Source organism: Hippopotamus amphibius, chromosome 15 (genome assembly GCF_030028045.1).
Source record: "Hippopotamus amphibius kiboko isolate mHipAmp2 chromosome 15, mHipAmp2.hap2, whole genome shotgun sequence".
NCBI classification, from domain to species: domain Eukaryota; kingdom Metazoa; phylum Chordata; class Mammalia; order Artiodactyla; family Hippopotamidae; genus Hippopotamus; species Hippopotamus amphibius.
In genome coordinates, this window is record NC_080200.1 from 43,935,597 (window position 1) to 44,007,685 (window position 72,089).

The window sequence follows — 72,089 nt, forward strand, 5'->3', positions numbered from 1 at the left end:
CAATGAGGTATCACCTCACACCAATCAGAATGGCCATCATCACAAAGTCTGGAAACAACAAATGTTGGAGAGGGTGTGGAGAAAAGGGAACTCTCCTGCACTGTTGGTGGGACTGTAAGTTGGTACAGCCACTATGGAAAACAATTTGGAGGTTCCTTAAAAAACTACAAACAGAACTACCATATGATCCAGTAATCCCACTCCTGGGCATATACCCAAAGAAAACCATAATCCCAAAAGAAACTTGTACCATAATGTTTATTGCAGCACTCTTTACAATAGCCAGGACATGGAAGCAACCTAAACGCCCATCAACAAATGAATGGATACAGAAGATGTGGCATATATATACAATGGAATATTACTCAGCTATAAAAAGGGATGAGATGGAGCTATATGTAATGAGGTGGATAGAACTACAATCTGTCATACAGAGTGAAGTAAGTCAGAAAGAGAAGGACAAATATTGTATGCTAACTCACATATACGGAATCTAAAAATGGTACTGATGAACTCAGTGACAAGAACAAGGAAGCAGATACAGAGAATGGACTGGAGAACTCGAGGTATGGGAGGGGGCGGGGGGTGAAGGGGAAACTGAGAAGAAGCGAGAGAGTAGCACAGACATATATATACTACCAACTGTAAAATAGTCAGTGGGAAGTTGTTGTATAACAAAGGGAGTCCAACTCGAGGATGGAAGATGCCTTAGAGGACTGGGGCAGGGAGGGTGGGAGGGACTCGAGGGGGGGGCGTCAAGGAAGGGAGGGAATATGGGGATATGTGTATAAAAACAGTTGATTGAACCTGGTGTACCCCCCCCAAAAAAAATAATAATAATAATAAAAAAAAAAAAAAAAAGAATGGCCATCATCACAAAATCTGGAAACAACAAATGTTGGAGAGGGTGTGGAGAAAAGGGAACTCTCCTGCACTGTTGGTGGGACTGTAAGTTGGTACAGCCACTATGGAAAACAGTTTGGAGATTCCTTAAAAAACTAAAAATAGAACTACCATATGATCCAGTAATCCCACTACTGGGCATATATCCAAAGAAAACCATAATCCAAAAAGAAATATGTACCGTAACGTTTATTGCAGCACTATTTACAACAGCCAGGACATGGAAGCAACCTAAATGCCCATCAACAAATGAATGGATAAAGAAGATGTGGCATATATATATATATATATACAATGGAATATTACTCAGCTATAAAAATGAATGAAATGGAGATATATGCAATGAGGTGGATAGACCTAAAGTCTGTCATACAGAGTGAAGTAAGCCAGAAAGAGAAAAATAAATATTGTATGCTAACTCATATACATGGAATCTAAAAAAAAAAAAAGGGTACTGATGAACCCAGTGACAGGACAGGAATAAGGATGCAGATGCAGAGAATGGACTGGAGGACATGGGGTTGGGGGGAGGGGGGTCAAGGGGAATCTGGGACTAAGTGAGAGAGTAGCATAGACATATATATACTACCAACTGTAAAATACGTAGCTAGTGGGAAGTTGCTGTATAACAAAGGGAGATCAGCTCGACGATGGGTGATGCCTTAGAGGGCCAGGACAGGAAGGGTGGGAGGGAGTCAGGGGAGGGAGGGGATATGGGGATATATGTATAAATACAGCTGATTTACTTTGGTGTACCTCATAAGCTGGTATAAGAGTGTAAAGCAATTATATTCCAATAAAGAGCTTAAAAAAATTTATTCAAACAGTATTTTTTAAATATACTTCACTGGGCCCTACTGAATCAGCCTCTCTAGGGTAGGCATTGAGGTCACTTATCAAATTTCACCTGGTGCTGCTGATGGGGCTTTCTGAAGACCCTACCCTGGGTGCCACCTCTCTGAAAGATGCTGTTTTTCTTTGGCCACAGGGCTGGTGACTTTTATCGTTACCCCACCCCTCAGGCCTTAGGGGATCTCACTCTGGACCAGAACCACAGGTCAGCAACCATGTAGTCAAGGGTCTCTTTCTGGATCCACTGGCATTACTGTCCACTGGCCCCTGCTGGCTTTACTCCAACCATTGAAGCTTTCAGTCCGACTGATGATTCTCCATGTCTGGAGAGCCCCACAGGTCAATCCTTCCCTATCCCTCTTCTTTAGACCTGCTTTCTTATTATTAAGTAACAGAGATTAAAGCCATGCTAGTTTGAACACAGGAAGTTCCCCATGGCTGCAGAAAAGAGTCTTACCGCTTATGTTCTATAACTCTCCCCATCACTCCCTAAGGACTTGAGGGACAAACACGGATCATGCAAGCAAGTATGGGGTCGGTCCCCCTTTTCTCTCCACCTATCGGCAAGGGACAGGAGTTCCCACAGACTTAGTTCTTCTTCAAAGCCAAGGCTAGCGTAGAAAATTGTAGTGTTCATTTCCACTGACCTAGCGAGAAAAAGAACTCCTGACTCACATTTACTTGCTTACTCAAGATTCACTTCCCCTTTTCTCCCAGAAGGAAGAAGGACTTTATGATGTTAGCATGTTTAAAGATCCTCTGGAGCTGTTCAGTTATTTATCTACAGTCAGAGGAGGCCCACAGGGTGAGGGAGACCGTGGCATGGCAGTGGAGTTGCCCCTTAAGGCAGAGTAGGGGTAGCAGTGAGGGTGGGAGTAGTGGGTCGGGGAGGGGAGGAAAGGGAGAAGCAGGGAGGCAGAGTGGGTCTAGATGACCACTAGGCAGAGTCAGTCTACAAAGCACAGTACCCATGAGGGTGTAGCAGTGTCCAATCCCAGTACAAGCAAACCACCGCCACCAGGGACTTGAGGACGGTCAAGATAGCATCACAGGTCTGCAGAGGATCTACATAATCTAGCACTCTGCCACTCAAAGTGTGGTCCTCCAACCACCAGCAGCATTTGTTAAAAATGCAGAATCTCAGGCGCCACCACCCGACTGAACAAGATCCCCATGTGATTTGAACACATTAAATGATGCTCAGAACCAGCACGGGGACAAGCACAGCTCAGGAATAGGTGATTCTGATTCCGGATGTTCCAACCGGTTTAGCCCTGGGATGAGGACGCGAGGGTCCCACCTCCATGTGTGCAAAATAATATTTTGAAGCCTCCACTAATTTTTCCACCTATTTTTTGTTTTTTCACCCATTCCCCATTTCCAGCAGATGATGTATTCCATGCCCGTGGCCGGTTGGCAGGGATATGAGAGGATGGAAAGCTATAGAGAATGAGAGACAGACAGGCAGACTTCTTCCCGGCAGTGGCTTCTGAAAGCCTGAAGCCCATCATGGTACAGAATGTTTGGAAGTGTATTTAGGGGAGAAGGGGACTGCTCCACAGTAGGAAAATATGGCTTCATGCTGGGGGCAAGGAGGGACAGTCATGGGACAGATGTCCCTGAGACTCAGAGACTGAGGCTCTGTGTCCTGATTGCTGCACAGAGAAAGCACTGGTCCTGGGGGAGTCCTGTTCCTGCACAGAATAGTATAGGGAAGGCCCTGGGACTTAAAGGAACTGAGTGGACAGGAATGCGGGGCATCCCCGGGGCAACCTGCAGGAACTGACATGTTGGAGGGACGATCCTGGCAGACACCTACCAGACAGAGGACTTGAAGATCACAAGGCCTTCTCTGCCACCATCACCATGCCTTGGTGTTCACAAATTCTGCAGATGCAGATTTAAATAAATAATCACATAAATGGCGGGTGCCAGTAGAAGGGACAGGGTATTAAGTGTGAAGCCCCAGGGGATTAGGCACTTGCAATGAAGGTGTTACAGAAAATAAAGGAAGCCAGCATGTGCAGTGGAGACTGTATCAGCTGCATGGAAGGCTGGCAAGACTTTAACTCAAGAACAGCCTCCAAATGGTCCTTTTCTGGGGGCCCCTCCCATGGTACTTCTTGGGCAGCTGCGTTTCTCACCACTACCTGCAAATTTTCTCCTCAGAATCCCCAGCTCTACCCTCCAAACACCTTGTTTTCTTTTTTTTCTTCCTTTTTTCTTCTTTATATTTTTTTAATTTGAAGCAAATTTTTTTAATTGAAGTATAGTTGATTTATAATGTGTCAATCTCTGCTCTATAGCAAAGTGATTCAGTTATACATATATATACTTTTTTTAATTTTCTTCCTTTCTTCTTTCCCTCCTTCTTTCTTTCCCTCCTTTCTTTCTTTTTCTTTCTTTCTTTCCCTTTTTCATTCTCTCCTCAAACTTGCCTTTAACAGCCCAGCAGGAACAACCTCCTTAACCTTTTCAAATAAAGATTTTAAACAACAGCAAAGAAACAACACTTCTCCCTTGACCCACTTCCCCCCAGGGCAGGGAGAAACCAGTTTTTCCAAACACTGGGCTTCACCTTCTCTCCCTGGAGAGGAAAGGAGACCCTGTGAATTCCTTCCCAGGTGAGGTGGGCCTGAGGCGCTCCTGACTCTGCAGAGAAAGGCGGCCATGTTTCCACATGAAAACAAACTGAGTTTTCCCATCTTCTGCCCAAGCATTCTCACCAACATTGTTTTTAATGACGTCAAGGTGAAATATGTGTTAGCTTTTGGGAGAAATGCCAGCTAATCACAGCTACGATGGTGTCTCCTTTTCTACCCCTTCTCCAATGACAAAGGTCAGCTTTCCTAAAGATTCGGGGCTTTTGCAACTTGAAATGTCTACCCGCAAAAGACTAATTCCTACTAAAAGCATTTTGCCCTGTAATTGGTTCTGGAAGTAAAACTTGTACAAGAGGTCAGGGAATAATAGCAGGCTGCTAGCAGCAACAGCACCCCAACCTCCTCCTTCCTGAAGTGAGGCCAGGATGGAGGTAGACACGTGCTGAGGGTGAGAGAAAATCCCCCCCCCCCCCACACACACACACACACACCCCCCCCTCCGCCACATTCTCCAGTCTCTGTTATTTCTGAGCAGGAGTTTTACCTACTTGATTCAAAAAACAACAGCCTCTGGCTTTGTGCCAGCCTCCCATCTCTACACCTGCCTGAGCCTCTAGGTGGCAGCCTGTGCCGGTGCCCCCAGGACGGAGCAGGGGTGGCTCCTCCCTCCTCCAAACCCAGCACGGTCTTGGTTTGCTCTTCTCCAGGCTCAAAGACGTGGGGTGAGCTCTCTGAAAGTGGGTACAGACCGCTAACTTCAGTGACTCAGATTACAACCCCCACCTCTGCCTGCCCCCCACTTCCTCTTCCCCTTCATCATCTCTGAGATGTACCTGTGGGTACCTTTCCAGCCTCCTGCTTTGGCTGTAGCATCTACATTAGAGTTTGACCTCGCCACGCTATAGTGGGACAGCCCACTGTATGGGCGCCCGTTAGTTGTAAGGGAGCTGACCTGAGTCATGTGGATGGAGAAGGAGAAAGGCAAAGAAGGCGTGGAGGGAGGAAACCATGAAATGGGAAAGTGAAAGCCGATCAGCCAGTCCTGGCTCCTGATACTTCATTTCCTGCTTCCATACGTCCTCAAGTTTGACAGCTTGGGTTCCATAAAGCATCATTGTGCATCACCCCAGCACCTTCTGTCTCCATCAGAACTACACTATTCCTTCACTTAGATTGTCTGTCTCTCTCACCAGGATCTCCTTGACACCAGGGATCTTTTTTTTTTTTTTTAATAAATTTATTTATTTTTGGCTGCATTGGGTCTTCGTTGCTGTGGGCGGGTTTTCTCTAGTTGCAGCAAGCAGGGGCTACTCTTCGTTGCGGTACATGGGCTTCTCAGTGTGGTGGCTTCTCTTTGGAGCATGGGCTCTAGGCACGCGAGCTTCAGTAGTTGTGGCACATGGGCTCAGTAGTTGTGGTGCACAGGCTTAGTTGCTTCATGGCATGTGGAATCTTCCCGGACCAGGGCTCGAACCCATGTCCCCTGCATTGGCAGGCGGATTCTTAACCACTGCGCCACCTAGGAAGTCCCCAGGGATCCTTCTTTTATTCATATTTGTAACTTCAGCCCTTGATGGAGAAGTCTGGCACAGAGAAGATGATTCAAACGTTGGTTGAATAAATAAAAGGACAACTCGATTGTCACATATTATCCTTGTGTTTCATGACCAAAATTGTTAGACATTATGCTTGTGCTTTGCACACACACACACACACACACAAATATTAAACATCTTTTCTTCCATTCGTGATTGACAGTTAAACAGAACATTCTTTTGTAAATACAGTAAACAGTTATCTTCTCAGCTCACGTGCTTTTCCTGGCTGCCTAGAGACAAGGGCTCTTTGGTGGCACTCATGCCTGTGGAATCTCATGCAGGACCTTCAAGAGTGAGTAGCTGCCTCCCTAGCTGTCCTTCTCCCTCTTGGCAGCAGCATCGTGTCCTGCTGTAGATGTTAAAAATGCCAGACCAGCAAATTATCAGGGTCGTTTGCAGCTAGATCGCAGGCAGGTGACCCAGTCTTGGCTCCTGGAACCTGATGTGGCCTCTGCTGAGAAGCTCTGAGAAAGCAGGTCCTCCTTAATAACGGAAGAGGTAGGATGGGAAACCCCTGACTTGCCACTGGAGACAACACCTGGTGAGGATGTGATGCTTGGAGCCCAAAGTGATTTTAAAACCATGAACAAAGATATCATCAAAACACTGAGCATGACAGAGCAGGAAAATTAAAAGAGCCTGGTTGCTTAACAATGGTAGTAGGCCGAGTAATGACCTTGAAGATATCCATGATCTAATGCCCAGATCTTGTAAATCTTACCTTATGTAAGGAAAAGGACTTTGCCGGTGTGATTAATATGGATCTTGAGATGAAGAAGTTATTCTGAATTATCTGGGCAGACCCTAAAGGCAATCAGAAGTGTTTGTAAAAGAGGGAGGCAGAGGGAGATTTGAGTACAGAAATACAAAGCAAGAGGTTGGAGTGATTCAAGGAAGAGGCCACAAGCCAAGGAAAGCAGAAGGCCTCTAGAAGCTAAAGAAGGCAAGGAAACAGGTTCTCCCCAGAAGCATCCAGAAAAAAACCAGCCCTGCCAACTGACCTTAATCCAGTGAAACTGATTCCAGACTTCTCACCTCCAGAACTGTAAGAGAATAAATTTGGTTGTTTTAAGCCACCAAGTTTGTGATAATTTGTCACAGCAGCAATTTGTGAACAACAACCTAACAATGAACCAACCCTGGGAACTCCCTACCTCTGGATTTCTTGTGAAATGACATCGTTTTTTAAATTCCTATGTTTTTAAGCTACTTTTCAGCAAGACTGGTTGTTATCAATACTTATAGCCCAAAGCACCCTAAATACTTCCAGCATGAGCAATGGCAGTTTTGGGAGGGGTGTTATAGGATATCGGTTCTGCTGCCAACACAGAAAGAATTTAAATACACACAAAGACAGGGCTGGTAGGGCAGTTCACATTCAAGAGCTTAGCCGGGAACCAAGCTTCACTTATCTAGCATACTGGGTACCTCCCACTTAATTTTTTTTAGTAGCGATGAGATCAGTATCAATATTTTTGAATTCTCATCAAAGCATGTCTGATTGCTCAACCATTCTTGTGGTGTTGCCCTCATCCTCACGGCCCACGTGGCTGGTCACCACTGCAGTGGAAAACAAGCCGAAGAGAAGAGGGGCAGGTCCCGGGATGATGGACCTGGAAGGCTGCACTTCCACTCACACAGCAATAGTCAGAACTGGCCACAGGGCCATTCCCACGTGTCAGGGAAGCTGCAAGCCTTTATTCCAAAGTGCCCAGTTAGAAACTCAGAAGAAGAAGGGAGATCACATATCAGGGGACGCCAAATGGTCTGTTTCAGGAGCTCTATTGACAGATTACAGGAGCATTCAAGTTACAACCAAGAAGGAGGCGTCAGCCTCTCAGTACGACGGCCTCTAATCAATCCTACTGATGAAGTTTAAGTCCGTCCAGACCTCTCCTGGTTTGCTGCTCCGGTTTGTGCGTTTGCTTACTTACTTATTTGGGTAGCAGCAGAACCTTCAGTGTGTGAGAAAGGTGCCAGCGGTGGAGCCCCTCCCACTCGTCTCTACCTCATCATCCAGGGCCTCTCTTTGGAGCACTGGTGTTCTAGGAACACCACTTCGAAACAACGCATTTGCTCTAAAAGGAAGCAAAGCCATACTGCCAGACACAGTGATTCTTGGGGATTCCCAAGGCTGCTGAGTTTATTTCTCCTGTGAGAAAGCCCCCAACCCTCGGGAAAGGAGCTGCACGGGTCCTGTTTCTACACTCAGCGCTTGGTCTATTTTAGAGCCACTCACTGCAGGGGAAGCAGAAGCTCGAGCACTCCTCCCAGCACGTGAGAGGCCATTTTCAATTACACTCCGTAGTGCACAGTGCTGTCTGGGGCCGGAGTGAATGCTGGTTGCCATGGCACTGCTTTAAATTATGTCTGTGCTGACACGCTGTCACAGGCTGTTCCCATACACCGGGGCCACGTCTATGTCTTCCCGCTGTTTGTTGCTTGATGCTTGAGCTCTGCACCAGGAATAGAGATGTATGAGCAAGAAAGCAAATCCATGTGGTTGCCACACCTTCTACCTAAATAATATATAATATATGGGGGACTGGAAATATTTAAACCACAAAACAAGAGATGCGGGTTCTGTTTACAGTTCTCTGCTGTGCAGCTTTGGGCAAATCCTTTCATCTTTCTGTGCTTTGGCTTCCTTACCTGCGCAATGAGAGATGCAATAACAGGTCTCCAAGGTCTCCTCCTGATGTAACCAGCTCTGCTTCCTGTGTGCTGTTTCGAAGCCGCAGAGAGGAGCAAGCTCTGCAGAAGATGAACTTCAAAGCATGAGTGAGGCAATTCCTGTAAGCTGTTGCACAGCCCTCTCCATGCTGACTGTTTCTGAAACTCCCCTCCAGTACCTCTGGGCTGCTAAAAACTTGTTTTGAGTCAATTCCCTGGCAAGATGCCACTTGCCAAAAGGTCCCTTCTGAGGTACTAAAGGGACTGTTTTCAGCTTAGGTTGAGTCATTATTTCCTTGGAAATGATTTCTCCTCAGGATAGTCCCTGGTTCAATGCTCAGGACTTTGGTCCCTAAAATTGTTAGACCACTGCCCAATAAAGTCAATTCTAAAACTAGAGAAAGATACACATGCAAGGCTAGCCTCTGGACAGAGCAGCATCTCATGGGACCGGGAGAGCAGCATCTCATGGGACCGGGAGAGCTGTGAGGAAGCAGCTCTGATACTTGTCTAACCAGTGTGCAGGTGGTTTCACTGGGTAGAATATGAACAAGGTCATCTTTACATTTCTGCTTACAGTGTCCTGACCCCTGCCCAGCCCTCATCTGGTGATTACAGGGACAGAGCTCCCACCTTCAAAGTCTCCTCTCTACCCCACCTCAATTATTTCTGGGACTCCCCAAAGGATGTCTCGTGTATATCCACAAAACAAAACTATGAGCTGCAAAAACAAAGATTACAAGGGAAACTGGGTGTCTTGGCATAAACCAGGACTACACATGTTATAGGAAAAATGTCTAGGGCCTCAATAACAACCACCATCTCTTTTTTTTTTTTTTTTGAGGTACACCAAGTTCAATCATCTGTATTTATACACATATTCCCGTATTCCCTCCCTCCCTCGACTCCCCCCCACCCTCCCCGTCCTTTAAGGCATCATCCATCCTCAAGTTGAACTCCCTTTGTTATATAGCAACTTCCCACTGGCTATCTATTTTACAGTTGGTAGTATATATATGTCTATGCTACTCTCTCACTTCGTCTCAGCTTCAACAACCACCATCTTAATAGCAAGGATTGGGTGCCTGAGTTTGCCTAACAGGGGATGAGAGAAAACTTTAGGCAGACTTCACCGAGAACGTGAAACACTGGCTGACTCTTGAGGAGTGGATGCTAGATCAAATGGTGATGGCTTTCAGGAGGATATGATGCAGCAAGTGTTCACTGCTTTGCTCGCCAACTGATCAAGCCCTCCGCCTTTCAACTGCAACATTTGTTCATTCATTTGGTGGGTTTTTTTTTAATTGTCCAAAACTTAGAATTAAGGTAAAAAGATAATTGCATATCTTTTCAATGTCATGCTGGAGTATTGCCTGCCAGACCTACCTCAGCAGTATTTCTCTAAAGAATGTACCTTTGGGACTTTCCCTGGAGGTCCAGTTTGATCCCTGGTCAGGGAATTAAGATCCTGCATGTCACGAGGCCAAAAAAAAAAAAAAAAAGAATGTACTTTTGTTTGACTTGTTAATTATCATCATTAAGATTCTGTGAAGTTACCTGTTAACTTATAGATTTTCATCTATTAGAGATACAAACGATTCCTATTCAGTAGAAAAGACAACCCAAATATGAGTTTATTTCCCCATAGGACATTAACCAGTTTTACCTTTCACCAAGCTAACTTATCTCAGCATACCTCCTGACTCCATATAAACTTCTATCCTTAGAATTTTCCCTGGACCAGCTTTATTATTTTGCTGTTTCCTTCATTGCATGAGTCCAATAAATATTTTACATATGCTCACTATATGTTTGATGAGCGTCATGTTTTTAACTCTTGGAAAATTATCCTCCGGCCTTCATTGAACAACTATTTGTTGAACAACTATCATAGACAAGGCACTGTGCTAGGGGCAGGGAATGTAACAGAGAGCAAGATAGACAAAGTCTCTGCCCTCGTGAAGCAAACGTTCTGGAGGTGAGTAAACCAGTAACAAATCAATACCTTATAGACTGTGATTAGGGCAATGAAGAAAAATGCCTAAGATGCTGTGATAGAGATTAATGGGAGAGGCGGTCAAGGGAGACCTCTCCTTCCTTGAAGGACATTAAGCTGAAGGTGACATTAAGCTGAGACTTGAAGGAGAGGAGCCAGCCCTGCAAAGAAGTGGAGGAAGAGTTCCAAGACAAAGGAAGTAACAAGCCCAAGGAGCCTGCTGTGGGTCCAAGTTCAGCGTGTCCTGAGAACTAGAAGGAGGCCTTTGTGGCTGGAGTGGAGGTGATCAAAGGAAAGATGGCACGAGATGAGATCAAAGAAGTAGTGTGGAACTTAGAATCTAAAGTCAGGATTTGTCATTTACTAAAAATTAAGGAAGGAAAAAGGGAAGTGTTCACCAGCCTGGACACTTGCAGCTTTCTCAGTGTTAACAAATTACATACCATGGTACAATTCTCAAAAATAAGATATTAACATTGGCCCAGTGCTATTAACTAAACTGCCGTTTATTTGGATGTTCCTGGTTTCCTACTAAATCATTTTTTCTGTTCCAGGATCCCATTTCACATCATTTGTCATGTCCCGTCAGTCTCCTGCAGTCTGTAACAGTTCCTCAGTCTTTCTTTGTTTCTTTTCTCATCTCTTTGACAGTGTTCAAGGGTCCCAGGTATTTGGGAGACTGTTTCTCAATTTGGGTTTGTCTGATGTCTTCTCAGGTTTAGACTGAGGTTATCGGTTTGGGAGAAGGAAACAGCAGGGGTGATGTGACAGGTTTTCTTTTAACATTGATACAACTTAAGAACCTGGTTTCAAATTGTCCTGCGATACTCAAGGAAGAGGGATTTTGTGACATTTTGGCACAGAAGGGGAAGGTTTATGCAACTGAAGTGAGGGAGAAGGATCCAGAAGTCAACAGGTGACTTCATTCTGGACCTTGGTCCCAAACCCAACCTATCCAATTATCTTGCAAGCTCAAGTCACTGATTTTAAGGAATGTTCAGGCTAACGAGTAGGTGAAATGCTGCAAATACATTATCTGCTCAATGACATTCATAGGGAATGTGATAGGCACTGGGTCAAGAGTGTTAGCTAATGTGTTATGAAGAGTAACCATTAGGCCAGCAGTCACCAATATTTCATTTGTTTGCACCGTCGAAAGGAGTGTTTGTGTGGCTCACACATCCTCACTCATCTCCTTATACTAACAGTGTGGTTACCATGTTCGCTTTTCCTTTAGATCTACCTGTTCTTTTACAGTTGCGTCGTTACCTTCCCCTAACATTAAATGTTGCTTCCATCTCAGGCCCTGTTCTCACCCTATGCTCTTTCTCTCTGCTCTCCATATCCTGAAAACTCCAAAATCTATACCATCTGAGTTATCACCTGATCTCCAGACTATATTTCCACTGTCTCTTGGCCTCTGACCGTTCCATGACACATACACCCCAAACTCAGCACATCAGAAACAAAACCCTTAAGGAGTCCCCTGGTGGCCAAGTGGTTAGGATTCCAAGCTTTCACTGCCAAGACCCGGGTTCAGTCCCTGGTGGGGGAACTGAGAGCCTGCAAGCCACGTAGCACGGCCAAAAAAAAAAACCACCCGCGAAACCCTTTATCTTCCTCTCTTCCACCAAAATTGGCTCCTCCTTTTGCGTGCCTTACTGCAGTTATTGGAACCATCACCCACCTAATCCCCTAAACTAGAAAACATTGTCATTTTTTACTTTTCCTCCTTTGTTACTTCCCATGTCTAATCTAGTGCTAAATCTTATCCGTTTTTAAACCAGTTTTCTCCCATTTGCCTCAGATACTTTATAGCACTTCATATCTTCATATCAGCCCAGACTAACACTGTATTCCATCATCCTTGTTTAACCATCCTCCAATTCATTCTCAGAAACATCATTGGGAATTTTTAAAATGTAAATAGGCAACGGGTTACTCAACGTGTAGAGCTACTCTTCCCCTCACTGCTCTAGTGGTTGGATGGGGCCTGGGTGAGTTCAGCCCCTGGACTGGTCACCTCCAGCTGTCAGCAATCTCATCTGCTTAAATCTCATCATTTTCTTTTATCATTTCCTGGTTCATTTCACACCCTCTCTGCCCCACCCTGCTCCACCCCAGGCCAAGCTGTATTTAGATTGTAGTTACTGGCAGAGTAAAGTGAGAAATAGGGTATGAAACAATTCGGACTCCAAAGGAGGAACTGCCTCCTTAAAACAAGGGAGGTGCCCTTCTTGAGGCAGGGAAGTGTTAAGTTTCAGAAGACTTTGAGGGTTGGGATACTAACCACACCCCCCCTTTTTTTTTTTTTTGATTGATCTAATTGATCTCCCTGATTTTTTTCTTTCTAATTGAATCTAATCCATTGCTTTCCAACTTTTTTTGTATCATGGCATAGTCTAACCCATACTGGTTCTAGGTCATCACACCAAAGTGCTCTCACCCAGAGGCACCAAACTCCATTATGTCTTTGGACTATTGTCTGTGCCATTTCCTCTGGATGATGTACTCTTCAGGTCTTGGACTTCCCTGGTGGCACAGTGGTTAAGAATCTGCCTGCCAATGCAGGGAACACAAGTTCAAGCCCTGGGCCAGGAAAATCCCACATGCCACGGAGAAACTAAGCCCGTGCGCCACAATTACTGAGCCTAGAGCCCATGAGCCACAGCTATTGAGCCCACATGCCACAACTACTGAAGCCAGCTTACCTAGAGCCCATGTTCTGCAACAAGAGAAGCCACCGCAATGAGAAGCCCGCTCACCGCAACGAAGAGTAGCCCCACTCACCACAACTAGAGAAAGCCCATGTGCAGCAATGAAGACCCAATGCAGCCAATTAATTAATTAATTAATTAAAAATAAAAAGATCAGTTAAGCCCCACAGTGTATGGGGCTACACACTACACATCAGATTCCAGCCCTACACTTTCCGCCCACCCAGTATCAGCTCCAAGTGGCCTGGCCTAAACGTCACCTCCTACACAAATTTTTCCTTGACTTCATCCAGGTAGATTTAATGGAAATTCATTCTCTGTTCCCATACAGTTTTTTATACATAAAATAAACTCTTGGCATTCATAAATGTAACATTCCCTGTTCAGCCAGTTCAAACGTTACTCTATAAAGTGAGTCCATAAAGTGTCATCATTTGTCATTTTGCCAAAACACAAATGGGAACCATTCTCCCTGAAGAGCTGGGGAATGAGAGTGAGTCACCTCCTCCTGGAAGCCTTTCCTGATACTCCATCCCACACAGGCTCAAGCTGGTGGCCCTCTGCATTTGTTGGGATACTTCCGGCTGTAAGTGAAATAGGAATGACAGCATTTAATCACTTCACACAACAAAGAGTCTGAAGGTGGGTGGTTCCAGGGTTTGCTTAGCCCCTCAACAATGTCAGGACTCTGGGTCAGGATCTCTGTAAGACGCTCCACCATGTCCACACAGTGACAATATGACAACAGCAACTCCACAAGTCATCTCCTCCCATAACTCCACTCAAAGTGGGACAAGAGGACAGGGCTCCTGCCATTGCACTTTTTGCAAGGAAGCAAAAATCCTTCATGGAATTCCTCCATGAGTTTCCTCCTTTACTTCATTGGCCAGAACTTGGTGGTGTGCCCAACCGTAAACCAAAGACCAGAACAGAGGAACCGAGTAACCGTGCTTGATTTAGATTAGTGGGACTCAGGCCAGCAGGTCCTCGATGTGATTCTGATGCTTAACAAAATTTGAGAATCCCTGGCTTAGATCTAACATGGTTCATCCTGAGCCTGGAGAAGGGTTCACCTACCTGAGCATCTTGCCTCCTAGAACGAAATCAGGATGCTATGAGCTAAGGAAGACGAGAAGGATGCTGTTGGGTAGGCATCACCCTTCTATTATTTCCATTTAAATTATCATGAATTACATTACTTATCCATCAGGTTTTTTTTTTTTTTGCCTGACTCCCTGACCCACCTGCAAGCTTCTTGAGAGTATGAACTTTGTCTTTTATTATCCCTAGCACAAGAGAAGGCACTCAATTAATGCTTGCTAAGCAAACAAATAAATACTACACTGGCCTCTCCTTTCTCAGTGCCCATCCCCTTCACAGCTGTTTCCTGTTGCCTTCCGCTCAAGGAACATTTTCACATCAGCTCATGTCAGTGAGCCAAAGCAGCCTCTTCCAGAGGATTTGAGAACAATTATTGCTTTGCACACGGGTGCAAGTGGAGACTCTGGCTTTCCAAATGCATGTTGGGCCTTTATGACATTCATTTCTGTTGAGGGGCATCCTCAGAGAACACTGCTGTACAATAGCAGAGAACTGAACTTGTCGATTGTTCAGCTGAGTTCTGGCCTCTGACTCCTGATGGGCAATCTTTCTCAGAGGCAGCTGTGTCCTCCGAGTCAAATATGACCTGGAAATAAGCCTGCAAGCCTCATCCTCCGCAAGAGCTGCATAGCAAGAGGCAATGGCCTGGCAATAACTCTCATTTTGTTCTGCTCCACAGTAACCTCGACAAGCCGCTTTCCTGAGCTTTCTGAAGCCACGTCTATTAGGTAGGCCCCTTTCGGGTGCAAGTGACAGAAACCCAAATGCAAAATGGTGAAAATAAAGGAGAGGGCGGAAGACTACAGGCACATATAACTACAAGGTCTTGGGCTAGCATCAGTTTCAAGCTACATCTGGATGCAGATGCTCAGACAACATCCTCAGAGCCTTCTCTCTTCATCACACAACTGGAGGTCTTCTATTTGGTCTCTTTCTCAGGTAAGCGTTCACCAAAGAGGCCAGGAGCCACTTCAAACTTTTTTTGCCTCCCACTCTGCATGGGATGTGGGATCTTAGTTCCCAGACCAGGGATCATGTCCTCTGAAGTGGCAGCACGGATTCTTCCCACTGGACCACCAGGGACGTCCGCCACTTCAGACTTAGATCCCATCCGTTTAGTGCCCGCAACAGAAAGCAAGCCCCTCTTTCACAAAAGTGACAGCAAAACCCTGGGGTTGACGCTCCTCATCCTAGCAAGTCACAGAGACATTCCATGACAACCACTGTGACCACTTGTTTAGTGCAGGGCCCCTGGGTCCAGTGAGGGTCAGTCTCACCAATCGTGTGGCCTGGGAGTAAGGAAAGATGCCCCTATGCAAAATCACAGGGCTGTTACCAGAGAAGGGGGAATGGCTGCAGAGGAGACAAAATCCACACCTGCCCTGTCAACCGCTCTTCCTTACACTGAGTCTCCCAGGAACACTTTATGAAAAAGGCACCCACGGACAGGCAGAGCTGGGTGTCGTTTTCCAAAGCAAGAAAGAAAACAAAGCACCTCATAAAGACAAATAGTGCAGACTCTTTCTCTTTCCCACGCGCTTGACATAGCTCCCAGCCCTACTGAGCAATGCTGGGCGGACGGCACCAACAACCTCCCTGTCTGTAATCTTATCTCCCAAGCACCTGCCCTGCACATTCGCTCCGCCTGCACCCCCCGCTCTCCCCACAACGTTTCTTGGCCTGCTTTGCTGTCTTTTGTAATCATCAGTTAACATCTGTGATATTTTATATGTGGCAGGAAAGATTTTTGTTTTTCTCCTTTACCCTTCTTCCTCCTGGGGTTGAACGCAAAATAGATCAGATAACAAAATGAGGCAGACGTGCTTCTTTACTTAATAACCTAAAGATCCCTTAAGCTGGGACGTGTCAGTGGTTGTAATAACCTAAAGATCCCTTAAGCTGGGAAGTGTCAGTGGTTGGGATCCCTCCCTCATGTCCCAAGAGCAGGACCTTGTAGAGGCCTCTCAGTTCCTTTTCCCAGCACTCTCCTGGCCCAAAGCCCTGCATCCATCCAGGAAAGAACCAGAGGAAGCTGAGGGACTGAATTCAAACGGCGGGAGGGGGCGAGGGGGGTGGGGCCAGTGGGAGGGGGTGCAGAGAAGGGAATGAAGAGCCTTGGTGCAGGGGTAGAGGAGATAAGAAATCCAAGGAGGGCAAAAGTGAAGGCAAAGATTTCTTTACTATCTTCTAGGGGACCTATATTTTTCCATCTGCAAGTAGCCGGTGCTGCTGCATGTGGAAATACAGTCTTTAAGTCAATGACATCATCAAGGACTTAGCTCCTCCCCCCATCTAGCTTTGACCAGAGGTGTGAAAACTAATAAGATGACTTAGAGGGTGGCTAGCAAAGCAAGATGAGGCAATCTGGCTCAAACAGTTCTAAACTGAGGTTTTTTTCACAACAGGGAGGAAAACCAGCAGAGAAGCTGGTAAAGTAGAGCAGAGAAGCCACCCCCAGATCTCCCGCCCCTCCGGGGGGCCCTCTAATGGACACTCTTCCAGACTCCGCATCTGTGCTTCATCAGTGCATATCCATTTGTGGCGTGGATCAGACAGCTACTTCGTTTCCAACACAGGGGTAAACCAATGGGATCACGTTTATTTATGCCAAAAGCATTCAACTAGTACATTGCAAGGTATGATGCAGCCAAAGGAGGGATATTTTGCTGATTTTTTAAATCTCGAGTGAATTCATTTCTCAAATAAATACATTTCTTCTCCTAGATTGAATCTGTAACCCTTCCCTATATGTATATATTATGAGTTCATTTCAAGGAATTCACTGCCTTCTTAGCGGTTAAGTAGAAGTTGACGTCTCTGTTTTTGGTTTTCTTCCTAGGGGATCCTTCTTTTCTTCCCGCAGACCCCAAAGACTTGTTTGACTTTCTTCTTTCCTTCCTCACTGCTGACACCTTCTCTGTCTTTTGTGTATGCCTTGATCCATGTTAGTAGCCGACAAGAACCCTCTCTAGCTAGTTTATGCAGAAAGGCATTTACTAAAGAGTGTTAGGTAGACTTATACACCCTCCAAGGGAGAAAAGCCACCCTGGCCTAGGGACCGACCCCTGTAAATAACCTCACTATTGCCACCACAGGCCACTAAGCATCTCTGACCAGCGTTCTCTCTATAATCCCCAGGGCTTGCTATTCACATTATAGACATCTTAGATTTGTTTACTACAATTTTCAACAGATGGTAAAATCAGCAGGTGTTTGACTCTAATATATTAATATACTAATGATAATTTTTAAGCATTTCTTATTGAGGTATAATTGACATATAATATTATGCTTATTCCAGGTGTATAACATGATGATTCGATGTTTGTATGTACTGCCAAATGATCATCACGGTAAGTCTAGTTAACATCCATTACCATACATAGTTACAGAATTTTTTTTCAGTATACTGATGACAATTTTTTCACTGAAGGAATTAAAGTGCTTTAGCAGCAGTAGGTATCTTTCTAATTAATACTAAGGTGCTATAGGGACTCCCCTGGCAGTCCAGTGGTTAAGACTCTGCAATTACAATGCAGGGGGCACAGGTTCAATCCCTGGTCAGGGAACTAAGATCCCACATGCCTCACAGTGCATCCACAAAAAAAAAAAAAAAAAAACTAAGATGCTACATGGATGAGCAGTAACCATGCCCACGACATCAGATATTAAGCAACAGAAACCCCACCGCAGCTGTTCCAGAAGAACCAAAAATGTGCACAATGGTGCTTTCCAAAAGATGCAGTCCTCTCACCCGCAGCCAGGGTCTCACTTGCACCCTGAAGTGTCACCCAGGTGAGTTGTCTGAGGAACCCCAGCTGCACAGGAGTCTAGTAATCACAGGCTTCTCCTGCCCCTCCATACAGGAATGTGTGGAATGCTGTTCTGTGAACCAATCCACCAGGCCACCTCCAAGGTTCACCATGGAGCACATCACTCCCTGCTCTCCTGTCTTTGCTGCTGCTGAAGACCTCAGCCTCTGATCTTTAAAAGGTTCTGCTGATCCCTATGGTGAAAACCTGAGAAGCCATGCAGGAGGGAGGCATCGAGCACCTTTTTTATGCATTATGCTTTGCAATTGACTAGTTGAATGGTGTACGATATTTACAAAGCTGCTGATATCTCAAAAAGCTTCCTACGTATTCTTTCCTCAATCTATGTAGAAATGCAAATACAGCTTCTATTCTAATTAGGTAATCTGAGCACACACATGAATAATCTACCACCCCCCAAACCTGACACCTCATCTGAACGACGTAAAGAGAATGGAAGGGAGGCATCGACTGCAAAGAGGTGTGACAACAGAGGAAGCTGCTGCCTTGAATAAATGGGGAGGGTCTGACCCCCAACAGGAAGCCCGCAGCTCCACAGAGGGTCTGTGTCCAGGTGGACAAGCCTAAATGGCAATGACCGCAGCTGCTAAGTCTACTGCCTCTCCACACTTCATGGGCAGCAAGGAAACACCCAGCCCAAACAGCTATAGATAGTGTATTATTCATGGCGCAGTGGCAGCCGTGTTTGCATCAGGTCCGCCTGTCCCCCAAACCTCCTGGGGCGATGCATAGCTGGCCAGAGTGAATGTTGCCCACACAGAGGTCCACGTCACCACTGAGGAAACCCCCAATCCTGTAAGGAAACCACGAGCGAACCGCCCCGCCCCACCCATGCCCCAGGGGATGGTCTCATCCGACACTGGTCCACTGGTCGGAAACAAAACTGTCCTCCAACCCAGACAGAGACATTAGCTACCAAGGATGTTTGCTATGCAGCCTTGAAAAATTTGTCTGGACGAAAGCAGTCATAAAATGTGTAGAAGTGCCATGGAGAATGGCCTCCCAGCAGCTCGTAGGAATGACAGAGGCAGATGGAGAAGGGAGGAGGAAAAGGAGTCAGCTGCCAGCCGGGGGAGGGGGGGCAATGGCTAACCGGGTGGGGGGTGGGGAGTCTGAAGCTGATACCTTGGCATCCCCTCAAATTCCAGGGCCAATGCAAGGGATTCCCCCTGATGAGTTTTAAGCCTCCTTTGGAGGGGCGTGTTGATGTCCCAGGATGTTATGAAATGAGGGTGAGCCACATAGGATAAGTCACATAGGGGCTGAGGAAAGGTTTAGGGAAGGATCCGGAGTCATCAGGTTGCAGGGTGAGGTGCTGGCTCGTGTGGAAGAGATGTGCTCGAAGCACAGCCAGCCAAGCCCCCAGTGTAGGTAAGGACCACTGCCCTGCAGGTGATAACTCAGCTCCCAGTCACTTCCCAGGTCCTCGAATAAAGCTCTTTAATGAAAAGCCCCTTATTCCTGTGCAGGTAGCCCCTTCAGGTCAGGCCCTGTCTCAGGGGAACTCCCAAAACTTTCTCCTCTCTCCTCTCCTCCCCCAGAGATTTTCACCTTTGAGACTCAAGCTAAGTGAAGCATGGAGGAACAAATGATGGTTATGAAACAGAATGTAAACTTTACCAGCCTTGATAACTGGAAAGTAAAATTATGATGTCAAAAATTGGGAAGTAGAGCGTGGAGAGAAGAGTTTAAGGCAAAGGCAAATGTTTGGGGATTTTAATAAAGGGAGGAGTCAAGAAGGTATTGCTTAAAATCATAGGAACAAGAAAGAGAGATTTAAGTCCATTACTTAATGTTAAAACAGTAGCCACTAGAGGAAATAAAAATAACAATATACCTCTCCTGGGATGGATGCAACATTGTAAATCAACTATAATTCAATTAAAAAAAAAAAGACCAATATACCTCTGCTGGGAGAGGAGCGTGAGCAGGCTAGAGCCTCAAGGCATCGGTGCTCTGTGGTGTCAGAACCTTGTTTCCTGTCGGCCTGTGCGCACGTGCACGGACATGACCTCAAACGACTATACCCAACAAGCAACCCAAAGCTGTGGGGCCCACCCAACCCAGCCTGGGCAGGGCTATTCCCAGCAGAGCCAGCAGCCCTCCGGACAGCACAGTTACAGTGGCTACGGCCAGTCAGAGGACACTTCAGGCTATGGCCAGAGCAGCTGCGGTGGTTCTTATGGACAGACCCAGAACACAGGTTATGGTACAGTCAGCTCCCCAGGGATACGACTCAACGGGTGGCTATGGCAGTAGCCGGAGTTCTAAGTCATCGCGCGGGCAGCGGTCCTTATACTCTGGCTATGGCCAGCAGCCAGCTCCTAGCAGCACCTGCGGAAGGTATGGAAGCGGTTCTCAGAGCAGCGGCTATGGCCAGCAGTCTGGCTGTGGCGGAGAGCAGCAAAGCTATAATCTCCCTCAGGGCTGTGGATGCAGAACCAGTACCACAGCAGCAGTGGAGGTGGTAGAGGGAGTGGTGGAGGTAACTGTGGCCAAGGTCAATCCTCCATGAGGGGCGGTGGTGGTCATGGCAATCAGGACCAGAGTGGTGGCGGTGGCTAGGGGGGAGGCCACAGGACCGTGGGCGCTGTGGCCGGGGCGGTGGCGGTGCTTACAACCACAGCAGTGATGGCTATGAACCCAGAGGTCATGGAGTTGGCCTTGGAGGCAGAGGCGGCATGGGCGGAAGCGACCGTGGTGGCTTCAATAAATTTGGAGGCTCTGGGGACCCAGGATCACGTCACCGCTCTGAACAGGATAATTCACACATCGACACCATCTTCGTGCAAGGCCTGGGCGAGAGTGTTACAATTGAGTCTGTAGCTGATTACTTTGAGCAGATGGGTATCATGAAGACAAGTAAGAAAATGGGACAGCCCACGATCACTCTGTGCACAGACAGGGAAACAAGCAAGCTGAAGGGAGAGGCAACGGTATCATTTGATGACTCACCTTCTGCTTAAAGCAGCTATTGACTGGTTTGACGGTAAAGAATTCTCTGCGAATCCTATCAAGGTCTCGTTTGCTACTCAGCAAGCAGACTTCAGTTGGGATGGTGGTGATGGTCGCGGAGGGCGAGGAGGACCCCAGGGGCGTGGAGGCTGTGGAGGTGGTGGCAGTGGTGATGGTGGCCGAAGAGGATCCCGCAGCGGCAGTGGTGGCAGTGCAGGATGGCAGCAAACAGGGGACTGGAAGTGTCCTAATTCCACAAGTGAGAACATGAACCTCTCTTGGAGGAATGAATGCAGCCAGTGAAAGGCCCCTACACCGGATGGACCGGGAGGGGTCCAGGAGGCTCTCACATGCGAGGTAACTACAGAGATGATTGCCGTGGTGGCAGGGGAGGCTATGATCGGGGCAGCGACCGAGGCCGACGGGGTACTGTGGGGGCTTCCAAGGAGACCAGGGTGGTGGGGACAGAGGAGGCTTTGGCCCTGGCCACATGGACTCCAGAGGTGAGCCCAGACAGGATCACAGGGAGAGGCCGTATTAACCTGGCCCTTGAGATTCTGGAGCAGCTTTCCTCCTGTGCCCGGTGTTACCCTCGTTATTTTGTAAACTTGCAGCTACTAATCACCCACGGGTTTTTTGTGTCAGACTATGTAATCGTAACCACACCTCTGGTTCCCATTAAAAACCATCAGTTTAGTTAAATTTTCTTCCTCTTCCCCCTCTTCACTCTCCTGGAGCATTGACGTCCAGGTCAGAAATGTGGGGAGTTCTCCTCTTTCAGATCAACCTGCCTTGTCGGAACTGGAATAATTTGTTCATTCCCACTTAGCAGAAACTGGAATAAAGAGTTTGATACTTGGTTCAGGAAAAAAAATTTTTTTAAATCCTTATCATTCACAACAGGAAGCCAAGAGATAATGTCTAAAGCTGATAAACCAAGAAACAGCAGTGTGAACATAGTATTTAGACACACAGAGGTAATTACCTAAAAATTGAAACAAAATATCTACCTCTGGGTAGCAGAGAATATTCCTGGTGCGAATGTAAATTGGTGCAGCTACTATGGAGAACAGTACAGAGGTTCCTTAAAAAACCAAAAATAGAGTTACCATATGATCCTGCAGTCCCACTCCTGGGCATATAACTGGAGAAAACTGTAATTTGAAAAGACACATGCACCCCAATGTTCACTGCAGCACTATTTACAGTGGCCAAGACATGGAAGCAACCTAGATGTCCATCAACAGAAGAATGGATAAAGAAGATGTCATACATATACACAGTGGGATACTACTCAGCCATAGAAAAAAATGAGATAATGCCATTTGCAGCACCATGGATGGACCTGGAGTTTATCATACTGAGTGAAGTAAGTCAGACAGAGAAAGACAAATATCATATAATATCACTTATATGTGGAATCTAAAAAAGTGATACAAGTGAACTTATTTACAAAACAGAAATAAACCCACAGACATAGAAAACAAACTTACGGTTACCAAGGGGGAAGGAGGGAATGAGGGATAAATTAGGAGTTTGGGATTAACATATACACACCACTATGTATAAAATAGATAACCAAAAAGGACTTACTATATAGCACAGGGAACTATACTCAATATTTTTTAATAACCTATAAGGGAAAAAGAATCTGAAAAAAGAATATATGCATACGGAATCACTTTGTTGTACACCTGAAACTAATACAACATTGTAAATCAACTGTACTTCAATTAAAAAAAATGAATTTGCAACAGGGCCAGTTGATAGGTATATTTTCCTGACACAACTTTAAAAAAAAACTTAAGAACTATAAATGGGATTATACTTGTCTTCTCTCTCCTCCTCTGTGGTTCCATGAATAAAATGTTTCTTAAACTTCTTTTCTTCTTTTATTTTTGGGAAGACTCATCAATCTTCTTTCCACTTCCACAGGCACCGATTTTAAGGATGTTCAGTGTATCAAACACTTTTAAGGCTGAACTAAATGCCTGAGATCGAAATGAAGAATTTGCATCTTATTTGTTTATGTACATATTCATTCATTCATTATTCAATACGTACTCTGTGACTGTGTGATATGTGCTAGGCACTGGGGATATAATAGTGAATTTCACAGATTAATACAGTACCTTCAAGGAGATTACACTCTATTACAAGGGAAGCCTGATTAATTAATAATACACATATATTTACTGTGGTAAGTACCATAAAGTAAAAATAAATGAGTGGGGGGAAGGGGGTATAGGGGGACTTCCCTGGTGGCTCAGTGGTTAAGAATCTGCCTGCCAATGCAGGGGACACGCGTTTGATCCGTGGTCTGCGAAGATTTCCACATGCCTCGGAGAAACTAAGCCCGTGCAACACAACTACTGAGCCCACGTGCCACAACTACTGAAGCCCACGAGCCTAGAACCTGTGCTCTGCAACAAGAGAAGCCACTGCAATGAAGAATAGCCCCTACTCGCTGCAACTACAGAAAGCCTGTGCGCAGCAATGAAGACCCAACCCAATCGATCAATCAATCAATTTTAAAAAACAAACAAACAAAAAAAAGAATAGGGAGTCATGAAAGGTAGAGGCAGGGGAGCTGTTAGGTGGGCAAGGAATTCTAACTTTTTTAGACTGCTGTTTCTGTACTTTGGGGCACTCACAGTTCAACCTGCCCTTAACTAACACAACTGTCTCAGGTGCACCTCTATCTGCCTAGCACATCTTGTAACACGTTATTCTCTCCCAGCCTTGTCACATCCCTGGGGCTGAATCTGGGAAGAAAGGCAGAGTCCCCTCTGCTCCTAGAGTTTGTGTCTCCCTATCAGTCACCCCACCCCTGCAGAGCCCAAGGTCCTCTTACTTGGGAATCCATCAACTTCTATGCACCCAGGACATCTACTCCCCCTACTCCAGTGGAGGAATCTTTATGGAGTCCAGAGGGCAGCAGCATTGCTTTTACTTTTTGTTTATTTTTTTAACTAGATTTTTTAAATTAATTTATTTATTATTTATATTTCTTTTTATTGTCTGCGTCATTGCTGTGTGCGGGCTTTCTCTCGTCTTGGCGAGCAGGGGCTACTCTTCATTGTGGTGTGCGGGCTTCTTATGATAGTGGTTTCTCTTGTTGCGGAGCATGGGTTCTAGGCACACAGGCTTCAGCAGTTGTGGATCTCGGGCTCTAGCGTGCAGGCTCAGTAGTTGTGGCTCACGGGCTTAGTTGTTCCTTGGCATGTGGGATCTTCCCAGACCAGGTCTCGAACCCATGTCCCCTGCATTGGCAGGTGGATTCTTAACCACTGCGCCACCAGGGAATTCCCAGCATTGCTTTTATATCATATTATTTCTTAGTCCTTTCTACTTCTTCAGTACTAGACTGCTCAAACTCAAAAGCTGAACTGAATGTGGAAAAGGATGGCAAAAACATTACAGGAAATACAAGATAAATAAATTACTGTATAAATTACCCCACCGCATATTTTAAGGGTGATAATTCACCACTGATAATAAATGCTTGTAGTATTAAATAGTTCTTTATGCTGCTCTTACAGTTTAATATTTTATATCAGATACATATTTATTCTACACAATTTAAAAAATACATTTGAGGGACCTCCTAGGTGGCACAGTGGTTAAGAATCCGACTGCCAATGCAGGGGACACGGGTTCGAGCCCTACTCTGGGAAGATCTCACATGCCACGGAGCAATGAAGCCCGTGTGCCACAACTATTGAGCCTGTGTTCTAGAGCCCATGAGCCACAACTATTGAGCCCGCGTGCCACAACTATTGAAGCCCATGAGCCTAGAGCCCATGCTCCACAACAAGAGAAGCCACTACAATGAGAAGCCCGCACACCACAATGAAGAGTAGCCCCACTCGCATCAACTAGAGAAAGCCCGTGTGCATCAACAAAGACCCAATGCAACCAATAAATAAGTAAATAATAAAAAATACATTTGATCACAATAGAAAAGAAAAACCATTAACACTTTGGTATAATGATGATGACCCTCTAAGGTTGCCAGGATCCAGTCTAAGTAATCTGAGTTCCTCCTCCCTACGCTGTTAGGCTCAGGGCCAACTCATCCCAAGCACAGAGCTGGCAAAGCAGCTGTTGATGGCTTCCCACCCTCCCCACAAACATCACTCCCTTTTTTCCCTTTTGGATACTGATTTCTATCCCAGGTGCCAATCCCATTAGTCTCTGTTAGCTGTTTCTGCTTGTTTGTTTTGTTTTTCAATTTTTAAGCACTTTCTTTAGAGTATAAAAAAATATATACAGCCCTGCAGCATGTCATACTCAGGACTTCAGCTTCAGCATTAGCTGACAGGAGTAAAAGCCAACGAAATTGCCTTCACTTTCAACTGTGATCATGTATTACTTTTCCATGTGTACCTGAAAGATTTTTCTGTCATGTCTCAAAAGTAAAGGCTTTAAGAAAGAAAAAAAAAATGTATGTAGTTGGATATACACTATATACAACAGAAGTTCATAACGTATTGAACAATCTTAAACAGAAAAGCATATTTTCTTAACACTCAGATGTATAATGGTACCATGGAGTTAATATAGGAACTTAGTATTCCTTTAAAGCAGTGGTTCCAAATCAGGGGTGTTTTTTGCCCCCCAAGGAACATTTTGCAATGTCTGAAGACATTTCTGGTTGTCACATCTGGAGGAAGGGGTGCTACTGGCATACAATGGTAGAGGCCAGGAACACCGCTAAGTGTCCTGTAATGTAGACAGAGGACAGACCCCACAACAAAGCCCCAGATGTCAGTAATGCTGAGATTTAAAGACCCTGCTTTAGAGTTTTAAAAAATTGCTTTTACAAATAAGTCCCAGGGTTGTAATGTATACCATAGGGCCTATAGTTGATAGTATTTTACTGGAAATTTGAATGTTGCTAAGAAAGTAAATCTTAAAAGTTCTCATCACAAGAAAAACAATTGTAAAAAGAAAAATGTGTATGGTGACAGATGGTAACTAGACTTGTAATTATCATTTCGTAGTGTATACAAACATCAAATCACTATGCAGTACACATGAAACTAATAGAATGTTATAGGTCAATTACACTTTAATTAGAAAAATTGTTTTATAACATTACATTAGTTTCATAGAGTAAACTTTTTCCTTTTTGATGTTCTATTCTACGAGTTTTTGTCATGTAAATTTGTGATTATCTGGCATATTTAGTGGATAAGGAATGCTGCGGTTTTCAGGTTTCAATTTTTTGTGTTTGGTTTTGTTTTGTTTGCATGTTGTCACTATAAGAAAGCCCTGCTCCATGGGGGGGAAATCAGATTTAGGAGCCAGCTTATACGGAATGACAATGTGACTTTTGCCAAATAAATGATGAGAGGGAAGGAGCTCAGTATCTGAAAGGGCCTGACAGTGCCTGACATGGGGGCGAAATTCATTAAATATGGATCTAAGGTGTGAATGACAGAAGCAATGTTCTGTTCATGCTGGAAATCCAGGCATCCTTTTCAATATCCTCCTGGATTTCCCTTAGTCAAGTCATCACCCAGTCCTACTGAGTTTGTGTTCACTCTCTCATATCAGCCCTTCTCTGTCTCCAACCCTCCCCACATCCCAGCTTCCATTATTTCCCACGTGGACTATGTGGTAGCCCATGGCCAGGAGTACCACAGGCCTGATGTGGGCAGCTCTACTACACTTCCCCCAGAACAAGACCCAGAGATGACAAGAAAGAAGGAGCTGGGGAGTTACAGAGCAACCTATGAATGTGTAAAAAATTAATAAACAGAAACCTCAATTAAGTAGAAAGGGGAGGGAATCTCTAGTGGTCCAGTGGTTAGGACGCTTCCCTTTCACTGCTGAGGGTGCTGATTCAATCCTTGATCTTGGGAACTAAGATCCCCTCAAGCCACAGAGCCAAAAAAAAAAAATAGAGTGGTAAGACCAGAAGAGGGAGCTCTCATGCCCTATGCCAATAGCAGAGCCCAATATAAAGAAGAAAGACTTCTTACCTGGCGAGAGCTCAGCCAATGAGAGACTGTCACAACTCAGCCAATGCAAATTCATGGACTCTTTGTTTCCTATAGCCCTCCCAACCTCCTTTCCCCTTTATCAAAGAGCTCTCCTCTCCATTTTTGCACGGGACTTGTACATGGCTCACCATGGTTGCAGACCCCAAATTGCAATTCTTTGCTGATCCCCCTGCCCAAAAAAATTGTGTGTGTGTGAGAAAATAACTGGCAGTCTATTTGTTTTAAGTCAACAATTGCATTGCAACGAAGAAATAAACAGCCTTCAATATTCACCTTGTTGCATGACTTCCTATAATTATCTAGCATGAAGCTCATCCAAGAATGGGGCCATTTTACATTAAAAACAGAAAAGCTCTCAGGCACTTCAGAGAGAAAGAGCTCCAATTTTCTTGGATCTTCAAGGAGTCAGAGGGAGGATAAAACCCAGAAAAAAAGCAGAGGGAGGAAAATAAAATCTGAGTTGGAAACTCTGAGCTTGGACTAACAGACCTCCCAAGGAACCCTACAACTTACAAAGTATTGTGAAACTCCAGAGTCTGACTCATCGTTGCATAGGCCCCCAGCATAGAAGCGTCCAGTGCTCAGTTAATGCTCTGCTATCACCACCTTGAAATTCTTAATATTTTTTAAACGAGGGCCCTCCGTTTTTATTTTGCATGAGGCGTATGGAACCTGAAAAACAGAGGTTCTTAATTTTTTTTTTTTTTTTTTCTTTTGCACACCGGCTTTGTTGCTCCGCGGCATGTGGGATCTTCCTAGAGCAGGGATCAAACCCGTGTCCTCTGCATTGGCAGGCGAATGCTTAACTACTGCGCCACCTAGGAAGCCCGAAAAACAGAGGTTCGAAGTAGTTATTTCGTGTTTTGAATTCAAGCAGGGGGTATAGTTCAAGGACAGAACATTTGACTGTAATGTAAGTAAATTCCTTTCTTAAAGGAGAGATTCTCTTTTCCCCTTCTGAGATGATGTGACTTCACGGCGGGGAAGGTACCTGAGGAGAGTCAGCGTGGACACGAGTGCCAGCCCACATCCCCTGGGCGCCTCCCGCTGTGCTCTGAGGGCTGCTCACTGCCAACAGCTGAAGACTCTTTCCTGGTTGCAGGCGGCTGCGTGGGCTGCCCCGGGGGCAATCCTGAGTGCTGGGGAGCAGGGAGTTAGTGGCTATGGAACCCACCCCCCCCCCATCGGGAACAGGGATATCTGGGACCATTCTGAGACATGTTCCACTCTATCCCAGCACCCCACCCCCCGGGGAGTGGGCGCCAGTTGCCCGCCGGGGAGACCTGCCTGCTGATGCCCACTCTGTTCCCTTCCTCTCCCCATCTCACACCTCCATTCCCCTATTGGAGCTTCCTGGAATTACCTCCTGAATGAACTACGTGCACCCGCATCCTCACCGCAGGGTACTTCCGGGGGAATACAAGGTCATTTCATCAAAATCCAGGACAGGTTGAAACAGTGACGTGAATGACAACTTATACGCAGTTCCATTTGCCTCTAAGCCAGCAAATAAGAGTGCGAAGGATACACACTAGGGAGTGGATGGCTCCTGAGTTCCTCTCTGAGCAGTGGCTTTAGAGTTGGGAACCTGCCAGGTCAGAGGTGTCTGGAGCTGCAGACTCATTACCTGTTATGCCATTAAGTTGAAAGAGAGGCCTCCTCAGTCTCAAGGACCTACCTCTTGCCATGGAAGGAAGTTCTTGCTGTGCTGTCATTAATTCACTTTCTTCAAGTGACAGAAAACCTAGAATGTAGCTTAAACAAATAGGAAGTTAATTTGTCTCTCACATAGCAGATTTTTTTTTTTTTATTGGCTGTGTTGGGTCTTTTTTTTTGCTGTGCATGGGCTTTCTTTTTAGTTGCGGTGAGTGGGGGCTACTCTTCGTTGTGGTGCACAGGCTCCTTATGGCCATGGCTTCTCTTGTTGTGGAGCACAGGCTCTAGGCACGTGGGCTTCAGTAGTTGCAGCTCACGAGCTCTAAAGCGCAGGCTCAATAGTTGTGGCACACGGGCTTAGTTGCTCCACAGCATGTGGGATCTTCCTGGAGCAAGGATCGAACCTGTGTCCCCTGCATTGGCAGGTGGATTCTCAACTACTGCACCACCTACAAAGCCCCTCTCACATAGCAGATTGATGGGAGGTGGTCAAGGGTTGGAATGATATGCCTAAGTTTTGCTTCACTCTGCCTGACCTCCATCCTCAAAGTCTCCTCATTCTCCAAAATGGCTGCTCACAGTCCAGCCATCTCATCCATGTCCCAGACAGCACACCCTCTCCCTTTGAGTCTGCTTGGCAGATGTTGTACATATTCTCTTCTGCCTATATCCCAATGGCCAGAATCTAGTCTCATGATTCTACCAAGGTGCATAGAAGTCTGGGAAACAAGTGCCCAGCCAAAAAGTAGGTGTTCTATTTCTATAGGAGAGAAGAACAGACATTGGGGGGGCGGGGGCAATTAACAGCCCCTAATCCCCCAACCTCAAAGCGTTTCTTGGGCCCTAGTTTAGCCCAGTAAGTGCAGAATAATTTCCATTTGCCCCAGAGAGGCACAGATGTGGCCAAAAAGTCATTGGCTCTGATGGAGTCCTGCAAACTGGAATGAAGTGGGCAGACAATACAGACCAGATGAGTGTCTCAGGAGATGCCAACTGGAATAGATGACAACTGAATTCCAGATGTTCTCCACTATTGTGGCATACATAAACCCCCTCTACCACCCCATAGATGGAACCCAGGAAAAAAGAGGAACTCCAAGTTGACTTAGATCAGGTTTCTACTCCCTTAGTGAAATGAGGATTATGGTAACCATTAGGGCTGTTTACAGATATTCTGGTTCTCCTCCTCCTGGGTAGATGATAGGGTTTGCCTTTCCTTGCCCCTTTGAAGTCAGCTGTGGTCATGTGATATACTTTGGCCAATGATATCTGAGCACAGTGAGATGCTTCCTGCCTTGGCTGAATGGTAAGAGTTGGTTATGGTTAATTTTATATCAACTTGTAACAGGGAAGAGCTAAATTGGACTCCACATTGGATGTGTTTCTTTGATTTTAACCTTTGCTTTTTGTTGCTTAAATCATACACAATGGGCTGCCTCAGGGAACCCTACCCACCTGTGAAATTAACACAACTCTTCCCAAGCTAGCCATTCCAGGAGATGTTTTGCAAGACTGATAACCCTTTTTTACTTTATTTCCCCGCCTCTCCCTCTCTGGTTCTATAAAAGGAACTGGCATCCAGACCCTGAAAAGATGGTTTTTTTCAGAAACACTAGTCTGCCATCTTCTTGGTCTGCTGGCTTTCCGAATAAAGTCATATTCCTTGCCTCAACACCTCGTCTCTGATTCCTTGGCCTGTTGTGCGGTGAGCAGAGCAAGCCTGGACTCAGTGACAAACTTGGCTGGGCCATGTACTCCAGTTTTTGGTCAAACACCAGTCTCAATGTCGCTGTGAAAGTATTTTTTAGATGTGATTAACATTTAAATAAGTAGATGCTGAGTAAAATAGATTACCCTTCATAATGTGAGTGGGCCTCGTCCAACCAGCTGAAGGCTTTAATTGAAAAAGGCTAAGCTCCCCCAAGAAAAAAGGAATTCTGCCTCCAGAATACCTTTGGACTCAAGCTATGACAATAACTCTTCCCTGGGTCTCCAGCCTGCCCTGCAGATTTCAAATTTTCCAGCCCCTGCAACTGTGGGAGCCAATTCCTTAAGGAAAAGCTCTCTGCATCCGTCTCTGTCTCTCTCTCTCTGTACACACACACACACACTCACACACACACATTCTATTAGCTTTGTTTCTCTGAGGAACCCTGACCAATGGAGAGCCTATGTGCAATTTGTCACATTTTCTTTTTTTCTCTGCCACAGTGACCTTGAAAGCACATGTGGAGATGAGGTTCCCAGCTTGGATCCTTAAGTGACAGTAGCGAGTAGAGTCCCTCTGCCGACCCACCGCAGACAGGGAACGTAAGCAAGAAACAGCCTCCAATGTGTTAAGCCACTGAGATGTGGGGACTGTTTGTGGTCACAGCATAATCTAGTCTATAGACCAGTACAGGGAGACAAAACAGAAATTAGAGTGACATAGAATCATACAGAAAGTTCTATGTCTTCTATTCTGGAATTATAGACAAAGATTTCATTTCTAAGTACTCACTATTTCTTATTTCTTCTGGCCAAGATCATCCCAGGGCTTGAAGCCCTGCAAGGCCAAAAGCAGCTCTTGGAGTTTTCCCTATTTAGAATGTCCCTGGAATCAATGTCCTATTCCCACTCTTCCATCCTTCATTTAAGCTTCCTTGGCTCTAAAATTCGTTTTCCTTTCAATTCAATAAAAATGTTTCCTTTTCTTCTCAGTGTGAGAGATCACAATTATGTAACAAGAGGTAATAAGCAAATTCCCTCCAATGTGTGAATAGAAGCTTCATTTTCCCAAGGGGATTTGCATTTGAAAAGGAGATTTAAAAACAAAACAAAAATCCCACACAAATGAAGCTATACTTGGTGAGATTCCAGGAAGCACAATTGAGTGAGATTTCCTGTAGTAAGGGAGACATTTGGGAACAAGAAAAATCTTTTACAGGTGCTCTGTAGAAGGTACCAATATTGTTGAATTTTATTTCTTGGGATTTCTGGGTGCTTCTGAGTGCTGGAGAACAAGGATTCCTCAGGGATGCTTCAGAGCAACTTCCTGTATTGTCCAATAATCCCCATTTCTCCTTCCAGATGCTTCCCAATGACTAGCCCGGTCCAGCTCCTACAGCCTCACAGTCTCTCCTAGCATCCTCAGGCCCAGCGGCCAGCCACTTTGTTTTCCGCAGGGAGCAGCTTCCTGGGATATGTGACATTTACCCCAGGTGAGGTCCTTGAATACAGATACAGAAATATCCCTGGGTGTCACATCTCCCCCTCTTACTTCACCCCAGGAGGCTTACCTCTAATCTCAAATGCAATGTATATTCATAAGAAATCAACCAGGCAACTTGTTTAAAAATGCAGATTCAGAGATCCAGATTCTGATTCAGTAGGTTAGGACGCAGCCCAGAAAGCTGCCTTTTTACAAGCCTCCTTCCCCCAGGTGGTTCAAATGTACGTGGTAGGCTGACTATACTTGGAGACACAGTGCCCTAGGGAGGCGGGGTGAGCTGTGAGCTCATCCTGCCCTCCTGAATCCCCAGCTAACTCTTTTCTAGGAAGCTCTGAATTTTTATGTATTTGATGTAGCTGAGCCATCTGCTCACAACCTTAAAACAAAACAAACAAAACAGACAAACAAAAGATGGAATGTTGCTTCTAGGAATTTCTGTGCCATTTTTCTCTTTTCTTTCTGTTTACAAGAGGATAGGTCTTTTTTGTGATTTATTTTTTGATGACAAAAATGAGGACAAATGGTTGTCTCCTTCCCCAATCAATTTTTGCCATATTTGCAGAGGACATAAAAGTTAACACAAAAGAAAGAAGCAACCAGCTACAAGAGTGCTCAGGTGAAAGTCGGGATAATCAAGGGTTAAATGACATCTGTTAATACGGTGTCTTTATAAACCTGGTTTAGAGCCAACAGCCTTAGGGCAGAAACCAATACTCAAAAACACAATCCAGTTGGCCAATTGAAGGGTTAATTTCTATGGCCTCCGGGAAGAGGCCGCTGAGTCCCCCGCGCTTGGAAGTAATTATCCCTCCCCACCCCCAACACCACCCCAGCTCCCGCCCAGCCCCAAGCCAGCTCTCTGACCGAAATGCGTGTGCCCCCTGGTGGTTCGAAGGTAAACTACAATTTACCTTGGAAGAAAATCGGGAGTTTTAATATCCTTGCATTTCACCACTAGACACCCATACGGAGCCTTTTCAGGGACAGATCTGCAGGTGCAGAGTGTTCTTCAAAGGTGCATCAGGACCGACAGGTAAGGATATCATAGGTCTGGTGGCATCCTCACACTTTATTCTACACACCTCAAACGTGGGTGCTTTGATACTTGACAAATGCAGACATGCAGCAACGCTTAAAAGCACAGTTCTTGCCTGTACACTGAACCAGGCCAAGCCGCCAGGGCCTGTCACAGAAAACACTCAATAAAAATCAGGCCCCCAGTTCAGCATGGGCTCTCTGGCTCCACCAACACCCACACTTCAATTCCAGGCCCAGCTGCCCTGCTTCTCCCTCCTTTTCAGTGTCTATTTTTCTAACCAAACACCTCTTATTATGGACCCCAGAATCTGCTCCCAGGGACAGAGCTTTCATTCACCCTGTGCCCCCTAGGCTCTATCTGATTCTCACGTCCATTCCATCCCCACCACCCTAATTAGGGAAAATCTGAGAACTCCTAACCAGCAAATAATAGAAAAGGGCCTCTGGACATTCAAAGGGGCTACTGGCCTTCAGCCAGACACTCTACACACATGCAAGATTCTTTTTATTGTTTTGCCTGCACTACACGGCTTGAGGGATCTTAACTCCCCTGACCAGGGATCAAACCCTGTACGAACCCTGCCCTTGGCAGTGAAAGCCCGGAGTCCTAACCACTGGGCAACCAGGGAATTCCTGTCACTAATCTACTTTCTGTCTCTACGGATTTTCCTCTTCTGGACATTTTAGATAAACAGAATGATACAATACAATACACAGAAGCCACTGTCATCAATTTGGAGTATATTCTTCCAGAACTTTCTATAATGTATTTACATATATAAGTGTACATAGACAAATATACAGATGCGTAAGCCTGTAGAGCTTTTTTCAAAAAACAAACAGGATTATGTTGTACCTATCTTCTTTTGCAGGATGATTTTTTGAATTAACAACAAGGGAAATTCCCCGGTGGTCCAGTGGTTAGGACTCTGCACTTTCATGGCAGAGGGCCTGGGCTGGATCCCTGCTCAGAGAAATAAGACCCCACAAGCCGAGTGGTGCAGCCAAAATAAAATAATTAATTAACGATAAGTTTTCTTCTATCAATAAATCTATCTGTATACATATGGACCTATTTAGTTCTCAACTCTGCATATTATTCCATAGTATTGGCAGTTTAGAATGCCAAAATACTCCTTTCTTTCTTTCCTGAGTCTGAGCTCAGTGGAGAAAAAAGGCAGTGGAAGGAATTCCCTAGCAGTCCAGTGGTTTGGACTCTGCGTTTTCACTACCGAGGGAGGGCCGGGGTTCAGTCCCTGGTCGGGGAGCTAAGATCTCACAAGCACAGTGCAGCCGAAAGAAAGGAAGGAAGGAAGCAAGCAAGCAAGCAGATTTAAAACAAAAAAACTGACAGAAATCAAAATGTCCACATTGTTAGCAAGCTGATTGGAGAATGTGGCTTAAGGGCATATCTAGAAGGACTTGCTAATATTTCACCCCCGAATGAGTATAGACTGCCTTGCTGGGTCACAGGCATCCCTGGACACCCAACGTGTCCTCCGGCTCCAGAGCTTGCTATCGAGCAGAGCACAGGCTAGCATGGCCTCAGGGCAGACACCTTGGAAGATGGCAGTGAAACAACTGAGCTAAGGTGCACAGCCCCTTCTTCCTAACTCACCAGCTGGGCAAACCAGTCCTTTTCTCATAGGGATGAATAAGTGAATGGGGGGGGGGGGGGGGGGGGGCGGGACAGGAGTGTAATCTAGAATCTAACTGAGGCCAGAGAATTGGAGATTCCCCTGAACACTTTCTAGCTTTTCGTTCTTGTATCCCTTCTGGCCCCAAATCCACAGGGCATAACTGACTCCCCGCCCCGGAGAAGAGATTAGGCATTTATCAGAACACTCCTGGCTTCTGCCTTCCTGAATCCAGTCCCTCGATACCAACCACTGCTCTTTTGTAGATGTCTTGTGAGCAGTTTATATTTTGGCCTCAGATGACTCTAACATGGGTTAGGACAGTCCATTTGTTATTAACTCCTAGACCTCGATGTTGTCTAAACAAAAATGTACTCCATATTCTGTTTCACACCAAAAATATGGTGGTGCAGTGGTTAAGAATCTGCCTGCCAATGCAGGGGACACAGGTTTGATCCCTGCTCCAAGAAGATCCCACATGCCACAGAGCAAATAAGCCCATGCACCACAACTACTGAGCCTGCACTGTAGAGCCCCTGAGCCACAACTAATGAGCCCGTGTGCTGCAACTACTGAAGCCCCCGCACCTAGAGCCCATGCTCCACAACAAGAAAAGCCACCGCAATGAGAAGTCTGCACACCGCAACAAAGGGTAGCCCCCGCTCACCGCAACTATAGAAAACCTGAACGCAGACAAAATTAATTAATTAATTAAATTAGAAATGCAATATCTAACATAATAAAAGCCATAAATTAAAACCCAGAGCTAACATCATACTGAACAGCGAAAGACTGAAAGCTTTTCTCTAAGATAAGGAACAAAACAAGGATGCATGCTTTTGCCACTTCTATTCAACATAGTGTTGAAAATCCTAGCCAGAGCAATTAAGGAAGCAAAAGAAATAAGAGGCACTCAAATCAGAAAAGAAGAAGTAAGGGAATTCCCTGACAGTCCAGTGGTTAGGACTTGGCACTTTCACTGCTGAGGCCCAGGTTCAATCCCTGGTCGGGGAATTAAGATCCCACAAGCCTCACGGTGTGGCTAAAAGAGAAAAGAAGAAGTAAAACTGTCACTATTTGCAGATAACTTGATATTGCATTAGAAAACTCTAAAGACTCCACCAAAAACACTGTTAGAACTACTAAACAAATTCAGTAAAGTTGCAGGATACAAAATCAATACACAAAAATCTGTTTACGCTAAGAACGAACTCTCAGAAAGAGAAATTAAGAAAACAATGCCGTTTACGATTGCATCAAAAAGGATAAAATACCGAGGAATAAATTTAACCAAGGAGGTGAAAGACTAGTACACTGAAAACTGTAAAACACTAATAAAAGAAATTGAAGAAGACACAAATAAATGGAAAAATATTCCATGCTTATGAATCGGAAGAATTAATGTAAAAATGTCCATACTACCTGAAGTGATCTACAGATTCAATGCAATTCCTATCAAAATGCCTATGGCATTTTTCACAGACAAAGAACAAACAATCCTAAAATTGTTACAGAACCACAAAAGACCCTGAACAGCCAAAGCAAACTTGAGAAAGAAGAACAGAACTAGAAGCATAACACGCCCTGATTTCAAACTATATTCTAAAGCTATAATAATCAAAATAATGTGATATTGGCATAGCAACAGACACGTGGGTCAATGGAACAGACTAGAGACCCCAGAAATAAACCCACATATATATGGTCAATTAATTTATAACAAAGGAGCAAAGAATATACAATGAGGAAAGGACAGTCTCTTCAATAAATGGTATTGGGAAAACATGACGACCAAATACTAAAAAGTGAAACTGGACCACTATCTTACACCATACATAAAAATCAATTCAAAGTAGATTAAAGACTTGAACACAAGATCTGAAATTAGAAAACTTCCAGAAGAAAACAGGGGTAAACTCCTTGATATTCTTGACAATGATTTTGTTTCTGTTTTTGTTTTTATTTTTAGCTGTGCCATGCAGCTTGCAGGATCTTAGTTCCCTGACCAGGTACTGAACGCGAACCACGGCAGTAAATGTACTAAGTCCTAACCACTGGGCTGCCAGAAAATTCCCTGGCAATGGTTTTTTTGGATTTTACACCAAAAGTAAAGGAAATAAGAAAAATAAACAAGCGGGACTACATCAACTAAGTATAAAGCTCCTGCATAGCAAAGGGAACCATTAAAATGAAAAGGCAACCTACCAAATGGGAGAAAATATTTGCAAATTATGTGTTGATAAAGGGTTAATATCCAAAATATATGAAAACTTATACAACTCTATAACCGAAAAAACCCAAAAATTCAATTTAAAAAGGGCAGAGGAACTGAAAATACTTTTTTCCCAAGAAGACATACAAATGACCAAAAGGTGCAAGATAATGTGCTCAACATATAATCATCAGGGAAATGCAAATCAAAATCACAGTGAGATAGCACCTTACACATTAGGATGGCTATCATCAAAAAGATGAGAAATAACAAGGGTTGGTGAAGATGTGGAGAAAAGGGAACCCTTGTGAACCTTTGGTGGGAATGTAAATTGGTACAGCTGCTGTGGAAAACAGTATGGAGGTTCCTCAAAAATTAAAAACAGAACTATCATATGATCCAACAATGCCATTTCTTGGTATACATCCAACGGAAATGAAAACAAGATATCAAAGAGATAGCTGCACTCCCATGTTCACTGCAGTATTATTCATAATAGCCACTATATGGAAACAACCAAAGTACCACTGGAATATTATTTAGTCATTAGATCGAAGGAAATCCTGCCATTTGTGACAACATGGATGGAACTTTACAGCATTGTGCTAGGTAAAATAAGCCAAACAGAGAAAAACAAATGCTGCATGGTATCACTGATATGTGGAATCTTAAAAAAAAAAAAAAAAAAAAAAAGGGAAAAGAAAGTCAAATTCATAGAAACAGAGAGCAGAAACATGGTTGCCAGGAAATAGAGGTTGGTAAAAGGATACAAACTTTCAGCTATAAGATGAATGAGGTCTGAGGATCTAATGTAAAACAGGTGACTATAGTTGATATATAGTATTATACAACTGAAATATAGTATTGTATAACTATAACATCGTATAATTGAAATTTGCAAAGAGAGTAGAACATAAATGTTCTCACCAATAAAAGAAAAAGATGAACATGTGAGGTTATGGATGTGTTAATTTACTAGATGGAGAGAATCCTTTCACAATGTATATGTACATCAAATCGCCATGATGAATAATTTAAATATCTTACAACTTTATATGTGAATTATAAAGCTGAAATAAAAAAATACTACAGAACTACAGTAATCAAAAACAGTGTGGCATCGGCATAAAGACAGACATATAGAACAATGGAATAGAATTGAAAGCCCAGAAATAAACCCTCAGATATATGGTCAAGTGATTTTCAACAAGGATACCAAGACCATTCAATGGGCAAAGAACATCTTTATAACAAATAGTTCTGGAAAAAAACTGGATATCCACATGCAAAGGAATAAAATTGCACCCTTACCTACCACTGTATACAAAAATTAACTCAAAACAGAGCAATGGCCCAAATGTAAGAGTTAAACTATAACACTCCTAGTAGAAAACATACAGAAAAGCTTTATGACATCGGATTTGGCAATAATTTCTTGAATATGACACCAGAAGCATAGGCAACAGCAAAAATAAAAATAGATAAATTGGATGATCAAAATTAAAACTGTTTATGCATCAAAGGATAGTATCAACAGAGTGAAAAGGCAACCATGGAATTGCAAATCATATATCTGACAAGAGATTCATGTTCAGAATATACAAAGAACTCCTACAACTCAAAAACAACAACAAAAATAAACAACCCAATTAAAAATGGGCAAAGGACTTTGTGATGGTTAAAGTTATGTCGCAGCTTGACTTGGTTAAGGGGTACCCAGATGGCCGGTAAACACTATTTCTGGGTGTGTCCATGGGGATTTCTTCAGAAGAGATTAGCATTCAAATCAGTAGACTGGGACTTCCCGGGCGATGCAGTGGTTAAGAATCCCCCTGCCAATGCAGGGGACATGGTTCGATCCCCAGGCCGGGAAGACCCCACATGCCACAAAGCAACAAAGCCTGTGCACCACAACTACTAAGCCCATGTGCCACAACTCCTGAACCCCGCACGCCTAGAGCCGGTGCCCTGCAACAAGAGAAGCCAGCACAGTGAGAAGCCCACGCACCACAACAGAGTAGCCCCCACTTGCCACAACTAGAGAAAGCCCACACACAGCAACAAAGACCCAATGTAACCAATAAGTAAATACATGTATTAAAACAACAACAAATCAGTAGACTAAGTGAAGATCAGCCCTTACCCATGTAGGCTGGCATCATCCAATACTTTGAGAGCTGGAAAGTCTGTCTTCTTTTGCCATCAGACATGAGAACTCCTGGTTCTCAGGTCTTGGACTCAGACTGAATCTTACCACTGGATTTTCTGGTTCTCCAGCTTGCATACAGCAATTCTTAGGACTTCCTGGCCTCCATAGAGCATGAGCCAATTCCAATAATAAATCTCCTTTTACATCTCTCCATGTATAATAGCCTATCGGTTGTTTCTTTTTCTTTTTTTTTTTTTTTAGTATTTAGAGTGTACAACTTGGTTTTTTTTTTCTCACTAGTAATGTATATATGGCAATCCCAATCTCCCAATTCATTCCCCCCCAACCCTTCCCGTTTTCCCCACTTGGTGTCCATATGTTTGTTCTCTATATCTGTGTCTCTATCTCTGCCTTGCAAACTGGTTGCTGTGTACCATTTTTCTATAGTCCGCATATATGTGTTAATATATGATATTTGTTTTTCTCTTTCTGATTCATTTCACTCTGTATGACAGTCTCTAGGTCCATCCATGTCTTTACAAATGTCCCAGTTTCATTGCTTTTTACAGCTGAGTAATATTCCATTGTATGTATGTACCACATCTTTATCCATTCATCTGTTGATGGACATTTAGGTTGCTTCCATGTCCTGGCTAGTGTAAATAGTGCTGCAGTGAACATTGGAGTGCATGTGTCTTTTTGAGTTATGGATTTTTCTGGGTATATGCCCAGTAGTGGGATTGCTGGGTCATATGGTAACTCTATTTTTAGTTTTTTAAGGAACCTCCACACTCTTCTCCATAGTGGCTGTATCAATTGACATTTCCACCAACAGTGTAAGAGCGTTCCCTTTTCTCCACACCCCCTCCAGCATTCACTGTTTGTAGATTTTCTGATGATGCCCATTCTCACCAGTGTGAGGTGATACCTCATTGTAGTTTTGATTTGCATTTCTCTAATAATGAGTGATGTTGAGCAGCTTTTAATGTGCTTCTTGGCCATCTGTATGTCTTCTTTGGAGAAATGCCTATTTAGGTCTTCTGCCCATTTTTTGATTGGATTGTTTGTTTGATATTGAGCTGGATGAACGGTGTGTGTATATATTTTGGAGATTAATCCTTTGTCTGTTGATTTGTTTGCAAATATTTTCTCCAATTCTGAGGGTTGTCTTTTCATCTTGCTTCTAGTTTCCTTTGCTGTGCAGAAGCTTTGAAGTTTCATTAGGTCCCACTTATTTATTTTTGTTTTTATTTCCATTACTTTAGGGGGTGGATCAAAAAAGATCTTGCTGTGATTTATGTCAAAGAGTGTTCTTCCTATGTTTTCCTCTAGGAGGTTTATAGTGTCTGGCTTTACATTTAGGTCTTTAATCCATTTTGAGTTTATTTTTGTGTATAGTGTTAGAGAGTGTTCTAATTTCATTCTTTTACATGTAGCTGTCCAGACCTATTGGTCGTTTCTTTAGAGAACCCTGACCAACAGACTAGAATAGACGTTTCTACAAAGAAAATATATAGACGACCAATAAGCACATGAAAAGATGCTCAATGTCACTAGTCATTAAGGAAATACAAATCAAAACTACAAAGAGTTACCACCTCACACCCATTAAGATGGCTATTACTAAAAAACAAACAAACAAAAAAAACAGAAAACAAATGTTGGTGAGGATGCGGAAAAATTGGAACTTGGCATTGCTGGTGAGTGTATAAGATGGTACAGCTGCTATGGAAAACAGCATGGGTTTGCTCAAAAAATTAAAAATAGAATTACATATGATTCAGCAATGTTACTTCTGAGTATAAACCCAAAAGAATGGAAAGCAGGGATTCAGGTATTTGTACACCCAAGTTCATAGCAGCATAATACAAAACAGCCAAAAGGTGAAAATAACCTTAATGTCCACTGATGAATGAGTGGATACACAAAATGTGATATATACCTATGATGGAATATTATTCAGCCTTAAAAAGGAAGTGAGGGACTTCCCTGGTGGCACAGTGATTAACAATCCGCCTGCCAGTGCAGGGGACATGGGTTCGAGCCCTGGTTGAGGAAGATTCCACATGCCATGGAGCAACTAAGCCCATGCACCACAACTATTGAACCTGTGCTCTAGAGCCCATGAGCCACAACTACTGAGCCCACGCACTACAACTACTGAAGCCACCGCAAGGAGAAGCCCATGCACCACAATGAAAAGTAGCCTATGCTCGCCGCAACTAGAGAAAGCCCACGCAGCAACAAAGACCTAACACAGCCAAAAATAAAATAAATAAGTAAATAAATTTACTTTTTTTTTAAAAAAGGGAAGGGAATTCTAAAACGTGCAACAACATGGATGAATCCTGAAGACATACTATAAGGGAAGAAAAATAATTTTTCCTCTACCCTTCTGAGTTCTTAGTTGAGACTCCTATAATAAAAGACAGATTAACAGGAGAAAAAAAGCCTATTAACATATACACCTCATTTATACATGGGAGGTAATCAGGGGGAAATGAGTAACTCTCCAAGGTGGGTTTAGAATTCAGGATTAAATACCATCTTAATAGGGAAAGAGAATTCAGAGGTTATATAGTAAATAAGCTCCAGTTATACAGTAAGTAAGCCAGGGGGTGTGATAATCCAGAGCCTAAGCAATATAGGCAATAATACTGTAGAAACTTTGTGTGGGAGCAAGTGGTGACTAGACTTATTGTGCTGATCATTTCGTAATGTATGCAAATGTCAAATCACTATGCAGCACACCTGAAACTAATGTAATATTGTCAACTACAGTTCAATTTTTTAGAAAAATAGGGAAAGGGGAGAGGACATGTAGGCCTCTTAGAGAGAGTAAATGAATTTTAGGAAAGATGAATGGGCCCTTAGAAGAATAGATGGAAGTAGGATAGTTTGTGGAAAGGTTTGTCATCATTTTATCTTTCACTTCCACCCAGCCCAGGCTCTCAGATAGTTCTCAAACTTTTAGAAGGCATCAGAGCCACCTGAAGGGCTTGTTCACAGGGAGATTTCTGGGCCCTACCCGCAGAGCTTTGATGAAATACGCCTGGGGTAGGTCCAGAGTATTTGCATTTCTAACAAGTTCCCAGTGATGCGCCTGCTGGCCTGGACCATACATTGAGGCTGCAGCTCGCAGACCTCAACCTTCTCTGAAGGAAATCTCCCTATTTTATTTTATTTTATTTTCCACTCCTCCATCCTAAAGGATATTTTTCAAACCTACACTAATTCCTCCTTGACTCTCTGACTCCTGGGTATAGGCCTTTTAATCTTCTTCTTAGCCTTTGACTTTACAGGAATTTCATTGAGTTGTTTCTCTACCTCCACCTGATTTCGGACGCAGGCAGCAGTAAGCGGCAGCTTGCAGAAGGCAGCAGCGAGCAGTAGCTGGAAGCAAGATCTTAATTCTTAGTTCCCAGACCGGGAGTCCTCACCATTGGACCACAGGGGCCAGTGGCTAGGGCCTGGGTCCCTAGTTCTTGCCTGCCTTGTCAAGAATGAATGCAGGCGAGGAGGCAGAAGGTAAAGAAAAAAGAAAAAAAAGTTTATTGGAAAAGCAAAGTACACGCGGAAAGACGCACGGGCGAACTCAGGGAGAGAGTCCCCAGAGTCGCACCTTTGGGGAGATAAATTCTTTATAAAGGGGTAGTCTTCTGGGTCTTTGTCTTCTTCTTGGCCAGTCATATTGTTTTGACCCCAGGGTTAATTTGCCTCTGGACCCTCCCCTGGGTGCGCACACACCCCTCAATTAAGATGGATCCTATCGCAAAGGCCTCTGGGAGAGAGATAGCAAGACTTATTATGGTCTGGCATCCCCTGCCTTTTTGACCCCATGAAAGCTTTAACGCATGCATAGTATCTCCCTTGTCCCAAAGATGGGGAGTGTAAGACCTCTTGATCTCTTAATAGGGTTTAGCCCCTCTCTGTCCCTGCCATGAAAGTGTCCAAATGTCCATTTATTTACCCTATTTCTGTTGCTGTTTCTTATATCGAGGTGCAAATCTCAAAATATAGACAGGAGCCCGGTCATAAATATGTAATCCGGAGCCCAGTTGCCTCTTGCCTTAGGAAATGTAAACAGGGAGCTGGTAATGGATGTCCGGCCTGGAGCTCATCTTCTCATCCCAGAGGTGTGAACAAGCCAGTTGTAAATGCCTAGCCTGGAACCCATCTATCTCCTACCTCAAACCCAAGAAACTGACATTATTGTTTATTAATAAAACACATTTCTGTTTCTTGATCAGGTGGTAGATGTGGGTAGTGTTTACCTCGTAATCATTCATGGAGTGGGTACTCAGGATTTGAGCACTTTTGCATTCATGTTATACCTTAATTTTTTTTAACGTTTATTAAACACACACAAATACACACACATTCATGCATCCATTTTGATAAGGAAGCCATAGTTTTTGAGTCTCTAAAATCCAAAGCTAAGGCCAGAGGTTGTATAATTGGTCAATAGGGTGGGCTGTGACTCAACCTACAGACACGTCAAATGAATCAGAGAGGTTAGTTTCCTAGATGTAAAAAGTGGCCACATTTCAAACAGCCAAGGACAAACCCCGCTCCTGGCCCTGCCCTTCCTGCGACAAAAACAAAGCCTGCCACCAGCAGCCCTGGCCCTGCCAGGAGCACACTCTCTCTTCGTGTGCTTTCTGCTCTCAGGGCCAGTTCTATTGCCCAAGGTTCCAAGTGGTTGGGTTTTTAGAAGGCCACTATATTACCGTTCTTTATTCCCACCCCAAAACAGGACCAATTGAAAAACAGGCAGCAGTCCACGGTGTCTGCTTTTTCACTGATAAACATTGGACTGAACATGGATTCAAATCTTTGAATGTCTAGAAACATTTCAGCCTACAATTAGGGTCAAATTAGATAGGCTCTCTCACTCAGTCACAGCTAGTCCTGGAGGACTAGGACCTCCCACATAGTGGATAACAGGTCAAAATGCAGTGTCCCTGAGAGTCATTAAAACAAAGAGAAAAAGGAAAGGACTTGACTGAGCATGCCCAGTTCTTCCTCCCAAACTCATTAATCTTAGATGTCCCCTCTTCCCAAAGAGAGGTGTGAGTAAGGGGATAGGGATGTTACTCAAATTTAATACTCTTTCATTAGAAATATGAAACCAGAGGGAGTTCCCTGGTGGCGCAGTGGTTAAGAATCCGCCTGCCAATACAGGGGACACGGGTTCGATCCCTGGTCTGGGAAGATCCCACATGCTGCGGAGCAACTAAGCCCGTGAGCCACAACTACTGAGCCTGCGAGCCACAACTACTGAGCCCGTGTGCTGCAACTACTGAAGCCCAAGCACCTAGAGCTCATGCCCCGCAACAAGAGAAGCCACCACAATGAGAAGGCCATGCACCACAACAAAGAGTAGCCCCTGCACACAGCAACTAGAGAAAGCCCACATGCAGCAACAAAGACCCAACAAAGCCAAAAAAGTAAATTAATTTAAAACAAAAAAAAGAAATATGAAACCAGAAAAAAATGGAGGTGCCCCCAACATATTTAACAATTCCCCTGTATTTTTTTGTTGGCTGCACCACACTGGCATGGGGAATCTTAGTTCCCCAAACAGGGTTCAAACCCCTGTCCCGTACATTGGAAGCATGGAGTCTTAACTGCTGGACCACCAGGGAAGTCCCACAATTCCCCTGTTGATGGATATTTGGGTTGTTTCTAATCTTTCTGCAATGAACCTCCTCAGGGAAGATTTTACACGTGTTTCATAGTGCTCATGTGCAAGTTTTCCTCTAGGCTAGCTACCTGGAAGTGAATATCTGGATGAAATGTATAAACATTTAAAATTTTAATAAATACTGACAATTTCCTTTCCCAAAAGGCTGTACATGATTTGCACTTGAGCTAGAATGTGTGCAAATACCTGTTTTCCCACATCTTGGTCAATACTGATTATAATCAATCTTTTTCATTTTTGCCAGTATGGTAGGTAAAAAGGATGTCTCTGTTTTGTTATATATGATTTTGTCACTGGGGAGAATGAACATCTTTTTATATGTTTGCCAGACATTTATATTTCCTCTTTACAGAGTGTCTATTTCTATTAGGTTATCTAATACATATCCTTTGTCCATATTTCTATTAGGTTATCTTTTCCTTATTAATTTGTAGGCATTCTTTATATATTTTAGATACTAATATTTTGCCTTTTATATTTGTGACAATTATCCTTTCCAGTCTTTTGCTTGTCTTTTAGGTTGAGTGTGTATCTATGGTAGTACAGAAAATTTTATTTTTATGAGGTTACTTTTTTTTTCTTTGCTTTTGCATTTTGTTTCTTGGTTAAGAAAGTCTTCCCTATTTCAAGATTTTTCCATATTTATTCTTCCACAGCTTATTCAGATACTTTTATTGTTTTGTCTTTGAAATAAATGTAGAAATCCACCTGGAATTTACAAAGGAGTTGTCGACTTAAAGAAAAATGCACAACATGAGAGTTATGAGTTTAAGTTTTATTCAGGGTATTACTGAGGACTATAGCCCAGGAGACAGCTCTGAGGAATTGTTCCAAAGAGGTAGGGGAGGAGCCAGTATATACATCCATTTTTTGGCTAGGAAATATGTGCATTCAAGCATACAGCTTGGTAAAAGATTACTACTCTTCACAAAGAACAGATATCTCAAGTTAATGATTTTCCACATATGGGAAGAGGCAAGAATCTGGGGTCATTGAAATTCTTCCTGAGATATGCATCTAACTATCTAGGGGCCCATTTGTCTAAAGTACAGAGTGCCTCATCCTGTTTTTTCATCCTGAATTCCCCTCAGGATGCACTGCTGGAGGGCCACTGCAGTGGGTTTCAATTTAACCTTTATATAACCGGTTGATGAGTGACACTCTTTTGTTCTTTTTTTTGTTCACGGAGTTAAGGAGGTCATTTTATTTTTTTTCCCAAGTGAATAGCTAATTTTCCATTTACTCCCTACTGATTTAAAATGCCATCTTTATCAAATACTGTCTTCCCTTGCATGTATGGGTCTTAACATATGTTTCTAATAAAGCTGGATAACTGGGTTCCTTGTCTACCATAGATTGGGAGAAAGGAAATAAGTTGAGGATTTTTTGAAAGAAATGAATCAAATGATACGAAAAGAAGTAGAAGCTGAATACAAAGAAGAATACAGATAAACAGAGGAGGAGAAATTGTGCTGTGTTGCACAACAACAGACAAAGATAAATATTCTGAGTCTTTAGAAAGGGATTGAATTATGTTTAGGCTCGTTTGATTTTTAAGACAAGTAATAAATTATACATTTTAGAACAATTTCTATTTTTAAAAAGTGATCAAAAATAAACACTGTTTTGGCACTTGAAGGGGCAAATTTCCATTACATGGAAATATCAGTTACGCAAAACCTAGATTCCCATGCAATGTTGGGTACACTAAGTGTAGCTATAATTCTTAGATATAAAAAGAAGTCACCGCAGAACCAAGCTCATAAGTGCAGAGAAAGAAAGATCTTACCTATAATTTTAAGGAAACCTGAAGAAGACACAGGTGCTTCTTTTCCCATGCCATGCCTGGGTCCTGCATTGGACTGCAAGTATATGTAAGATAAATTACAAGTTGCAAGCTCTGCGTGTTCAAGTCCTCAGCCTTGTTGCTTCCTGCTGGAGACAGAAGTTCAAGGTCTTGTAATTTGAACTTCTGCCGGCTCATATTTAGCCTGGGGGTAAAAATCAAGGAGGCTGGAAATTTAGCCTGGAGGGTAAAATTGAGGCATATGAATCAAAGTAACAGTAACAAAGGAGCAATCTTCTGCTGCCGGTCCTTACCATTGAGATATCACTCTCATTGCTCAAGAGGCCTCCGTGGTAACTCACTTGTGCCTCCAAACAGCCTTGATGGGCCCTGTGGGAGACTGGGTTCCTGCTCCTCCACTCCCTCCCTGCCGTAGAATGAAACATCCACAGTCTTTGCCTTGTGACGGTATAGGGTCTCCCACTACAGTATATTTTTAATGCCCCATTGATGTGGGGCTTGACTGTGTGATTTGTTTGTCAATGGAATATTGATGAATATCACCTAAGCAGAGGTTATAAAAGTGTTTGCATGGTTTGGTTTCTTCTGTTTTTTTCCTTCCAGTTTTATTGAGATATAAATGACATACGGCACTGTATGAGTTTAAGGTGCAAGGCATACTGATTTGACTTATGGTTTGACTTCTTGAATCTCTGTCATCCTCCATGACATGAGAGTCACAAAGCCACAACCTGAAGCAGAAACAACCATCCTGAAGCTGAAGACCTAGAGTGAGAAACATGAATGTGGTGCTGATGTTGCTGTAAGCCATCGAAATCTAGGTTTGTTTCTTTGTTTAAACAGAATCATTGCAGCGAAACCTTACTGATCCACTCCCCTTCTTTGGTAGCCCTGGCCCCAGTGTTGGTCGTGCTGCTCCCCTGTCATTCCAACAGTCACTCCTCACAAGACATGCACTGTGACTCGTGCCTGGGTCTCCACTCTCCCCGCTGTGCCAGGGGCTCCCATCATTCCCTCTAAAAGCTCCCACGACTCTGAGGTCAGAGACAAGGCACAGCTCCCCGCAGCTGCTCATGAAGTGAAACACTTTCTTCCAACCTGGGTTAAACTCTACGAAGCCGTAAGACAGAACCATCCTCTGCTGTTATCTACAGCTCTTAAGCTTGACTAATTTTTTCATTTTAGAATAAGCCTCCTCTCTCCCCAGGAGACCGATACAAGACAGCTGGACCTAAAGATCATTTGAGACTCTACTCAAAGATGCATTGGCTCTCGTTGGGGCAAGTTGCTTTCCTTTCAGAACACCACTGAGACAGTTAAGGTAAAGTCAGTGCTCTCTAGTTGAATGTGGGTTACAGCCCTAGGGGCCAGCTCTCAGTCCCAGGGCACCAGGACTAGGCTCTTGGGAGAAAAAAAGTCCACGGGAGCCCATGTGGGAATTCACACGAGCTCCATACTTTGCGCCTGCGCTCTGGGACGCTAAGTAGGCTAAGCGGCTGGTAAACAGTATTTGCACTTTCCTATTCTCTAGAGAAGGTACATGTGTATCACACTAGTTCTGGAAGATTCACTCACTAACTCATTTAGCAAATACTTAATTCAACTACAGTGCTAAGCACTAGAGTTACAAAAGTGAAAGAGACAAAATTCTTGCCCTCATGAAGCTTCCTGGGAGGAGGAGAAGGAAACAGAAAATAAAGAGAAAAACACATAAATGTATAATTTTATGTAGTGATAAGTGCTATGAAAATTTAAAAAGCAGGGTAAATGGTGGGAAGAGATAGAGCTCTTTACACAGAGCAGAGAGAAAGCATCTCTGAGACCCTAACATTTAAGTAGACACCGAAATCAAGGGAGGGAAAAAGCCATTAGAGGTTTTTAGGAAGGACAATCTAGAATAGGAAGAACAAATATAAAGATCTTGAGGCTAGAGCACACATTCAAAGACCATCTCAAAGGCCAGTGGCTAGAGGACAATAAGCCAAGAAGAGTGGGAATCCGTGGGTGGGCAGAGGCGAGGTCGTAGAGTGGCCTGTCTTCCACGCAAGGAATTTCAATGTTATTGCAAGTGGAAAAGGAAGCCAGTAGAGAGAGTTGAGCAGGGGAGTGGTTTGTGAATGGATTAATATCTTTAAAACCTAATCTTTACTGATACAAAGGACAAGGTAGAAGCGGCAAGACCAGGTAGGTTATTGCAATAGCCCAGATGAGAGAGACTGAGTGGTAGCGGTAGGGGTGGTGAGAAGTGGTCAGACTCGGGGCGTCAGAATTGGGGCATAGTTGGAAGGCAGAGGCAACAGGACTTAGTAAGCATTTGGCTGTGGAGAGTGAAGAAAATAGAAGAATCAAGGATGACTTACTTCCTGGGCTGGGCAGAGTGAAGTGGGTGTAGGTCTTGAGGACGCATCCTGAGCCCTATTTTACACTCGGTAACTCAAGATTCGCCACACCATCCCCCCCATCCCCCGTCATTTATAGGAGAATGTCCTGAAGACAGCTGGCTATGGAAGTCAGGAGAAAGGCCAGGGCTGTAGGTATGAACTGGGGTGAAGTTATGAAGCAGGATGAATTCTCAAGGGAGAAAGTGTGAGAGAAGGGATCTGAGGATGGAGTCCAACACGTCTGGAATCTCACAATTTGGAAGATGCCTTGAGAAATACGGATGGTTCTCCCTTTGGACGTAATGGTGGATCCATGTTCTTGAGGACAGCGGTCATTGTCTTAATCATCTTGGTCACCCTTCCAGATTTTGCATAAGCTTGGTGTCTGGCCCCCAAGGAGCAGTGTATTTCAACTGAGGCTTCAGCTCTGAACCTGAAGGAGCAAGACCAAATCAGGCTTGAGCTGCAGCCAGAAACCAGAAGCGAGCTGACAATTTACTTTGAATTGTGTGTGGTTTCACAAGAGTTCTGTGGCCAGGATGTCAATTATGTTGTGTGGGAGGAGGAAAATGGGATGAAAATTTCTTAGCGTTTGAAATTTTCAACTATCTTTTGAGTGAAACTCTTAAGTTCTTAAAATAAATCTTTCACAATTGCTGGGGTAGAAATAATCACTATAATTAAATTGTGCTGGCCATATCATAATTTTTAACATCTTTTTTCTGTGTGGAGAATTTCTAACTTACACAAAACTACACCAAATAGGTTAACAAGTCCTCAGTGTACTTAACGTCTCTCCCCAAACCATCAATCCTGCCCCATCCACACCCTGATCCACTTCCTCTCCCTGTAAATTATTTTGAAGCAAATCTCAGACATGACATTATTTTATTCACAAATATTTGAGTACACTTCTTTAAAAGATACTTTTTTTGGGGGATGAGGGCCTCACCATGCGGCTTGTAGGATCCTGTTCCCCAACCAGGGATTGAACCCTGGCCCCCAGCAGTGAAAGCACCAAGTTCTAACCACTGAACTGCCAGGGAATTCCCCAAAGATACATTTTTTTAAAACATGACCACAATACAATTATCACACTTTTAAAAAAAAAATCCCTCAGTAGTGTCAAATGTCCCATCAGTGTTTAAATTTTCAATCGTCTCCTAAATGCTATGATTTTTTTCTTTTTTCATTTTGTGGAGTTTTTTTTTAACGGAATCCAAATAATATCCACACATTGCAAATGGTTGCTATGTTTTTTAAACCTCTTTTAATCGTAGGTTTTCCCTCCACTTCTTTTTATAACACTTGCAATTTATCTGTTGAAGAAACAAGGTTGTTTATCCTAAATAGTTTCCAATAGTCGTAGATTTTGCTTACTGCATCATGTGGTTTATAAATATCTTCCGCTGTCCTCTGTATTCTCTATAACTAGTAGTTGGAATTGGATCGGTTTTTTAAAATACAGGGACCCCTCAAATCTGCTGGGGATTAGTTCCAGGACCCCTGCAGATACCAAAATCCTCCAATGCTCAAGTTCCTTATACAAAATGGTGTACCTAGGGGCTTCCTTGGTGGCGCAGTGGTTAAGAACCTGCCTGCCAATGCAATGGACACAGGTTCAAGCCCTGGTTTGGGAAGATCCTACATGTCTTGAAGTAACTAAGCCTGTGCGCCACAACTGCTGAGCCCATGTGCTACAATTACTGAAGCCCAAACACCTAGAGCCCCTGCTCCACAAGAAAAGACCTGAAGTAAGTCCAAGCACCACAATGAAGAGTAGCCCCCAATCACCACAGCTAGAGAAAGCCCACGTGCAGCAATGAAGACCCAATGCAGCCAATAAAAATAAATACATAAATAAATAAATACATAAGTAAATTTATTTTTAAAAAACCAAAATGGCGTACATAGTATTTGCATACAACCCTATGCACATCCTCCGTTTACACTTTAAATCATCTCTAAATTACTTATAATAACTAATACAATGTAAGTGCTGTGTAAGTAGATGCCTACGTGCAGCAAATTGAAGTTCTGCTTTTTGGAAATTTTTTTCACATTAGGTCAAATGTTTATTTTAATAAAATGGTCCTGTTGATTAGCTTTTGATCAGATTGTTTTCTGATATGGAAGTTTCTGAAAAAAAGAATTTTTTTTTTTAAATATTTTCTATCCAGGGCTTCCTAGGTGGCGCAGTGGTTAAGAATCCGCCTGCCAATGCAGAGGTCACAGGTTCGATCCCAGCTCCAGGAAGATCCCACATGCCACGGAGCAACTAAGCCCGTGTGCCAAAAAAAAAAAAAAATTAAAAAAAAAAGTATTTTCTATCCAGGACTTCCCTGGCAATCTAGTGGTTAAGATTCTGTTCTCCCAGTACAGGGAACACGGGTTTGATCCCTGGTTGGGAGAACTAAGATTCCCATATGACTCATGGTGTGGCAAAAAAAAAAAAAAAAAAAAAATTCTATTCATATTTGATTGAATCTGTGGGTTTGGAACTTGTAGATACAGAGGGCTGACTGTATAGATGATTTGGAAAAGCACAAACAAAAGCTAATACAGGACTTCCCTGGTGGTCCAGTGGTTAAGACTCCACCCTGCCATTGCAGGGGGCACCGGTTCAATTCCTGGTTAGGGAACTAAGATCCCTCATGCCACTCAGTGAGGTCAAAAAAAAGAAAATAGAAAAAAAGAAAAGAAAAAGGTAATGTAGAAAAGCACCAAAAAAAGCACAATTTATTCAAAATTCACCACTTTTAACCCTCTTTTTGAATGTAAAGAGTAAAAATGGAAGTTCTCTCTTCCCTTCCTGGAATCTTATCCCTCAAGAATAACCACAGGTAACAACTGGGTCTTCCCTGGGGGTCCAGCGATTCAGACTCTGCGCTTCCACTGCAGGGGGCACAAGTTCGATCCCTGGCCAGGGAACTAAGATCCTGCCTGCAGCATACAGCGGCCAACCCCCCCCCCCCGCACCCCCCAAAAAAAAAACAGGTAACAGTTTGGGGCTTGGAGGACATAGTTCAAATTTAAAAATGAAGAAAGGTGTGTTGGTTAATGTGTGTGTCAACATGACTGAGATATGGGGTGCCCAGACATTTGGTCAAAACTTATTCTGGGTGTATCTGCAGTGGTGTTTTTGGATGAGATTAACAGTTCAGCCCATGGACTGAGTAAAGCAGATGGCCTTCCCTAATGTGGGCGGGGCCCATCCAATCAGCTGAAGGCCTTGAATAGAACAGAAAGATTGACCCTCCCTGAGGAAAGGGGAACTCCTCTCGCCTGATAGCTTGATGCAGCATAAGTCTTTTTCCAGCCTTTCGACCCAAAGTGAAACATTGGCCCTTCTTGGGGCTTGAGCTTACCAGCTTTTGGACTAGAACTTACACCATCAGCTGTCCTGGTTCACAAGCCTTCAGAACTGGCCAGGAGCTACACGTCGGCTCTCCCAGGCCTGTAGCTTGCTGACTGCAGATCTCGGGACTTCTTACCTTCCACAATTGCATAAGCCAATTCTTTATAGTTAAAAATATATATATACATATACGTGTGTGTGTGTGTGTATATATACACACACACACACACACACACATATTCTGGTTTTATGTTTTGGTTCTAGTTGTGGTCCTGGCTCTCTGGAGAACAACTGACTAATAGAGAAAATTAAGTGAAGGTGATAGAATTGAAGCTAGGCTGTGAAGGATTGGTGGCATTTAAATGGTTAAAGACAAGGGGAGAGGGTATGCCAGGAAAGCAAAATGGAAGAGTCTGGAATATGAATCTGTTATGTGGGTCTCACTGGGAAGATTGGGCAGACTGCAGCAGAGACTTGGGGTTGTAGTATTATGCAGGGTTTTGGAGGTATGTACACAGTCCTACAGGCAAACAAGAGCCATTGTCCACTCTCACCAAGATAAGAGGCAAGTGCTGAAGAAATTCAATATGCACACAAAACAGCTGAAAGCAGCAGGATTTGCTGGACAAGTTCCACTGTGGAATTCTGAAGGAACCCAAGCTTCTCATTATCAACCTGGTGTCAGAAGTCCCACATGACACCTTTAAAAGCCGCATTTGGGAGCCCTCCAAAAGGGAGGTGCAGGATTGTACGGCATGTACCGCAACACAGTCACACCCTGACTCTCTGACACTCCCTCCTGCTCACCACCCTGTTTGCCTCTCTGGTTCTCATCCTTGAAATGAACCTGTATCTGTGTCTCTCTTTTTTTTTTTTTTTTTTTTTTTGATATTTAGTTAGTTGTGCCAGTTCTTAGTTGTAGCATGCAGGCTCCTTAGTTGTGGCATTCGAACTCTTGATTGTGGCATGCATGTAGGATCTAATTCCCTGACCAGGGATCAAACCTGGGCCCCCTGCATTAGGAGCACAGAGTCTTAACCACTGCACCACCAGGGCAGTCCCTGTGTCTCCTTGATTTCTGATGCATTCTGATTGCCAGTCTTTGCTCAAAGAGTCAGCTTTGGGTCTATACCTATCTGCCTGGCTTATGTAAGAGGCCACATAAGGTGCAGGATGTTTCTCTGGAGCCCTGTTGCCAACATTTAAATCCAAGATCTGCCCCTTTAAATAGCTGCTTGACCTGGGGCAAGTGCCTTAAACTTTCTGAGCCTGTTCCCTCATCTGTAAAATGAGGAGAGTTATAGCAATTTACATATGAGAGTTATTAGGGGGAATAAATAAGATGGCACATGTAAATTGCCCAGAACAGGCCTGGCACAATAGTAATAGTTGGTGGGGGGGCGTTTATTAGTCGATTTACAATGTAGTACTAGTTTCTGCTGTACAGCAAGGTGAGTCAGTTATACATATACATATATCCACTCTTCTTTAGATTCTATTCCCAAATACGTCATTACAGAGTATTGAATAGAGTTCCCTGTGCTAAACAGTTGTTTTTTATTAAAACATAAAGCACAAGTTCTCTGCCTCCACTCTTCTGTCCCCTGTAGAGGTCACCAGTGGCCCTGAATTTCAGCGTCTGGACCTCAGAGCTGTGTACTGCGCTCTCTCTGAGAACTCCCTCAGGAACACTGGGTTTCCACATTGCTAAACCCTCAATCTGGCTCTAAGCTTGCCCCAGCTAGTTAAGCACCTTCTCTGGGAGAAGAGATGCCTGCAATACCTGTTCCTGCTCAGCTGTGGACCCTGAGGCCCTTTCGCAGCAGGCTGAGCTGGCTCAGACCAAGAAAGGAGGTGCAGTGGGAAAAGTTGAGCCACAATAGAAGAGAATCTGGAACGCTCCCATGGCTGCCGTGGGCCTATATCTTCTGTGCTTGAGCTTGTCAAACCCCTAAACCACAGGCCCCACCCTCCAAGCCTCTGGGCGCTGCCTCCATCCCCCATTCCTGGTCTAGACCACGAGTCTTCCCTTTGGCAAACCAGGCTTGTGCTTGACACCCTGCCCTGCCCTGCCCTCTCTGGCCCAAAGAGGCTCTCCTCTGTTTTCCTCTAAAGGCTTTATTGATTTTCCCTTCACATTTAAATTTGCAATCCATCTAAAATCGATCCTCCTCTAGTTTGAATGTTTTGCAGAGAATTGAATTGAAAATGGTTGGTTTTCATTCTTCAGGCAGTGGTGTCTGTCCTGGCTGTCCCTCCCTCTCCTGCTTCCTTACCCTCCAGAGCTGACTTTGTTCCTGCCCAAGTCCAAGCCTGATTTTCCAGCCTTCTTGTTTACTATATGAGCTTTCTAACTCTTCTAAAGTGACTTATTAATCATATCAGCCAGTGTTGGTTTCTATTGCTTGCAGTTAAAGATTCCTAATTTCTACACCCCAGAGGTGGATGGCTCAAGTCTAGCAATCTGGGGTGAAGGTGGTGGAAATGAAGACCTTTGGGGGCATCCAAGGATTACTATTGGTGAAATAGTAATCTGTCACATTTACTTCCTTTATGCAGGACTCTAGAAATGCCCATCCCCAGGCCTTGCCTAGAAATTGGGCAGTGTGGCTAGCCGTAAGTTTGTTTGTGGCACTGGCCATAGGCAAAGATTGCATGTGTGGGGCATTCAGAAAACTGCCAATAGGCTACTGTAATCTCCATAGATTCTGGACTCTTTGGGATAAACCAGGTTTTGTTCTGACAGAAGCGATGCCCCATGCACACTCAGCCTTCCCCATGATGGCTGAGATGATCTAGAACACCCTTTGCGCACAGAGCCCATCGACTATTTGTATCAGGCGCTAGAGGTCTGTGAGGGAGAATGTGTGAGAATGTGTCAGCGCTGAGTGGCTAGACACACATGATTTCACTTTTACTGAGAGCACCATAATCACAACTTTCATAACCTCTGCAACTAACATAATCCCCAGTCTGCTACCCAAGATGGGACCACCTAACCATCCCACAGGGAAGGAACAGCAGATATTCTTTATTGCCTACTTGGCAGCTGTTATGGGCTGAATGTGTGAGTCCCCCTCAAAATCCATACATCAGGGTCCTAACCTACAAAACCACTGTTATTCGGAGCTGAGACCTTTGGGAGGTAATTAGGGTTAGTTGAGGTCAGGAGGGTGGGACCCTCATGATGGAATTAGTGCCCTTATAGGAGATATCAGGGATTTCCCTCGTGGTCCATTGGATAAGACTCCACACTTCCAATGCAGGGGGCCCAGGTTCAATACTTGGTTGGGGAACTGGATCTCAACTAAGACCAGAAGCACCCTAATTAAATAAATATTTTAAAAAAGAAGAAGACATACCAGAGAGCTTGCCCCTTTTCCTCTCTTCCACTCTCCCTCTCCCTCCCAGCACACACCTCAGGAAAGGCCACATGAGCACACAGCAAATGGAGGCCATGTCCAAACAGGAAGAGACACTTCACCAGAAATTGAACCCTGCTGGGCTGTGATATTGGACTTTTCAGCCTCCAGTTTTCTGTTGTTTAAGCCACTCAGTCTATGGAATTTTGTTATGGTAACCCTAGATGACTAATACAATAGCAATTCCTTTTCTTTCCTAACAGAACCCTTATTTTGTAATGGGTAGAAACTCTGAGAACAGAATCCCAGGCAATCATTACTCATCATGGTAATACCATCCCCCTTTTCCAATAATGGGTTTAAGAGTGCTCCTGTTGATCAGTGATGGCCAATGAGAATCAAAAGAAAGTCAGGATAAAGAGCCATAAAAAATCCTTTTTCCTCTGCCCTTTCCTTTCTCCCATGCGACTGGGGCAGCAGCAACCATCTTGTGACCAGGAGGTGATGTACAAGAGGAAGAAAAGCTAAAACCCTGATGATGGTGAGGCCAAGGATGCTTAATGATATTACTGAGCCATTTAACCAGCCCTGGGACTTCACGTTGAGTAAGCAACGAATGTCCTTATTGTTCACACTTAGACAATATTTGAAGCTGAAGGTAATAACCTCATTGATACAGGAGAAGGTCACTGGACTTCTCCCCAGGCAGGCTGAATTCTAAAAGGCATTTAGCCAATGGAAGGCTGTACTATTTCTAGATGCCCAGTGTACAAATTCTTGGCAAAAGCGTATTCTTCCCCCTTGAGGGCAGAATACCATAAAAGTTAAGAGCTCCAGCTTTGGAATCAGATGCATGGGTTCAAATCCCAGGTTTTAGGCTGATTAACTATGTGACCCTAAGAATGTTACTTAACCTCTCTGTGCCTCAGTTTCCTTCCCCACCAAAACCTAGGAATAATAGTAGTGGCTACCTTATAGGGTTACTGTGAGAATATAATGAGATGGTACCTGTGAAGTGCTTAGCACAAGGTTGGTATACAGCCTGGCATATAATAATCTCTCAAATGTTTGCTGTGCTCCATGACAGAAGATGAAGTGTAAGGTCTTCAGTATTTAGTGGACAAGAATGTCCAACATGGATTCATGCCACTCTTTTATTTTTTCCTTTTAAAAGAGTTTTATTGAGATATAATTGACAGACAATAAACTGCATATACTTAAAGTGTACAATTTGATATATTTTTCTTATTAGTCATCTATTTTTACATATTAATGTACATATGGCAATTCTGGATTTGTGCCAGTCTTGATCGTACAGGCTGACAAACCAGGGAGAGCCTCTGCTCTGAAACATCTGAGGAGTCTTATAAAGGGAGTGAGACTCTTAGGGTAGAGGTGAGGATATAGCTTGAAATAGCAGACATAATTTTCACCTGTTTGTTTAGAAACATTACTCATCTCCTTATTGGACCTTAACCTCAGGCATCAACTACAAAACACTTCAATCTTAATTAAGCAACGACCTTAGGGAGTCTCAGGCTTTCCTGATGGTCCAGTGATTAAGACTCTGCGCTTTCAACGTGAGGGGCACGGGGTCCATCTCTGGTCGGGGAACTAAGATCCTACATACCACGCAGCATGGCCAAAAAATTTTAAAAACAAAAACGAAAAAAGCAAGGACCTTAGCGAGCCTAATTTGGGATGGATCAGCAGTGCAATGATGAGTGGAGAAGCTTTGAGAGAGTTTGTTCAAATTGTTATGCAGGTAGATCGTCAAGGGTTTCATGAATGAGAACATTAATGCCTTAGAGCCTATAAGCTATCCTCTACACAGACAGTTCTCCACCAAAGTGACAACTGCCCCCGGGGGAATATTAGTTTCTAGTTGTTGCAATGACACCCCTGGCATTTAATGATCAGGGGCCACGGATGTTACACATCCTTCAATACATAGGACAGTCCTATAGGACAATGGATTATCTCAGTGTCATACTGGACATTCATGTACATGCAAAGTGTGTTTATAAGCCTAGAATCTAAGCCTAGAATCGAAATTGGCTTTTTTTTTTTATAATTTACTTATTTACTCATTTGTTTATTGGCTGTGATGGGTCTTCATTGCTGCATGCGGGCTTTCTCTAGTTGTGGAGACTGAGGGCTAATTTTCATTGCGGTGCGCGGGCTTCTCAGTGCAGTGGCTTCTCTTGTTGCAGAGCACGGGCTCTAGGCCCACGGGCTTCAATAGTTGTGGCTCATGGGATCTAGAGCATAGGCTCAGTAGTTGTGGCACACGAGCTTGGTTGCTCTGAGGCATGTGGAATCTTCCCAGACCAGGGCACAAACCAGTGCCCCCTGCATTGGCAGGCAGATTCTTAACCACTGCACCACCAGGAAAGTCCCTGAAGTTGGCTTTGATATATAAAAAGTCAAAGTATTTTTGCATAGTTTTAACATGCTCTAGACTTGAAAGGAATGTCATTATTGTCAAAATGGAAGGATGGTTGCACTGTGTTCTGTTTGAAATGTTAGCACAGATTGTTTACCATTTCAGAAAGTTCCATCACCAGTGCTTTAGTAATTAGCTAGTACATTACCTGATGCCATCTGCACTTGCAAACGTTGCATTTGTGGAGAATTTTCACACTAGATGCAAGCACCTGTTGTCCTCAATGTCTTGCAGAGTAGTCCTGACCAAATTTCAACACACAAATACGTATTATTTTATTATAAAGTTTTTCCCTGTCCTTTTTTCTTCATATTTCTACTGAGGCACTATATTAATTTTTTTAATTATAAAATTAAATTTTTATTTAAAGTTTAAATTATACAGGTAGTATATACAACTTTCTTTTCAGGAGAGTACAGAGGATGTTACAAAACATTTGTTATAAAAGGGGGGCATTTGGGTTTGATAAAGTGGAGAACCACTGCTCTACGGGGACTATTTTTTTAAAGTAAATTTTACATTGAAGTAAATATACATGCAGAAAAATGTAATTTATTTTATAAATTAAAGTTTTATAAGTTACCCACCTCCTCTGGTGGACCCTGATGTTACCAGTTCCGCGGAACTGAGCCTCACCCTCCTCCCAGTCACTTCCCACTCCCTATCCTGACTTAGCACACCAGAGATTAATGTTGCCTGTTTTTAATTAAAACTTCATGTAAAAAAATATAATTATGTGAGGTGATGGCTGTGTTAACTAACCTTATTGTGGTAATCTTTCCACGATATATACAATATTCAATAAGTATATTGAGTCATCTCATTGCATACCTGAAACTTCCACAGCATATGTCAATTATATCTCAATAAGACGGAAAAGAAAAAAACTTCATGTAAATGACATCATAAAATTCTATACTTATTTACGCGTGGCTTTTTTCCCCTCAGCATTGTATTTGTAAGAACCATCTATGTTGCTGCACACATCAGTAATTCATTCTCATCATTGACACTATTCTTTTGTACAAATGTAAGAGGATTTATTTTACCCATTTGATTATGGATGAATATTCAGGTAGTTTTCAATTTTGGACTATATGAATAGTTGCTTCTATGAATATTCTTGTATATATTTTTTATTAAACATATCTATACATTTCTGTAAGTATGCCTAGGAGTAGTACTGCTGGATCCTTAAGTGTGTGTTTGTTGAGCTTTAATGGATTCCGCCAGTTTTCCAAAGTGGTTGAAAAGATCCGCACTCCCTCTGCAGCTATGGGAGTTCCACTTGCTCTCCACTCTCCCGTTTAGACATTTAAACATATTCTTCTACCCACTCCCCCCACCCACCCCCACCCCACCACACACACTGAATCTTGCCCTCCAGGCTTTGAGAAACTAGCCAGTGGGAGGGTGACCCCCCTCTCTGAATGTGCTCAAGGCTGAGTGCTGCTGAGGGCATAGCCGGCAAGTGCTGTGAGCAAGGCCTCGGCTGAGTGACAGCCCAGCCCAGCCATCTCTGGGGCTCTGGAGCTCCCACTGCGTCTCAGGGGGAGGATGACTCAACACCCAGTCCCTTCAGACAGAGAAGGGGTTGTTCGAATGCTCCTGGCCTCCAGCCTAGCTGGGCTGCACAGGTGGAGCGAGGAGTAGGCAGAAGAAAGGGAGATGAGCCGGCTGTCTGTCAGCTGGAAAGCAGACTCAAGGTAGGTGGGAGTGGGGGACATCAGGGTACATCATGCCTGCATTTCCAAGGTGTTTGCAAGTCAAATATACTTGGAACTAGGTTTTTAATTGAAAACTTAATTCACTATGCAGGGAAAACTTGTTTTGTTTTTTTTTCCCAACCACCACAAAAGGGCACATAACGAAAAAATAAAGTTTCTTTTGCCCCATAGATTGCCAATCCTCTGCGCCCTTCCCCAAAGGAAAGGCACAGTCCTTCCAGAAGCAGCCTGTGCTTACACGCGAATAGACACAGAGCTATCTTCACTACGTTACTCAACTTCTCTGGGCTTCATCACCTTCATTCTTAGAATGAGAGGGCTGGGCATCGTGTTTCTCAAACTTCCTTGTTGACAAGAATCACTTGAGAAAACTGATTCAGCGAACGGTTTCCCAGGCCACAGGCCCTGCGATTCTAATTTCATGGGACTGCAATTGGATCCAAGAATTTATATAATTGGAAGACTCTTTAGGTGATTTTTTTTACCAGGAAGTTGAGGGAAACACTGGATTTAGAGTAATTTTATTGTAATTGTACTTGGTTTGCCTGGGGTGAAAGGGTGGAGGGGATGAGAGGTGTAGATCCTGAAGATCCAGCTCTGCTTTTCTTGGCATCCCTGACAGAAAGCAGAATAAGGGCACCTAAAACCTTTATTTTGTGAAGTTGGGGTTGTATTATTCATACTAATCATGAATAATAAATTTCTGTGATGAAATGAGACTGGCTTTGGGCTGGAAGTCGGGAGATGTGTCTGGGTATGGCACTGGCGCTAAGGAAAGTCACTTACCTCTCTAGAGGTTTCCTTATGTATACAGTGGAAGGGTGGCTTAGAGGTTACCTTATTCTAATGATGTTAAGGTACATGGTTTGTGTGTTTGTTTTCACGTTTTTATATCTCTGAACTTGGAATGCATCTCATAATCAACGGTGTCTTACAAACATTCACAGAGTTTTTGTCTTTGCTGCTTTTACAATCTATAGCAGATTAGAATGAATTAAGCACCACACTTAGAAATTTACTTCTAGCCTGGGAGGCTTCTGGGCCCTGGTCAAGACTGAACACCCGACCCTGGGACACCAATTGACTATGAGAACTATCCATCATGAACTGGGATTATTATCCTCCAAATCATAAAATAAAACTAAACCCATACAGCAGCCTTCCAAAATAGAAGCAGTATATATATATATATATATATATATATATATATATATATATATATAGCCAGGCTGGAGCAGTCCAGAAGGCACAAGTAGACTATCACAAGCTGGTGGCCCAGAATCCCATGTTATGTGCTCCTATTACCTTGCATTCTCTTCCTCCAGCCATCTTTATAGCCTTATGGGAATTCCCCATGAGCAGTTAAAGAAAGAGGCAAATAAGGAAGAATCAAGTACCCGAATCATTGACTGCTCTGCATGGTATGCTGGTTCCAACTGAAATTGGACAACCGCTGCCCCACTGTCCCACTCAGGGTGACCCTGAAATATGGTGGAAAAGAGAAGTCCTCTGAGAGGGCAGGATCTGGGTTGTACATCTTATTGTCTTCATGTATAAGCAAAGATAGACTGAGTACAGATCTACACTTATCCATAAGCGCTCACAGTTGATCAGGGACTGGGAAAGAACAAGGCTAGAAAATGTGACATGAAGGTCTTAGGGAGAGGTACGTGGATAGACCTTCCAGAATGGTCACTGAACGTGAAAATGTTCATACCTTATGTGCAGTGGGCAGAATAATGTTCCTCATACCTGACCTATATTCTCTCACATGGCAAAAGGAACTCTGCAGATGTGATTCAGGTAAGGATTTGGAGATGGGGAGATTACCCTGGATCATCCAGGTGGACCTGCTCTAACCACAAGGGTCCTTATCAGAGGAAGACAGCAGTGTCTGAATCAGAGGGAGATCTGAGGATGCTCTGATGGTGGCTTTGAAGACAAAGGAAAGGGCCATGAGCCAAGGAACGCAGGAAACCTCTAGGAGCTGGAAAAGGCAAGGTAACGGATTCTCCTCCAGAGCCTTCAGAAGGAATGTGGCCCTGCAGACACTGATTTCGGCCCAGTGAGATTTCTGAACTGCAGAAATGTGTGGTTTTAAGCCAGGAAGTGTGCAGTGATTTGTTATAGCAGCAATAGGAAAGTAACACATCATGTAAATGCTCATCACAGACTGAGGCACTCTGTTAATCAGGGGGACAGGTGACCCATTTATGGATGTGGGTCAGCCTTTTCCCCAGCCACCCTAGTGCCAGCTTGAGAGACCCATGTACAAAGTGTATATCTAATCATTTAATCCCCACATCAAATTTAGAAGTTAGTACTATCATTATTTTTCTTATTTTATAGATAAGGAGACCAGGACATAACGAGTTTAAGTAAATTGGCCAAAGACACACAGTCAGTAAATAGTGGAGCCAGGATTTGGACCTAGATCACCTGACTCTGCTGCTGTACTATCCCACATGGTATTCACCAGCCACACATGGCTATTTAGATTTAAATTAAATGAAATTAAAAGTTTAATTTCTGTCACACTAGCCACATTTCAAGTGCTCAACAGCCACCTGTGGCGAGTGGCTACCCCATTGGAGCGTACAGATATAGAACATTTCTACCTTCGAAGAAAGTGCTATTGGACAGTGTTGCACTGGAATGTGGGCTCCAAACCAATATGCCCTTCGGCATCTCTCATTAATGATCATACCAAGCTCTAAATCAGGTCACAGTGTGGCTCGGACTCTTCTCCAAGCCTCTAAATAGCTATTCCATGTGGCTGCCTTGAGTTCTGCAGGTTCTTCAGATTCCAAATAATACGTTATCGACACAAAGAAACCCTTACAACACTGGCGTTGGGTGTTGAGAGCTGGCAGCAGATTACATGCACTAGAGTGTCAAGGTTGCTGGGAGGACTAAAATAGGTTGGCATTTGCTTATGTGCCTGGTACCGTGTCAGGTGGCAGTTGGAGGAGAGTGGAGGAAGATACCAAAGATACCTATCATAAAACCACTGTTCTCAAGAGATGGACACAGGATTAAGCTCATCTATCCCACAGTTATTTAGTGCCTACTATGTTCTTGCCATGGTCCTAGGCATTGGGAATTTAGTGGCAGATAAAACATATACTTCCTCACCCTATGGAACTTACATTGTTTCCATGGGGAAAGAAAGACATTGAGCAGCAAATAGCAAGTCTGGCGTGTGTTAGGAAATGCAAAGTACAGCATACTTTGGGATGCAATAATTAAAGAGCTGATAACATAAGTGCTCCAGTAGTTTATAAATGAGAAGTAGTCATGTACACTAATTAGGCAAGCGGGAATCTTTGCAAGGTTTTCAGCAAAGTAGTGACATGTTGGTCGGAGGTGTTCTAGGGAGGACGTCATGGAGGTTAGGCATTCTGGAGTTACATTGGCAAAATGTAAACCCTGCTCTACCCCTTATTCACTTCGTGAACTCAGTTTTAACATCTCTAAATAGCATGAGCGTAATAGTCCCTACCTCCTAGGGTTTTTTTTCCTCATAGGCTTTTATAAAGGCTAAATGATTATAATCTACATTGATGTTCTTCTTACCATTACTACTATTTTTTAAATTTTATATTGTTTGATAATTATGGAGAAGATGAGTTTGAGAGAGTTAGATCCTTAGGAAGAGAGACCAATAAGTGGGCTGCTGAAGTAGCCTTGGGCAAGAGGCTGTGAAGAGGAAGAGAATTTGAGACATTTAGAATGTTTTTAAAAAAGGTGATGGGGGAGGTATTTACCAGCAGTCCCACTCAGGAGAATTGAAAATATATGTCCACACAAAAACTTGTATTGTTCAGGGTTCTGCAGAGAAAAGAACCAATTAGATATACAGTGATATGTATAAGAGATGTATTATAGGAAGCGGCTCATGCTGTCACGGAGGCTGAGAAGTCCCCTTGATATGCCATCTGCAAGCTGGAGAACCAGGAAGACTGTTGATGAAATTCAGTCTGAGATTGAAGGCCTGAGAATCAGGACCAACAGTGTAGGTCTCCATTGGAGCCAAAAGGCCCAAGAACCAGGAGCTCCAAGTCTGAGGGCAGGAGAAGATGGATGTCTCAGCTCCAGCAGAGAGCGAATTCCACCCGACCTCTGCCTTTTTGCTCTATTCCCAGGCCTCAACAGATTGGATGGTGGTCACCCACAATGGTGAGGGCATCTATTGATTCAAATGCTAATCTTTTCCAGAGACACACTCACAGATACACGCAGGAAAACTGTTTAACCAGTTTTCTGAGCATCCCTTAGCTCAGTCAAGTTGACGCATATGAACAAATGTTCATAGCAGCATTATTCTTAATAGCCAAATAGTGGAAACAATCCTAATGTCCATCAACTTATGAGTGATAAACAAGATGTGGTATATCCAAACAATGGAATATTATTCAGTCACAAAAAGGAATGAAGTACTGATGCATGCTACACCATAGATGAAACTTTAAAACATAAGACTAAACGAAAGAAGCCAGATAAAGAAGCCACATATTGTATAATTCCATTTATATTAAATGTTCGGTATAGACAAATCCACAAAGACAGGAAAGTAGATTCATGGTTTCCAGGGACTCAAAGGAAGACCATGGGAAATGACTGCTAATGGGTACAGGATTTATTACTGGGGTGATGAAAATGTCCTGAAATTAGATAGTGGTGAGTGTTGCACAATTTGGAGAATCTACTAAAAACCACTGAATTGAATCTTTTTAAAGAGTGAATCTTATGGTATGTAAATTATATCACAAAAAATTAAATTGAAAAAAATTAGTATAATAGGGTGACAAAAATGAGAGACTGACTGTTTATGCCAAGAGAGCCTTTAATATCTATACTGTCTTAGTGGTAACCAAAAGAATTGCATTCAGCACTTGCTGTGTGCCAAGCAATGTTCCAAGAATTTTACATGTATTAATTCAAGTCATGTCCACAACAATCATATAAACTAGGCATCATTAGTTCCTGAAGAAACTGAGGTCCAGAAAAGTTATATTACTTGCCCTAGATCTACACAACTAGTAAGTGGTACAGGTAGGACCCACAAAACCTGGCCCTAGAAGAAACCACTATATCATAAACTCTCTTATTTAGATAAATACCTCATCTTCTGCACTAAGTTTCCTTTCACACCAGCAGCTGTCACTGGGTTTATCAAGGATATATTTTATCTCTGTGGATTACCCTACTATCTGATCCCGGATCACAGGTTCTCAGTTTGTTCCTTAATTCTTTCCAAAGCCTTCATGTATCCATCCATTTATCCACCATCCACCATCTATTGGCCAAAACTCAATAAAAAAAAAAAACTTCGACTGGATTCTAAAGAATATCTTTCCACTCCGCACAACTCCTAGACCACAGAGGTATTCCTCCAACGGAAAAGAGACGAGCAGAGGGGAAGGGAGTGAAGAGAAGGAGAGAAGAAGGGGTAGGGAGGGAAAAATTTAGATGGGCCTGCTTCCTGGTCTTTCACTGTCACACCCCACCAGCTGGAATGCATCCTTCTGATAAGGACTTCCTGAAGAGAGTCGAGGATTTTCCTTTGAACCGTGAGCACTGTCCTACCCCATTCGGCCCTTAGGCACCAGTCGGACAGGTGGGTCAGCTTCCTAGCCTGGCCTGTTGTCCTCCACATGCTAACCCCTCCCCCCACCACCTGCTTGTGCTGGTAAGGTCCCGGAATGTCTGGAGTCTGAGCCTCCTCTTCCTTCCTTTATTAGTCCCAAATGCAATGTCTGTAATTATCTATCCTGGGAGAGGATCACAGGTTCCATATGAGCTTCCTGGCCTCCTTGCTCTGTCCCTGGGCTCCAGGACCAAGGCGGAAACAGCAGCTGCTCATCCCTTGCCTCCCCTTGCATGCCTCCCTATCTAGGACCTCCCATTTCATGCCCTGGGGGCTTGGTCTCCCCATCCCCCAACAAAAAACATTCCCATCCTTTGGCTCATTTTTTTAAATTAATTAATTGGCTGAGTTGGGTCTTCGTTGTTGCGTGGGGGCTCTCTCCCGTTGCAGAGAGCGGGGGTTACTCCATTGTGGTGCACAGGCTTCTTATTGCGGTGGCTTCTCTTCTTCGGGAGCACGGGCTCTAGGCTCACAGGGTTCAGGAGCTGTGGCATGTGGGCTCAGTAGTTATGGCTCACAGGCTCTAGAGCACAGGCTCAGTAGTTGTGGCACATGGGCTTTGTTGCTCCGAGGCATGTGAGATCTTCCCTGACCAGGGCTTGAACCCATGTCCCCTGCATTGGCAGGTGGATCCTCAACCACTGCAGCACCAGGGAAGTCCTGATAATGACTTAAGGAGTCCTTGGATCCCCCATTCAAAGCATATTTTTTATTGTGGTAAAATATATATAACATAAAATTTGCCATTTTAGCCTTTTTTAGGTATACAGTTCAGTGGCATTAAGTACATTCAGATTGTTGTGGAACCATCACCACCATCCATCTCCAGAACTTCTTCATCTTCCCAAACTGAAACTCTGTACCCATTCAACCATTACTCCCCCTGCTCCCCCAATCCCCTGGCAATCATCATTCTATTTTCTGTCTTAATCAATTCGGCCACTCTAGAAAACATAAGTTTCTAGTGTTTGTTTCCAATATTTATCCTGGCTCATTTTTTATTATAACAAGAATGGGTGGTGATTGGAATAATAGCCAACACTCACAAAGTGCTTGCAGTGGCCAGGCATTGATCTAGGAGCTTTACCTCCAGGATGTGTTTAAGCCCTACCTACAACCCCCTGCTGTAGATAGTACTTTCATGACTTCTATTTACAAAGGAGAAAAATGAGGCACAGAGAGGTTGTGGCTGAGGTGAGTTACAGCAGTGAGTGACAGAGCAGAGATCTGAAGCCAGCTGGGTCCAGTGTCACAGTCTTATTCACTATGCCATACTCCTCTTAGTATAAAGTAGCTTATATATTATCCTTTCTGGCTAACATGTTTGTATTGTACGAAGGCCTTTCAGGATACCAGTTCTTGACTCAAAGGTGTGAGGAAAGGCAACTAGACACATTTCAGGTGAGTTTAGGGGCAGGCCTTCTCAGGCCAGCTCTACCTTGTCTGGGTCTGCCAATTGACATTTCCTCGTTTGGCCTCAGATGCTAATTAAGGTTTCTCATGATGACCCTGAAGCACTACAGGTTCCTGAACTGCCTTCTGAATCATCCAAGAAGGATTAAGCTGTGCACAGCCTGGTTCATTCATTAAATAATTTCTATCACCGGGCACCCAGAATTGGTGCCCTACCTTCATCAAGCTGCAGTTTGATGGGGGATGTATGTATCAATCAAATATTCATGCGAAAAGTGTAAGATTGCAACTGTGACAAAGGCAACTAAGTGCTGAAGCATAACAAGGGTCTGATCCATTCAGGGGTTCAGGGAAGGCTAAGGAGGAATTGACTGAGTGGAGATCTTGAAGCACGAGGGTCAACTAGGTGAAGAGAGGAGGGAAGAACATTCTAGGCAGGGAGACCATGAAAGCCCTGGGGTGGGACAGAGCATGGTAAAGAGGAGGCCAAGAAAGCTGGAATGGAGAGAATAAGGAGGAAGATGCTGAAAAATTGGGGAGGCCAGACCACATAGGGCTTGTAGACCATGTGGAAGTGTTGCTTTATCCTAAGAGGGAGGTGAAGCACAGAAGGGTTTGATCAGATTCACATTTTGAACTCATCGCTCTGGCTGAGGTGTGAATGACTTTTATAGAAATGCTACCCCCACTTAATCCCCACCACAATCCTGTGAGTGTTACTGTTATTCCTGTCATACAGGTTCAGAAAAGTTAAATAACGTGCCTAAGTCGTCCCATTACTAAATGACCAGGAAAAGGACCCAAGCTTTCTTGATTCCAAGCCCCTACCAAAACTCCTTCCTTAAATAAGCCCAAGTCAGGGGCAGCTTGAGGCCGTTCCTGCTGCCACACCTACCCTGACCGCTAGGAACCGTTACCAAAGAAAAGAGGCATGCCTCCCTCCCTCTTTCCAGCTACCAGGCTGCTCAGTGGGGTGTGCTCACAACCCTCTTCCATGCTCTAAATACCTGCCAAGCAACCAAGCACAAAACTGGCCAAAAAAGAATCTGCTTGGGCAGGTGATTAACACCTGTCTTTTCTCCTCCAGTTTTAGTCAAATAGCCTAGTAACTAATAGTGCAAATTTATCAAAGCAGTTACAGTCAGCACCTTGAAGGATTGATTGCTCTGTGATGTTCAAGACAAATTACCTTTAAAATGCAGTTCTAATATCCTATGTATAGGAGATAATTTTTTTCCTAGCAACGCACTTGGAGCCCAAATAACTTTTGCCTGGGGAAACATCAGTATTCTCAAAAACAATGACATTGACTTACCTCAAATATCCTACATTTTCTCTTTCTTTGAAATGAATAAGAGGCTAATTCAGACAGGACTTTAGAACCTGTACCTTTGTAGGAGGTATAGGGGAGCAGGGTTGGCACAAATAAGAATTGAGGTATTGTCTCTGCTCTGGCATGAGAATGTGGGGTAAGGCCCAAAACTTCATGAGTTCTGCTTTACCCTTTGTATTTGCGTTGTTGCTGTTGTTTTTATTTTTGTAATTCCCCCAGTTTATTTGAAAACAATCTTTTCTGACATATTTATATGAATTTTAGATCAGTCATCTCCAAGTGCACAGAAATTACCTATATTTGCCTATAAACTAAGCACTGATAAAAGAATACTTAACATATCAATATGTAAGCATTCCAACATAGAAGGACTGTTTCCAATTTATTTTTTTTCCCACCTAAGCTGATCTATATTTGACATTCAGGGTAATTATATGCATGTAAAAGCAGATGCCTCCCAAAACTGCCCATAAGGTAAACCTTCTTCCAGGATATAATTACATTTCCAGAGGCAAAGTGGTTCAAATGGCAACAAATAAGCTGCCTTCCTTATGACAGAAACTAGACAGACAGAAACTAAGAAGCAGTGCAGGCGCTAAAAGAAACAAAGAAGCAGTGCAGGCGCTAACGATTAATCCCACAACTCCTCCTCCTTCCCATCCTGTAAATGTGTACGTGTGCGCTGTGAGCCAACATCACTGGACGCCGGGCCCTGGCATCAAGAGGTAGTGCAGGGCAGGGGTCCCGTCCACACAGAGGGAAGAGGTAGCGCAGATTCTTGGAAGTGTCAACAGGCTCAGATGCTGACGGGGCCTTACAGTGATGTTCTACTTCATTATGTTCCATTTTGTTGCTCTACTATGTTGTTTGTTCCACTAGTTTTGTAACTGGGGTAAAGTGGGAGGTTCAACTAGTCTAAGAACACGTACCCCACAAACTGTCTGAATCAAAAATTTTTATTTATTCTTCTGCTGAACGCAACAACTGATTTCCATCCACAATTATTTTTTAAGGTAAGAAACAGTGAGTCAACTGAAGAAAGGGCTGTGGCCTTGACTAGGGAATGGGGACACTGTGACACTCAACCGAGAACGCGGCCTGTGGGGATGAGCCTGGACCGCAGCAGGACTGGACCCGGGTCAGTGAACCTTCTCCACGAAGGCTCTGCAGCACCGCACACACTGCTGGTACACGGTCTCAAAGTCCGTCGTTGCCATAATTGTATCTTCAACAATGAGTTGTTTTTGTGGATCATAGCTCCCAAGTAGTTCAGTTTTCGCTCTGCAGTTTTTAACTTGATTACTTTTCCTGTTCAAGTCTCTCAGATTGCTTTCATCCATACATAGTATATCATCAAAAGTGGCAAAGTCTTCTTTGGTAATCTGCCGGGCAACGTGACTCATGGGGATACCATGCTTCTTCATGCAAGCCTGCTCCCGATAGTCAGGAGGGTTTCCTAGTTCATACGTGGACGTGGCTGCACTGTCTATCCTCCAAGTATCTGAAATGTTTTGATCAGTTACAAGTTTCCTGAAAACTGCTTCTGCGATGGGTGATCGACAGATGTTACCCAGACACAAGAACAGCACCGACTTGGTCAACCTGCTTGGCCATCTTCCCGCGCATAAAGCTGTATTTGTTTTTAATGCTCATAACCAACATAGAGAGGCAAGCAGCAGAGGGTCTGGGGGACAGGCCGGGGTGGGGGGGCAAGGTGAGGAAGAGGTGAAATGGAGTACTTAGGCACGGATGGAAGGCAAGAAAGAAATAAGGTGGGAGAAATAGTCATTCAGAAGAGGGACTGCAAGAGGAAAGGGAATGGTTGAAAATGCACGGGGAAAGTAAAGAGAAAAGAGTGAGAAAGCGGAGGGAACAAAGACATGCCTGCGCGGGGCGGCGGAGAGTACCATTCTGTCCTTACCATGAGAGATTCGGCCCTCTCACCAAGGACTTTTATGATCGGAATCCCTGTCACTCCACTCCAGCCAGACTAACTTCCTTGCTGCCCTTGAGCACGCCTGCCTTAGGACCCTCCAGTTGTCGTCTTTCCCCCAACTATCAACCAGGTTTGTCCCCTCACTTCCTTCGAAGACGGCTGCCCTAACCATTCTACATAAAGTAGCACCTCCCTCGCCCTCTTATCTTCTTTACCCCGCTTTATTCTTAAAGCTGCCATCACCATCCGACATGCTATTTATTTGGCCACTGTCTGAACCCCCCTCCCTTTCCCAGAAGGTAAATTCTGTGTGAACAGGGACTTTGTTTTGCTCACTGCTCTATCTCCAGCACCCACAACAGGGCCTGACGCTTGGCGGGGGTGGGGGGGGGCTGCATTCACGCTGTAGGAATCAAGGGGCGGCTGCGGTGGGAGAGAGGGGACGAAGGGATGTACTTGGAGAGTGTATCCAACGCAATGGCACACCTGCCATTCTTTTTCTCTTTCTCTCCTCCCCGTCTTTCCCTCTCCACTTTAAAGGCTAAGGACAAGAAGCGGGAAATAAGGCGGAATCCAAATCAGTCCAGCTCAGATCCTGACAAAAAGTGCACGGGGGAGAAGGGCCGAAGGGGAGCGAACAAATGCACACGCAAAAGTGAAAGAAGTGAAAAGTAAAAAGAAAAGGCTGGCAGACGTCACTCTCTCCGGTCACTCCCCCCGACTCCCTCTCCCGGCCGGCTCGGGGCGGCTAGCTGCCGCCGCCACCACGGCGGAGGACACCAGGCCCGCTTTCCCCGGCGGGCGCCCCGGCCCGCCTCGGCCGAGGCCCGGCACGCGCCCGCCGGAGCCGCGAAGGCGTCGGGACTACAGCTCCCAGGGTGCCGAGCGCGGGGGCGCCTGCGCAGTGCGGCGGGAGTCAGCGGTCTGTTCTCCGCTGAGGAGAAGAGGGGCAGAGGAGGGAGGCAGCGGGTGAGAGTTCAGAGTTCAGCAGCACCAGCCCGAGCCCATGATTCCCATATGCCCTGTAGTTTCCTTCACCTATGGTGAGTATAATGTGCCCCGCCGGGGTCCCCGCCCGGCCCCTTCCCCGGCCCGGGGCGGCGGGGAGGCGCGGGGGTTGGGGCAGGCTCCGGGGAGGAGGCGGCGGCCGCCACCGGGGCGTGCGAGTGAGTGAGGGAGTGCGAGGCGGGAGGGGGAGGCGGCGCGGCCGCGGCCCGGCCCAGCCCGGCGAGGGCGGCTTCTCACGGCGCCTCTCTCTCTCCCCTGCCCTCCCTCGGCGTCTCTGCCCCTCCGCGCCTCTCCTCCCGCCATGGGACCCGACTCTCCGTGCCCGCCGCAGTGCCCAGCCGGCTGGGGGAAGATGCCAAAATGGCGACCGGCAACTACTTTGGATTCACCCACAGCGGGGCGGCGGCGGCGGCGGCTGCGGCCCAGTATAGGTAACAGCTCCCCACCCTCTCCCCTCTCTCCCCCTGCTCGCCCCTCCGCCCGGATCCCGCCGACACGACGCCCCCGCGCCCGGCTCCCGCCCTCCCCCCTCCCCCGCCCCGAGGCCTGGCCCGCGGCGGGCCCGGCCCCGCGGCCTCTCCCAGCCCCGCGGCCGGCGGCGGGCCCCGTGGGGGCGGGCGCGGGGGACGGCGAGGCTGGGGGCCGCGGAGGGCCGCCCGAGCCTTCGGCGGCCCCGCAGCTAAAATGGCCTCCCGCGGCCTCGGAGCCGAGCCGCCACCCCCGCCCGGCGGGCTGAGGGAGGGAGCCGAGGCCGCGGTCCCCCCGGCTCCCCGCCCCCGCTGGGCCGGTCCCCACCTCCGATCCCCCTCCCACATG

At 44.4% G+C, this 72,089-nt stretch overlaps 2 protein-coding genes, 1 long non-coding RNA gene and 1 pseudogene across 3 annotated transcripts in view; 2 read left to right on the plus strand and 2 right to left on the minus strand.

The window, feature by feature from the left end:
- The first annotated feature begins 20,283 nt into the window (after window positions 1-20,283).
- Window positions 20,284-21,772, plus strand: LOC130837123 (RNA-binding protein FUS-like; annotated as a pseudogene).
- Window positions 21,773-22,573: 801 nt separating this feature from the next.
- On the minus strand, window positions 22,574-39,197 carry LOC130837453 (uncharacterized). The gene is made up of 3 exons (XR_009049287.1): window positions 39,140-39,197; window positions 28,921-28,986; window positions 22,574-23,222 (listed from the first exon to the last, which is right to left on the minus strand). It is a non-coding gene; the product is annotated as an uncharacterized LOC130837453 (long non-coding RNA).
- A 30,253-nt stretch (window positions 39,198-69,450) lies between these two features.
- On the minus strand, window positions 69,451-71,273 carry LOC130836428 (low molecular weight phosphotyrosine protein phosphatase-like). Its single transcript, XM_057708459.1, has 3 exons — window positions 71,264-71,273; window positions 70,965-71,199; window positions 69,451-69,943 (listed from the first exon to the last, which is right to left on the minus strand). Exons 1-3 carry the CDS (start codon window positions 71,271-71,273, stop codon window positions 69,469-69,471), a joined length of 720 nt encoding a protein of 239 aa, XP_057564442.1. The 3' UTR covers window positions 69,451-69,468.
- Window positions 71,154-72,089, plus strand: part of ZFR (zinc finger RNA binding protein) — an 87,678-nt gene continuing 86,742 nt past the window's right edge. The window contains exons 1-2 of the mRNA XM_057708096.1: window positions 71,154-71,308; window positions 71,605-71,704. Coding sequence (XP_057564079.1) covers window positions 71,272-71,308; window positions 71,605-71,704 — 137 coding nt within the window. The 5' untranslated portion in view covers window positions 71,154-71,271. The remainder of the gene's footprint in view (window positions 71,309-71,604; window positions 71,705-72,089) is intronic.

Bases quoted from the DNA above. Each gene is read 5' to 3' on its own strand.
- LOC130836428 (XM_057708459.1), bottom strand. The intron at 69,944-70,964 runs GTGACGTCTGCC...ATGCGCGGGAAG, and splicing joins GGGGGGAGTGACCGGAGAGA to ATGGCCAAGCAGGTTGACCA.